The sequence below is a fragment of the Microtus pennsylvanicus genome, chromosome 15 (genome assembly GCF_037038515.1).
Source record: "Microtus pennsylvanicus isolate mMicPen1 chromosome 15, mMicPen1.hap1, whole genome shotgun sequence".
In the NCBI taxonomy this organism is placed as follows: domain Eukaryota; kingdom Metazoa; phylum Chordata; class Mammalia; order Rodentia; family Cricetidae; genus Microtus; species Microtus pennsylvanicus.
Window position 1 is genome coordinate 16,098,626 of NC_134593.1, and position 72,089 is coordinate 16,170,714.

Below are 72,089 nucleotides of genomic sequence, written 5' to 3' on the forward strand. Positions count from 1 at the left end.
CTTTCTCCCAGCATTCAGTTCTCTTTTGCCTGCCTATCTAAGTGCTGCCCTATCAAAAGGCCAAGGCACTTTCTTTATTCAACCAATGAAAGCAATACATAGACAGTAGATCCTCCTACACCCTTTCCCCTTTTTCTGTTTAAACAAAAAACAAAGGCTTTCACTTATAGTAAAATTACATAAAACAGAAGAGTTATAAAGCAATAATTACATTTATAATATTTAGATCTATTTTATCTTTTATCATAACAGGAAAACAATAACTATAACTATCTTTTCTTCAACTCCATCAAAGACTCCATAAGGGTATAATATTACCTAAATAAACAAGAAATAAGCAACTTCCAAAACTCTAGAAATGGCAGAGACATCTTGCTGCATAGACAGTCACCCGAAGTTTTTCTGTACCCTTGGGGCATCCATCTTCAGCCTTCAGACCCATAGTATCCAGCAGACCTTTCCATGAAGCAGGAAATTTCAAAGATAGTTCAATCACTTTCTTTTGTATCCTGCAGAATGTCTTGCAGACACTTTCATGAAGCAGGAACCCCAAAAGACCATATCACCTTTAGGCAAGTTTAGCTGTCCTCTCTCTGTGGGTTCTTCATGTCCAGTTTATGTAACAGTCCAGGAAAGAGCAGTTTCTTCCACAAATGGCTAGCAAACTCCATAAGGAGCCTCGTTTATGCCCATCTTCCTCAGGAAGTACCTTAGTGTTGCCAGGAGAAGACATGTCTCATTGTCATGAAAAGCCCTAAGTTATTAAAACATTTTAAATGCCATATTCTGTAGTCTTTGAAAGATATAAAGAATGCCTATCTAACTGAAATATATCTAGAAAATCTAACTAACATGACTAAAAGCTTGACTATTATTAATGATTATCCATTAACAACCTATATTTCCTAATTATACATTACATTTTAAAATGAACTACACAATCACAATACCTTAATCAAGATCAGAAATACATATACATGTAACAAAATTGTCCTTAAATTTCTATCAATAAACCAAGATCTATACCAAAGAAAAACATTCATATCTATATCATATCCTCCTTTAAATGTAAACAAACAGTTCTAAACATATTTGAGGATATGGACATAGTTATTTCTCTCCAAACTGCTTCGTGCTGTATGGGGGCACTGTTAATCAGTTTTTTTATGGTATATCCTGTGTGCTAGGTTCATCTCTTTCTGCAGCTGAGTGAAGTAATTTTTTGAGGGTCTTCACAGCAACATTTCAGGAGAGTGTGGTCTATCATACCACATTGGTCTAGAAGAAATCCAAGAGTCTCATCCTCTGTGGAAACAAATGAAGAACCTCTTTTCTAAAGCATCATATCCTTCCATATAATGGAAGTCGTTATACCTTTAAAACATATATGCTGGTTTAGCTTAGCAGACCACACAATGAAATGTCTCTCTGTTTTTAGCTCCTTCACAGTCAAAATATTTAAAGAAAACACAGTAATATAGATAATCCAGACTCTCTATACATTTTCCATTTTTACATGGCTTACTTTTCGTTATTATTTACTCTGTTTCTTCAAAGACTTTACCCTTTTTTAAGCATTATTTTATGACTATATACTCTTTATTTATTTTCTCTTTTAAGCCTACTATATACCTTTATTCAACAGTTAGATGTGTTTTATTTCTGAATCTGTCCTATTGTGAATCTTTACTATCCAGGAATACTTATTAAAATGCTAAGCATTTCTTAAAAACTTAAGTTGTGCCATGCAAGGGTAATAAGGTACCACCAGTTTCCTGCCCCATCTAAACCTTCAATGTGCTGTTATTATGATAATTACGATAGTTCGTGCCTGAGATCAGCACAGTTCAGCATGGTGGAGGCGCTCCTGTCTCAGAGCCATTTGGTGCCCCTGAGCCATGCACAGTTCCAGGCACACAACAGTACATATTGCCATCAAGCAAGCACTGTACTCACAAAAGCCCATCCAAATTCTCTGTCTCCTGCAAGAGACAGAGGTCACGCTAGGAGCATAGCCCAGAAAGCCAGTGCTTTAAAACTGCACAGCTTTTTTTTTCTACATCTGAATCAGAAAAATCTCTCTTCAGCACGTGGCCAGCAAACAGCCAAAAGCTATGTTAAAGTCTGTTTTTTTCTGTGTGTCTAGAATCCCTTTAAAGACCTCTCAGGTTTTACATGAAGTTAGTTGGCCAAATTGGGCAGCCATTCTGTTGTAGGAGGAGTAGGCTGTGTCTTTTCGCCTGACTAGCTTAACCCCCGAAATAACCATGCAGAAATTGTATTAATTAAATTACTGCCTGGCCCATTAGTTCTAGCCTCTTATTGGCTAACTCTCACATCTTGATTCAACCCATTTCTAATAATCTGTCTTCATCATGAGATCATGGCTTACCGGGAAAGACTCAACATATCTGACTGGAGGCTCCATGGCATCTCTCCCTCCCTGCCTTTTTCTCCCAGCATACAGTTCTCTTTTACCTGCCTATCTAAGTGCTGCCCTATCAAATGGCCAAGGCAGTTTCTTTATTCAACCAATGAAAGCAACATATAGACAGAAGAACCCCCTACACCAATCTCCCAGGTCCAAAAATCTTCAGGCTCGGCTTGAACATGCTACAGCCCAGACTGAGGGTCACTTTCAGAAGGAGCTGCTGTGGTAAGAGCCACCTGTTTATCCCCATTTCCAGAAGCTACTCAATTTAAGGCATGCATTTTGTTCTTCAAATTTGGTTTCCTTTGTGTAATAGGTCTTGATTATGTCTAGCCAGTGATCCAGCACGGCTGCTTCTGAGTCTTGACTCTGTTTTCCCCTTGACAATGCTGTTGTAGGAACTGAGGAAGCCTAAGAAACTCATAGACATCTTGAAAACATCTCATTTTTACCCTAGGATCTAGGCCTCTTCACAAACAGACAGCTCTTTGTGACTGGGAACTCACAAGGAGGAAAATGCCTTCTCACCCTTGGGGAGAACATGACATATAAAGCCCCAAAGATGAGTGGCTGTTTTCATTTTGAAAATTCTGTTACAATTGGTGACTGTCTTCCTCTTTTTTTTTTTTTTTTTGGTTTTTTGAGACAGGGTTTCTCTGTGGTTTTGGAGCCTGTCCTGGAACTAGCTCTTGTAGACCAGGCTGGTCTCAAACTCACAGAGATCCGCCTGCCTCTGCCTCCCAAGTGCTGGGATTAAAAGCGTGCGCCACCACCGCCCTGCTGACTGTCTTCAAGGCAAAGCATATGTTGTCACTCTGTGTTGTTCAATCTGCAGAGAGAGAATGCTACTTATCTTCATTTTCTTTGGTTTTTGGTTTAGGGTTTTGTTTTGGGTTATTTAGGTTTTTGTTATATTGATGTTATTTGTTCTTTTTCTTGATTTTCTCAATTTGCTAAGGCTTTTCATTGTTTATATTTACTGCCCATTTAAAGCCCCTTTTGAGAAAAAAATCTATGTATTTGAATAAAAAAGCAATTACAACTTTTCATACTTAAGTCCAGCTTCTTTAGTCAGGTGTGGTTTAACACTCCTATAATCACTGAACTCACAGGCATGAATGCATCTACAAAAGATCCAGATATCATAGACAACACAGTGTGTTCCCACCCAGCAAGGGAAATACAGGGGATTGGTGTCATTTGTGGCTGACTCCATAAATACACAATTTCTGATGTGATCTGTCAGTATCCATACTGTATCCAAGCTGTCATATATTTAGCTATTCATAAAATATAGTGCTCTATAGACACGCTTCTGTGAATTGATCATAAAGACCAAATTATTGAGAAATACATGTTTGTATGCTCTATAGGCTCTCAGGCAATAAAAATATTCATTGTGGAAGTATAAAAGAAACCAGGAAACCTTGTTTTTTTTGTACAATACAGTATCAGTGATAAACATAAAAGATAATGACCTTCCAAGCCACTTTGGGAAACAGATTTTTATACTGGCTGTTAGCTCTGAATTGCAGTTGATGTGCTTTTCTTTTTAGGCTCATTATTTTTCTTTTATATGAATGGTATTTTTCTTACTAAATAGTCATGCCCCACATGAATGCAGTTCCCTCAGATGCCAGAAGAGGGCAATGCATCTCATGTTATAGAGGATTGTTTGGAGCCTTTTGAAAGCACCAAATCCTTTTAACACTTGAGCCATCTCTCCAACTTCTGCTCTTGGCTTTTAACTTTCTACCCCTATGTACTGTATTAGTTAGACTGGATCACCTACAATCAGAGAGAGAAAATTTTGGGTACATGTAGGAACAGGTACATGAAGTAGGCATGCTAATTGTCTTAGGCTGCCAGGTATCTATGCAGGTTCTGGTGTCCCTACTGCTCTGTGTGGGTTCAGGATCATTCTTCAGCATCACTTCTTGTTGGCTATGGAGCAGATCCATCACTTTTCATCTGGGTAACATGTAGATTAGGCATATCTTATATTGGGAGTTCCCGCAGTGCTTTGTTTTTGGTTTGATTTTGGAATGTTAATACCAGCTTTGACACTACCTTAGTGTCCACTCCCTTCTGTGTGATATGTAAGTATTTTCTCAAGTTTCCTAAAGGTTCAAAGTCAATGAAAAACTTGGTTGTGAGAGGACTCAGAAAACTGTGATATAGCCAGGCAGGATGATGCACACCTTAATCCCAGCACTTGGGAGGTAGAAACAGTGGGTCTCCCTGAGGTCAAGGCCAGCCTGGTCTACAAGAGCTAGTTCCAGGGCAGCTAGGACTATTACACAGACAAATTCTGTCTAGAAAAAAAGAGGAAAAAGTAAAAAAGCTAACATGTCCTGTGACTGGGAATTGTTTTGACATTTGTCTCATGGGGAGCTTCATGTAAGAGGCTTTGACATGAGGAAATTGACTTACTGAGGCACTAAACATCACTTTAATAACCAAGTGGCCCAGAAAATGTGGATACACAGGTTGAGGATGGAGAAGGTGACAGGAAATTCAGGCCTGCTGATGAGTGTCTTCAATCCAGGACTCAGAACGCAGAGGCAAGAGCTCAGGGCTACCCTCTTCTCCATGGCAAGTTCTGGGTCAGTCAGTTCTACATATTCCAACCCCATCTTCAAAATAACATCAAGGTGAAGTAAAGAAAAGTGAGGAGGATTAGAATTTGGAGCAATACATACACAAGCCAGAATACAGCAGTCAGACCCCAGGACATGATTAATGGCAGTGAGTCACCATTCCCAACCTTAGCTTCTCATGCTGACAGCTCCTGAATGGAACTTTGTATGCCCTGGACAGAAACCTGCATGATCTTAGCCAGTGCCCGGGGTCAGACAAGACCCGTGACCTCGACAGGAGCTCCGTAGATGGGGAGCTGAGAGTCTGCTTGTTACTTGACCTGTGTGGCCTCAGCACTGCTGCTTTCTGTTTTCCTCTATGCCCATTCTGCCTCAAACTGTCCCTGAAGAAGCTCCCAAGGTGTGTCCATTCCTGCGTGTGAGCCACAGTCATGATTTCCCAATTCTGGTTATGCCTGATTTTCCACTGATGCACTCATATTAATACATTACTGTTGTTTATTTGTTCTGTTTGACAGACATACAGTGTTTGTTGTTATGTTGAAACCAGAAGCTGTAGAACCAAGAAAACTAAATCCATAGCATTCCTGGAAAAGCAGCTAGGATGAGATGTCCCGTGTGGGATGGCCAGGCCCTGGCTAGGCACTGACTATTTCAATTTAGCTGCTTTTCTTTAAAGAAGGGAAATAAAAACTTTCAGGTTCCTAGCAATGTGAGTCACCTTTCAAGTACTCTGTAGCTAGTGACTCCCAACTGAAGACTGTACAACCTTATTAACAGTCCTCACAAATAAGGGAGTGATTTCCCTAAAGTCTCTGTAGGCAGAGTTCCTGGGCAGGGTCAGCTCTTACTGTCAGCAACAAGTTGCTTATCTACAGCCAGTCCTATAACAAATGTGACACTTGGGTAGGATACCAAGGTACTCATCAAGGGTGTAGGTGTCTGAACTCCACCCTGAACTGAATTCTGAAGTTTGGGGATTGGAGTATCAACAGTAGTTAAACAGCCCACCTCAATTGGAATGGGTTGGCTTGATTTAATCTCTAACCAAGGAATTTTAGTGTCTCTGATGGCTTCTCTCTATAGTCCCTTGAAGGGATCAGCATGGTTTGGCCTCAGACCCTGACACTTCATGCTGCACCAGCATAACTCAGGGAAAGGCAGAGATTGTCATAGACACAGTACTTTGATAGCATCAGTGTACATTGCTCAGTAGTTCAAATGGTCATACCCAATTCCATCCAGTCTGTATGTGAACCTAAGGAAAGGCAAGAGCAAGATACTTAGATTAGAAAAATCACTTCTTCTGCCCACCATATCTTCCTAAGATGAAACTGTTAAGGAGAATTGTAAGTTCTATTTATAAGAAAGGATTGGTAGGTGAGGTTTTAGAGGTAGAGTATATTTTATTTGTGTGTTTTGTTTGTTGAGACAAGGTACAATGTTTCCCCAGCTGTCCTCATACTGGTTCAGCAGGTCATCCTGCTTCCTCATTACAAGTGCTAAGATTAAAAATGGACAGTAGATAATCTCCATAGATTTGTTATGTTTTGAATAACCACACAGGCAAATGTTGATTGAAAAAAAACCCATAATGGTCAACACATTGCAGGATCAGCCTTCTGTAAAGCTTATTATTCTTCTCAGGTCTGCTAACAAGTCTGTGTATATCATGTCAGCAGAGGGCAGTCATCCAACACATCCCTTAGTGTCTCAGAGCGTGCTCTGTGCTAAGTCAAGAGTTTATCACCTCAGTCAAGAGATTATCACTAGTAGGCACTAGCAGTCATTTGGATGGAATAATTCAGATCAAATTCTGGTGTTCAAAGCTGTGTCAGGTGTTCATGGATCACATGAACATCAGCTGAAAGACATGCTTATGCTCACAGAATGCGACAATCCACAATCATCGAGAGGCAGCATGAAACCCTATATCCAGTGCAGGAGGTCAACTTCTGACCCCTGGTTTATGATGAGATCTTGCTGAGTATAAAGGAAAAATATATGGGTATCGCCTGTGCATCATGTGACAGTAGAACGAGAAAGTATAGCAAACGTTGCCTGCAGGGAGCATGACCTGAGCTTACTGCCAGTGTACCAGCAGTTGATGAGATTTAGGCATGCCATAAGATGACATAGATATATCAATCATAAGGTTGACTTTTCAGGGCAATTCCAACTTTCTGATCTTTGTTGGGAAAAGATCCTCAGAACCCTACAAATTACTTGCCATGCAACCCTGATTCCCAGCAAGAGAATCATAGTGGATTGGAGGTTTATCTTAACCCCAAAGGAAACAGGAAATGAAGTGATTTGGGGGCTATGAGGTGTGTGAAATAAGCATGTTTGATGAAGAGGGGAACTGATATTACTTTGAAGGTGTATGTTCCTAATGGTGGAGCAGGAGATACTGTGAAGAAAAAAAGCATGAGTTACTGTAGACTTGTGAATGGACAGAGGTAAGTGCATAAGGCTCAGCAGCCAGTTCAGAGCTGAGGAAGTTACACTGGATACAAACATGCATGGCTATGTGCAGGATGCCTAAAGAAATGAAAGAGCTGTGGGGTTCAGAATAAAGCATCAGGGAGACTCAGACTGCTAGAATCTGCATGGTACAACAGTATCAGTGCACATTAGGAAGATGAAGTTTCAACATGTTTATAACCTTAGGAATGGAATGATTGCATATGAGGAAAAGCCTTGGCCCAGGTATACTTAAGATGTGTCTGCAAATGGAGGTGTTTGGGACTCTACTCTAGCTAAGGATGCACAGGGGAGGGCTTCAGAAAAGAAATGAAGCAAATCCAGAGCTGATGGACTTCCACTAGGAGTCCACCAGTATAACCATTTCTCATCCTGATGGACCATATAGGGAACTTTAGTGGACATGACTCAAGTGAATTCATCAGTCCTTGAGACAAAGCCTGTAACATGTTAATCCTTGACCTTGGTGAGAATGTGACATATAGTATAAAACCCTGATGTGGGAAGGTCATTTGTCAATTTGTTGTTTCATTGGTTAATCAATAAAGAAAACTGCTTGGTCTGATAGGTCAGAAAATTAGGTAGGTGGCCTATGAATAAAGTGACCAAGCCTTATCAATTAAGTTCTCCAGTTGTTGAAGGAGCTGGGGGTTGCATTCCTGCCACCAGCTCCCAGCTGCCTGGCTAGCTTATGTCCTGAAATAACAACATACAACCTGTATTCATTTAAACACTGCCTGGCCCATTTGCTCTAGCTTCTTACTGGCTAATTCTTACATCTTGATTACCCATTTTTATTAATGTGTGTAGCACCCCAAGGTGCACTTACTGGGAAGATTCTAGCTTACGTCCATCCGGGGTCGAGCTTCTTCACGATAGCAGAGCTATCGAGACTGAGCTCACTTCATCTTCTTCCCAGCATTCTGTTCTGTTTACTCCACCCACCTATGTTCTAACCTATCAGGGCCAAGCAGTTTCTTTATTAATTAACCAATGACCTTCCTCCATCATTTCCCCTTTTTCTCTTTAAACAAAAAAAAGGAAGGCTTTAACTTTAATATAGCAAAATTACATATAACAAAACAGTTATCAAGTAAGAATTACAGTTACAATATTTATATCTATTTTATCTTTTATCATAACAATGGAAAACTATTACTATAACTATCTAGTTATTCTTTAACTCCTTCAAAGACTCCAGAAGAATACAGTATTACCTAAGCAAACAAAAAATACGCAACTTTCAAAACTCTAGAAATGACAGAGACATCTTGCTGCCTGGACAGTCACCCAAAGTTCCTCTGTACTGTTGGGGCATCCATCTTCGGCCTTCAGGCCCATAGTTTCCAGCAGACATTTCCATGAAGCAGGAAATTTCAAAGGCAGTTCGGTCACTATCTGCTGTGTCCTGCAGAATGTCTTGCAGACACTTTCATGAATCAGGAACCCCGAAAGATCATCTCACCTTTAGGCAAGTTCAGCAGTCCTCTCTCTGCGGGTTCTTTGTGTCCAGTTTATGCAACAGTCCAGGCAAGAGCAGTTTCTTGCCCAAATGGCTATCAAACTCTATAAGGGTCCTCTTCGATGCCCATCTTCTTCCTGAAGTAGATTGGTGATGCCAGGAGCAGAGTGTCTCATTTTCATGAAAACCCCTAAGTTATTAAAACATTTTAAATGCCATATTCTATAATCTTTGAAAGATATGAAAAATGCCTATCTAAAATATATCTATGTACATCTAGAAAATCTTAACTAACATGACTACAAACTTGACTATTATGATTATCCATTAACAACCTATATACATTACATTTTTAAGCGAACTACACAATCATAATACCTTAATCAAGATCAGAAATACATATACATATAACAAAATTGACCTTAAATTTAAATCACTAAAGCAAAATCCATATCAATGTAAATTATTCATATCTATATAAAATCCCCCTTTAAATGTAAAAGAACATTTATAAACAATATTTGGGAATATGAGCACAGTTATTTCTCTCCAAACTGCTTCCTGCTGTATGGGGGGGTGCTGTTAATCAGATATTTCAGGGTATGACCTGTGTGTTAGGTTCATCTCAGTCATCAATTGAGTGAAGTAATTTTTTGAGGGTGTTCACAGCAACCTTTCAGGAGGGAGTGGTCTATCATACCATATTGGGATGGAAGCAATTCACAGGGTGTCATCTTCTGTGAAAAGAAAGGAAGAATCTCTTTTCCAAAGTATCATATCCTTAGATCCAAATTCTGATGTCAAGGTATTTTCAAAATATTTGTTTTGGATTGGTTCAGCAGCATTTATAAACAAATATCTTTTAGCAGCTGTTGCTCCTTCCTCAGCATTAAAGCAATTCAAACAGAGCATAATAGCATACAGTATCAAAATTCTCTGTGTATTTTCCATCTTTCTGCGCTTTATTTTAACCTCTATTTTGTTTATTTTTACTTTTATTTTTTTGCTTTTTGAGGTTCTCTGTATCTTTGACCTGGAATAACTCTGTAGACCAGGCTGTCCTTGAACTCTCAGAGATCTGCCTGTCTCTGCCTCCGAGGCATTGGGATTAAAGGCGTGTGCTACCACACCTAGAAGTCACAGAGGTCAATCTCCCTCTGCCTCCCAAGTTTTGGGATTAAAGGTGTGTACTACCACACCCAACAATTCTCTTCCCTTTTTTTTTTTTACTTTAAGAACTTCAACTTTTAGCCTGCACATTTTTAACACACTGTAAATCATTTAGAAGTTTTCTTTGTATTTGAATTTCTCTTTACTGTATATCTCTCTTTTTCTGACCACTTGAGTCTTTAATTTGCCAAGCAATATCAGTAGGACTAAAGTCGTGGCTTTGATGGCTGGATCCCGCCCATTCCTTAGCTTTCCAGCCTCTTTGAGGAGGTACCATTGTAGCCACATTTATTGCCACAAGTCTATGGTGTTTCAAGGTCCCTGCCAGCAAGTAAGCTGCAGTATTATTTCTACAGCCAACACACAAGTCTTCTCTCTGTAGTCAGCCTTCCTGCCTCAAACAGTCAGAGTTTGCCCTGGCAGGATGGCCCAGAAAGCCGGCATTTTAAAACAACACAGATTATTTTTCTCCCTGCTACTGCTGAAAACAAACAACCATTCAGTCGGCTTTCATCAACACCATTTAAGTGTTTCGTGGCAGGATCTCTTAAAAGAGCTGCAAGGTTTGCAGCTAAAGCTGAGTCAGGAAGCCTCTCTTAGATGAGAGCACTTGCTTGCCTCTAGCAAGCAGAGCAGAACCGAGAAACCAGGCACAATGCTTTCATTTTGTTCTAGAATTACTTCCCAAGCTGTCTCAGGCTTTATGTGGATACAGTTGTCCACACGTTGGGCAGCCATTCTGTTGTGGGAGCTGCAGGTTGCATTCCTGCCACCAGCTCCCGGCTGCCTGGCTAACTTCTGCCCCAAAATAACAACACACAACCTGTATTCATTTAAACACTGCCTGGCCCATTAGTTCTAGCTTCTTACTGGCTAATTCTTACATCTTGATTACCCATTTCTATTAATGTGTGTAGCACCCCAAGGTGTGCTTACCGGGAAGATTCTAGCCTATGTCCATCCTGGGTCGGAGCTTCATCACGTCTGCCCCAGAGAGCAGAGCTATCGAGTCTGAGCTCACTTCCACTTCCTCCCAGCATTCTGTTCTGTTTACTCCACCCACCTATGTTCTAACCTATCAGGGCCAAACAGTTTCTTTATTAATTAACAATTACCTTCCTCCATCATCCAGTTATTCATCCTCACCTCTCACCAACTGCCCCATCCACTTCTTTCTCTGTAGCTTCCCACCAGATGTGTGCTTTCTCACCTCTGGCTGTTTGCAGGTACTGCCTCTGTCTTTCTGGCTTACTTTGTCTTCACTGTTCTCCACCTTAGAGCCTATAGTGCTGGCCCAAGTCTGACACATAAGCCTTCTGTGTGCTCCAGCAGTTCCCTGTACTACATGTACATAGAATATGACCAGTGTGGACATGCTGTCCATCTATTTGGTAGGGTTATATCATATGGTTGCTGAACAGTGGATCATTTCGTGAGTCTACTGCTTGTCCTAGTACATGGTTGTTGACTAGATAACAATGGAAAACTATCCAGCATTTAGGTAGATGATGACAAAGTCTGGGTGCAAACATAAGCATATTGCATTCTTCTCATTTTGTAATGTAGGAGTACTTACATAATTTTATTCTCAACTATGAGTGGTGCTCTCAATCTGCCCTACTGGCTTATGCTAACCTATTTCTAAAGCCTTTGAGATTGAGGATATTACTCGTGCTTTTCTGTCTAGGTTCTGCTCAAGTACATCCTTGTTCCTTGTAAGCACCTCCTTCAGGATCAGTATGCCGACATTCACAATCTATGTCAGGAAGAATGAAAAACCTATAGAAATTTTAAAGAAAAGCATTTTCTGAATGCTGACAAAAATTTACTAAAGTGTTTGCATATTTAAGAGTTTTCTATTAAAATACATTAATTAGAAATCATTCATTTAAAACTCTTTATGGCATCAGTAGCTTTCTGGTGGATTTTTAAGGTGGCAACCAGTCTACTGCCCAAGTGCTAAATATTATTCATATCACTAAATTATTTGGTAGAGAGAAAAAACAGTTGGTTAATGGTTTACCTGCATTTTCTCCTCTGTAAAAATTTTATGCTGATCCCTCACCTACCCTCCATTAACTTCTCATAGTTCCACATAGAGGGATGGGACCTTATGAGCCTTTCTCAATGAATGTTGGAGTGGTGAAGCCCCAGTATTATATAGCTCTGCTGCAGGAAAACATGGCTGCATGGAATTCCTGAGTGCAGTCATTGTGTCCTCTCCTGAAGACCCAGTTTCCAGCAATTCTCCCCCAACTCTGACTTTTACACCCTTTCTTGCTCCCTCTTCTACAGTAACACCTGAGCCTTGGGTGCTGCTGTGGGGGTTAATTTTTGCCAGGTTGACACAAACCTAGACATAATGTGGGAAGAAGGAGGGAAATTCTCTGTTACATTTTCCTGTAGGCAAGTCATTGAAGACATTTTCTTGATTAATGATTGATGTAGGAAGGTCCAGCTTACTGTGGGTAGCAGCAGTCTGTACAGATGGTCCTCATTCCCATAAGAAAACAGACTGAGAAAGCCATAGAGCACAGGCCAATAAGCAGTGATCATCCTTGGCGCCTCTCTCTCTCTCTCTCTCTCTCTCTCTCTCTCTCTCTCTCTCTCTCTCTCTCTCTCGTGTGTGTGTGTGTGTGTATGAAAGATGAAAGATAAGGTGGAGGTCAGAGGACACCATCAGGGAGTTGGTTTAATTCTCCTATTATGGATTCCAGGAATGGAATTCAGGTTATCAGGCTTGTATGGAATATGGTCTTAGGTGCAGAGCCATTTCAATGGCTTTTTCCCTTGTTTTCTTTCCATTAAAAATTAAAAACAGAAGTGTTTCTTATATTTCTCTCCCTCCCTAAATAAGCAAATGCTTGTAAAATGCTAGCTAGTAAGGAAAACATAGGGCTGTGCATGAGCTTGGGGGTAGTGTGAGCTTGCCTCATACATGGGTCCAGAAGAAATCATTATATATCCCCTGTTCTTTGATTTATTCTCATGTGTTGTATATAATCATATATAGGCCTATAGGGAATTTTCTTCAGAATTTAAGATTTCTTATAACTCAACACTAGAATGACAGCCCAGTGACACAGAGGGCAATAAATGGATCTGAAGAGAAATGTTGTTAGTATTCAGGTACACCCTACACAGCACCTCACACCATCTGCCTGGCTATATAGCAAATGGTATCCTGTCCCTTTAAGAGACCCTCCGTTCACTCTCAGTCTCTCTAGTGCTCTCCCTCTCTTTCTCCCTCCCCCCTTCTGTTGTAATATGGGCGGCGGGGTTGGTTGCGTCCCCAAATCCCCAGCCGCCTGGCTCGGCTAGCTTATGCCCCAAATAATTACACGGACACTGTATTCTTTTAAACACTGCTCTGGCCCATTTCTAATAATCTATGTAGCGCCCCTAGGTGCGCTTACCGGGAAGATTCTAGCCTAAGTCCATCCTGTGTCGGAGCTGGGGCATGGTGTGCGTCTTCCCTGGAGCAGGTAGCATGGCGTCTCTCCTGCGTCTGCTCCGGAGAGCGGAGCTGTGGAGTCTGAGCTCACTTCCTCTTCCTCCCGGCATTCTGTTCTGTTTACTCCACCCACCTAAGGGTGGCCTATCCAATGGGCCTAGCAGTTTCTTTATTCTTAGCCAGTGAAATCAACAGATTGATATATGACACTCCCCCATCACTTCCCCTTTTTCTGTTTAAACAAAAAAGAAGTCTTTAACTTTAACATAGCAAAATTACATATAACAAAACAGTTATCAAGTAAAAGTTACATCAGAAACATTTATACATATAACAAAATTGACCGTAAATCTCTATCAATAAAGCAAAATCTATACTAATGCAAATTATTCATGTCTATATCATATCCCCCTTTAAATGTAAAAGAACATTTATAAACTATATTTGGGAACATGGGCGCAGTTTTTTCTCTCCAAACTGCTTCCTGCTGAATGGGGGCGTCGTTAATTAGGTCTTTCATGGTATAACCTGTGTGCTAGTTTCATCTCAGTTGGCAGTTGAGCAAAGCAATTTTCTGAAGATGTTCACAGCAACCCTTCAGGAGGACGTGGTCCATCATACCAAATCGGAATAGAAGAAATCCATAGAGTCTCTTCCTCTGTGAAAACAAAAGAAGAATCTCTTTTCCAAAGTATCATATCCTTAGATCCAAATTCTGAAATCATAATACCCTTATATCCATTCTGGTTTAGCTTGGCAGCCCATGTAATGAAATGTCTCTCTGTACTTAGCTCCTTCACAGTCAAAAATTTTAAAGAAAACACAATGTACATAATCCAGACTCTCTGTGAATTTTCCATCTTTACGCGGCTTATTTTTATTTATATCTATAACTATCTGTACTCTGTCTCTTTAAAGACTTTACCTCTTTTTTGTTTTTTAAATCATCAACTTTATTCTCTATATTCTTTTTCTTCTCTCTCTCTCAAGCCTACGTACATTCATCCAACAGTGTGACTCGTTTAGTGGTCTGAATCTGTCCTATTGTGAATCTGCAATTTTTTTACTATCCAGGAGCACTTTTGATTTGCACCTTTAAATCACTAGGCGCTTAAGAATCTAAGCTGCGACATTCCTAGGTTAACTTTTTGCTTTTTGAGTGTATATCTGTAGACCAGGCTGTCTTTGAACTCTCAGAGATCCGCCTGTCTCTGCCTCCCAGGCATTGGGATTAAAGGTGTTTGCTACTACACCTTGAACTCACAGAGATCTGTTTGTCTCTGCCTTCTAGGCACTGGGATTAAAGGCGTGTACTACCACACCTTGAAGTCACAGAGGTCTATCTCCCTCTGCCTCCCAAGTGTTGGGATTAAAGGTGTGTACACACAACAACTCTCTTCCTTTTTTTTTTTGTTTTTTGCTTTAAGAACTTCAACTCTCAGCTTGCATATATTTTTAACACACTTTAAACCATTCAGAAATTTTCTCTGTCTTTGAATCTCTCTTTACTGTATATCTCTCTGTTTTTTGACCACATGAGTCTTTAGTTTACCAAGCAATCTCACTCAGTAGGACTAAAGGCGTGGCTTTGACGGCTAGGTCCAGTCCATTCCTTAGCTTTCCAGCCTCATGGCGGATATACAGGCTGCAGCCATGATTATAGCATTTCAAGGTCCCTGCCAGCCAGCCAGCTACAACAGACAACACTCAAATCCTCTCTCGGTAGCCAGCCCTCCTGCCTCAAACAGTCAGAGTTTGCCCTGGCAGGATGGCCCAAAAGCTGGCATTTTTAAACGGCACAGCTTTTTTCCTGCTATGGCTTAAAACCGAAAAGCATGCGTTCAGCTTTTCGTCAACACCGTTTAAGTGTTTTGTGGCAGGACCTCTTAATGAGCCGCAGGGTTTTGCAGCTAAAGCTGAGTCAGGAAAATTTCAAAATGGAGGACGTACCATTTTGTGCTAGCTCTGGGGCCGCCAGGTAGGAGCGGCATTCAGCACTTTAATTCTGAGACTGAGCACGCAGCACAGAAATTCTTTTCATCCAAGTTACATCCAAATCTGACACGCAGAGCACTGTGCAGTCTGAAAACACGTCTCTGTAGGGCGGCAGGAATCCGCCATGCTCTTCCGCCTGCCTAAGCCTGATTCTGCCTTCTTTCCAGGAGCAGGCGGGGAGCTCTGAGTCATTGTCAAGGTCTCAGAGCACTCTCCTTCCTATCCCAAGCGGGAACACAAACATAAAGCCAGAGTTTGCACTGGCGGCACAGCCCCAGGAAGCCACGTTTTGAAATGACACAGCGTTTTTTCTGCTGCTGTTGCCGAATCAGGAAATCTCTCTACAGCAAGCCACCAACAAACAGCAAAAATCTGTGTTAAATGCTCTCTCCCTTATTTTTAAGCCTTCTCAGGTTTTTTAAGTGGGTTTAGTTAGCCACACGTCTGGGCGCCATTTGTTGTAATATGGGCGGCGGGGTTGCGTCCCCAAATCCCCAGCCGCCTGGCTCGGCTAGCTTATGCCCCAAATAATTACACGGACACTGTATTCTTTTAAACACTGCTCTGGCCCATTTCTAATAATCTATGTAGCGCCCCTAGGTGCGCTTACCGGGAAGATTCTAGCCTAAGTCCATCCTGTGTCGGAGCTGGGGCATGGTGTGCGTCTTCCCTGGAGCAGGTAGCATGGCGTCTCTCCTGCGTCTGCTCCGGAGAGCGGAGCTGTGGAGTCTGAGCTCACTTCCTCTTCCTCCCGGCATTCTGTTCTGTTTACTCCACCCACCTAAGGGTGGCCTATCCAATGGGCCTAGCAGTTTCTTTATTCTTAGCCAGTGAAATCAACAGATTGATATATGACACTCCCCCATCACCCTTCCCTCTCTCTCTTTTTCTCTTTATCCCCCACTGAGGCAAGCAGGTCTCCTCCTCTTTCCTTCTCCCTCCTCCCTCTCTCTCTTTCTCTTTCTCTCTGTCCCTTCCTCCCATCCCTTCCTCCCTACTACACCTCCCCTTTTAATAAAACTTTGCACTCAATCTTCATCTACATGGCATACTTGTCTGTCCCTTACCAGCTGCGGGTTGAACCTCACCCACATGCTGTGGGACCTGGAAAGATTTCCAAAAGTCCCACTGGCACACTGGAAGATGTTCAACACCATCAGCCGTCAAGTGTTGCAAATCAAATTTCAATGAGATGATACTTGATATCATTAAAATGGTTAAAATACAAAAGATAAGTCAGTCCTGGTTTCACAGCTCTGCAATCCCAGCACTTGGTAGAGGTGTGTGTGTGTGTGTGTGTGTGTGTGTGTGTGGTGTGTCTATCATATATGAGTTTGCAGCTGGACAGCAAAATATGGTCTAAGAATTGAAAAGTACATGTTGCATGCTGAGGATATAAGTCACAGGGAAAGCACTTGTCTAGCATGCACAGGTGCTGGGACATATGTGAGAGTGTAAACATACCAGAGAACAGGAACCTGCTACATTACTGCTAGTGCAACTACTAGCAACTGAGCGTTTATATATATAAAAAAAGGAGATACCCCAATTACCTACTGCTTGATGAGTAGGTAAACAAAGGGTGGTGTGTTAATACAGTGGTCTAGTTTCTAGTCATGGAAAGAGGTAGAGAAAGCATACATCCTATAACATGAATAAATATCACAAACATTGAGTTGAAAGTAGCCAAAGGACTGAAGAATGAGACGCTTCTTTATTAGATGATTTGATTTCTCTTTAATACCCAGAATGAGACACTTGAAACAGAAAGTTAGATTGGTAACTAATAGGTGGTGGGGGTCTGGAGAAATGAAGAGTAACTGCTAATGAATAAAGTGGTTTTTCTCAAATGACAAATTATTTTAAAAGTAAATAGAATAATGGTTGCGTTATTGTAAGAACATAGTAAAAAAAAATACCTACTGGGTTATATACTTTAAAAGAGTAAACTTACTACATAAATGTATTACTTCTCAATATCTACAGATCACATTTCATGTCTATGTATGTTTTGTCTGCATATATGTATGTTCACTGTGTGCATGTCTGGTGCCTGCAAAGAGACAAGAGGGTGTTGGATCCCCTAGATATAAATATCTGTGAGCTTCCTTCCATTTGGGTTTGGTTATAGGTTGAAAGGTTTGTGCTGAGAGGTATTGAGGACTACTTTTCTCCTCCAGGGGCATGTAGAGTACCTTCCAGTACAGTGAACTGTGGTTAGTAGGTGAATAATATAGTTAGACACCAGCTCAACTTCTCCATATTCAGTGACAGAAGTGTTCCCTCAAGAGACAAGACCTTAACATCAGGTTGTGTGAGCAACCAAGAGCCTTGGCAATAGCCTGTGCTATTTGGTGGTTTCCATGGGTCCCTTTGGTGAATGACTCAACAGGCTGTAACCTGTTCCTGGCACTGGAGGTTTAATTTGGTGGCACAAGATATCTAGTTGAAGTCTTCACTCCCCTGTTGTGTTTTGTCTCCCTGTGGGTTCCTTTCACATATGTAAAGGAAGATTCCGGGATAGTCAGTGTCCATATAGTTTTTCAAAGGACCTTTAGTATTGGTTGTCCCTCTCCATTTTCCTTCCTTTACCTTTCTGTCCCATCCCCCTTTCATTAAACCATCCAATTCTAGTTTTCCTTAATAGCTAAATAACACTATAGACTTTTTTCTTTCCTTTCCTCTCCTCCCTCCTGGTCCCTTACTAGGTTCCATACCTCTGTGGGTATTCAGATTGAAGTTCCCATATCAGAACCGTAACATCCTTAAAAGAGAAAACATACAATATTTGTCTACATGTACTGAGCACTGTATGCTTTTGACGCTGGAGTCTGACATGGGCACGCACAGAACACAACCTCGGTGCACAGCTGCTGAGTACCATTGTGAGGTCATAGCGCATCACTATGCCCCTAGAACTGTGTTGCTAAGAGTGACTCAGAATTCAGCTCACACTGAACCAAGGATCTGCCCAAGCAGGACGCTTATTTGGTTCAGTGGGGAGTTTTTACCAGATTTTGAACGTTTACTATTGGGTTTGGGAGGGTGGGGTTGGTTAAAGGGGAAGGAAGGGAGGGGTAGTAGGCCCGTGAGGGCCAGGAGGGCCAGGAGGGCTGGGAGGAGGGGCGGGGTTATCGGGAGGGCCAGGATGGCCTGTAGAGCCTTGAGCATTAACATGCAGGAGGATATGGAGTATGATGCCCTAACCATTCGGGCCCCTCAGCGGTCTCGCTGGTATACCCGCCTGTGGCCCGCATGCCTGGGTCATGGGTGCCTGGGTAGAAGACAGCAGCGATTTCCTTTGTACCTAATTGGGTACGATCCCGTGGGCCGATTCCAAAGGGCGGCCAGTGTGGGTGATGTCAAATTAGTCGAGAGATTGATCAATGCCAGTGGACACCATGTTAACGAGTGCGACCGGAGGGGCAGGTAATGGGGCTTGAGGAGGGGCGAGGGGCAGGAGGGGCAGAAACTGTTGGGGACAGTCAGGGTCTACCAGGGAGAAACATACCTTCCAGATCTGCAGCCTGTGGGAGGGCAGATGTCATGCTTAAGGCTCTTCTTTCATGGAGACCTCTGGGTTTGTACCTGCTTTAAGCTCCTAGGCACCTGAAACCTGCACACCTTGGAAGGGCAGCTCCGAGGCTTTCTTTAAGAGAAGCAAAACAAAGAACTTCAGTTAGTTTACAAATCCCTTTACATTGTCTCTTTTAGAGCACTTTATTGAGGGCTGTAAAGGAATTTAGCTAAGGAAACCATATACATCTTTTTATGTGTACACTTATAATTTTTTAGGTTTGAGTGTTTTGGCTGTATGTATTTTCAGTATACCACACAAGCATAGGAAGAGGGTGTTGGATCTCCTGGAACTGGGGTCATGGACAGTTGTGATCTGCTGTGTGGGTGCTAGGAATCAAACCCAGGTCCTCTGCAGGAAAAACTAGAGCTTGTAAATGCCAAGCCATCTCTCCAGCCCTTTAATGTATATGTTTTAATGCTATGTTATATGCAACACAGAAAATTGTATCATAGGATAAATTTTCACATAAAAAGCCAACTCAAAGCCAAAAAAAAACCCAAAGAATTAACAAGAAACCTTATGTCTGTTTTATGCTTGCTGAGGGATTTCATAAAGAAATTTTCAACTTGAACTATAACTCTGTCCCCTGGCCCCTTATATACATGTTGTGTGTGTTTTGGTAAATACATGAAGGCTAATGGTTGACATTCTCTTTGAAAAATTCTTTTCATCTCATTAAAAAAATCATATGTGTGTGTGCACCTGTGCCTCACACATGCCAAGCAAGTGTCTGAAGGTCAGAAGAGAACTATTGACAGCTGTGTTCTGCCACATTGTGGATTCTGGGGATTGAACATAGGCCATTGGCTCTGCCAGTAGGTGCCCTCACCTGATGAACCACCCTGTGGTTCCTCCACCTCAGCTTTTTAGACAGATTCTCTCACCAAAATCCCCGCTGTGTTTGACTGATTGTCTTGGAGTATACTGATTGACCTAGACTTGCTGGCAAGATAGATGTGGGGATCCTCCTGTATCCACATCTCCAGCACCAGTTTCTCAAGGTGCTGGGGGTTCCGAAGTTGGGGTCTCAGGCTTGCAGGGTGAGTGATTTTCCAACTTAGTTGTAACAATCACTGCAGCCCTCTTTCCTAGTCCTTGTTTCCTGTTTCTCACTAGATTATAGGCAGGAAACAATGACCCTCAACAGTAGATTCTCCATAGCTCACATGCTTCTTGATCATGTCTGTAGTTGTGAGGTTATTTAGTCTATAGTTATTCAGTCTTCCAAATTAGAGCTTCATACAAATAATAGAACAGTAAATTATTGTTTCAAAGTATTTTTGCTTAATAAGTATATTCTTTAAAAACACTGAATTTTCCAGCTGTATCTATCCATTCTGCCAATCCACTTATTCCCTGCATGTAACTTAGATATCTACTGTACAGCATACAAACCTACTAGCTCTCAAGACCCTCTCATTCTTAAGATATTACATTTCTCTGTTCAGTCAGCTTTCCTGACGTTCTATAAATTTAAATATTGAAAACAATGAATGATGCTCAATTGAATCCCTAGTAATTTTTGTCTTTAAACTTTTTGAAAATCAAAGCAAGGGAGCTATGATACCATGGGTTATCTCCTTCTGGATAGATTTAATAAGTTTTGGTGCTAATTCATGGAGGTATAAGGCAAAGCCATTTGCTACTACCTGGTGTCTATATTAACATGGACATTTTGTCTATTGACTGAGGACTATGTTGTGTCCCTGTTGGCAGCAAATATAGAAACATTAATTCTGGGCAAAGAGAAATGCAAAAAAATAAAGTATTGATGACTGAAATTTTAGATTTTTGTTTGTTGTTATTGCTATTCTAAATAGTTTACATTTCATAGTCTTAAGAGCAGAAATTTACATAGATACATGTGACCTTTAGATGTGTCATGGGCCTGTGGATTGTGTCATATTTCATTGGATGTCAGGCACAATGGACTGCATGGTGACCTTTTATTTTGTATGGTAGCAAAGTAAAAAACATCGCCAATTTTAGTCATAAAATATCATGAATTATAAGTGGCAGACATCAGCGATGCTAAAGTGTGAAATAAAGAGTAAGGTGGGTGCGGTGGAACTGCCTGCATTCCTACCTACTGGGAGGATTACCAAATTCAAGGCCAGCTTAGGGAATATAGTTTTAAAATATTGTAAAGATACTTGAGTAAAAACTTTCACATCTGCAGTAGGTATAATTCTGCTATTTCTCTTCATTGAAATATTCTGTTTGTTACCATTAGGAACAAATTGTAATCGTATTCAGCAACACTGAGCTGTCAGGTGCTGGAAGCATTTGTACGTGCTCTTGAAGATGTGAGTTGAAGCGTCACAGCAGCACTGTGTAAGAGAGCTGCAGTGTTGAATCCCCATTCTACAGATGGAGAGATTGATTTGTGGAGTTCATAGGAGGTCTATGTTGTAACTAGTAACCCTCGGTGATTAGCGTAGGATTCAAATCCAATCTGAGTTCAATCTACTGGGCATTCTCCTGTTATCCAGAGAGGCTGCTCTGAGGAAGGGTGAAGCTTGTGATAGAGCACTCGCCTTGAATGGGACAGGCATGCGATATATGCCTAGCACAGAAAATGAACACCTGAGTAGAGAAATAAGTAAATAAGAAAACTTTAGTTTCTTCTTTTACATCAGAAGGAAATGCACATTGGTGTCTACTTGAGGGTGCCTTTACATAATAATCTGTAATTTCCTAAAATGTCCTCTCAATTTGTAGGAGTCCACTTCACTACGCCTCTGCCCATAATCATCCTAATGTAGTAACATTGCTATCATCCAACGACTGTACCGATATTAATATGAAGGATGACGAAGGCTGCACGCCCCTAATTAAGGTAGCTATCGTGAAACACTTTTGGTATAAAATGGATTAGAAATTATCCTTGTTTGGTTTTTGTTGCTGTGATGAAACACTGGCCCAAACCATCTCAGGAAAGGAAAGGTTTATTGGCTTACAATTCCACATCAGTCAGTCATGAAGGGAAACCAGGTCAGGAGTTCAATCAGGACCTGAGGCAGAAAATGAAGCAGAGGTCATGGGGGAATAATGCTTTCCCGAGGCTTTTTCCAAGGCTTGCTCAGATATCTTATACTACTCAGGATAACCTTCCCAGTCATGCCACCACCCCTAAGAAGCTGTGCCTTCCCAGATCAACCTTAATCAAGAAAATACTATACACGCTTCCCAGAGTCCAGTCTGGTGGAGCCAATTCTTCAAGTGAGATTCTTTTTTTCCAGGTGTCTTCAACCTGTGTCAAGTTATCAAAACAAGCAAATGAACAAGCAACCTCCCTCACTACAAAAAAGGCCAAACAGTGCTAGTGAAATCCTTTAATATCTAGGTGTGGTGGCACACCTCTGAAACTCTACCACTTGGAAAACTTTGGTGGGGAGGTTATGAATTTAGGAATGTCTGGTTACTTGAGAGGGATAATATGCATGACCTAAACAATTGGTCTCATCCAAGGGTAACTAGTCAATGGAATTGTTGTTATGCTTATTAAAGTTCTTGATTTCAGTGTCTCTTTCTTTATCCAATACCCACAGGCCGCCCAGCGGGACAATTTAGAATGCATCTCTATTCTACTCAGGCACGGGGCTGATCCCCACATTGTAGATGCCAATGGCGATGCTGCCCTCCACCACGCCATTTGCAGAGGGAACATACCAGTTGTCAGTAAACTGCTGGAGTATAATGTAGACATTAAAGTCAAAACAGAGGTAAGAATCATTCAACTTCATTCACAATGTACTTCTAGCAATGACACTCAGATCACTTTCCATATTCTGAAGCTCAAGCAGTCTCACTGAATCTGTTCAGAGTAAAGCATTTTTTTCAAATCTGTTTTTCATAGTTTTGTAGGTAACTTAAAGGAACTCAGCACAGCACATTTTGTTTCAGATTTGGGCTTTACTTTAAAATTCAACAAGTAAAGGACTTGGGCCCACACATACTTCACATACACACAAACAATAGAAAAAATAATTTTAAGATAAATGTCTGTAGAAAAAACAGAAATCTATCTCCATGTTTTAGGATAGGGGCAATTGAGCTCTCTATGGAGCTAAGAAACTTGGAACCAGCAAGTGTTTGTGGGAAGTTCTGGAAATAGTGGTGTTCACAGGCATTGTTGGACAGGGAAAGATGTTTCAAAGGAAAGGGAAGCCCTGTGTGTGTGAATCTGCAGCAAGGGCTGAAGGAAAATCTATCCCTTTGTGACTCATTTTGTTTTCAAAATCTGTGATACATTTTTCATTTGAAAAGCATGTCAATTTATAAAATGAAATTTTTCCTTTACAGTATGGTTTGACACCCTATAAACTCGCTTTGTTTGAAAATCAACTTAAAATGGCGGAGTTTTTAATTGAGAATGGTGCAGAAGCACCTTCGGAGCTTACACCAAATAGGTACCGTTTCTTTTTTACAATCTTAGTGTTGTTCTTGAGGGTGTCATTGCTTAAGTAATGAACACTAAAATGCTAGAGGGAAAATGGCTTCAACTCATAAGCATATATTGAGAAAGACTAGCTCACAGGGAGTGTGAGCTGGAAAAGAGACTGTTCCAACATAAACAAAGGAACAGTGTGTACCAGGGCTCAGCTTCCCATTCAAAAACAAGTGATCATTTCTAATCTGATTTGATTGGCAATTTTCTACTTGTTAAGGCAACTTCACATTAATGTTGTTTACTTTGAAAAGTGTCAACTTTATTATCAACACTGAAATGTATAATTTTATTATTTTTAGCCTGTTCCTTATATATTTTCTTCTTATATATGTTCAACTTAAATATTTTTTTCAAATCATGTTGTCTCTTTGATCACTCACTTTGCTTTAAGTGAATTTGGGTAAGCAAATAGTTTAGGGTATCCATCAATTAGATGATATTACCAGATGCTATTATTTTCCCCTGTCCTGTCTGAACTATCTTGACACTGTGTTAGTCAGATGTGAATCTGTACACCCAAACTCCTGAAACAGCTAATCTGGATAGGGACACTTGTCCAAAATGAGTACAAAGAACTAAGACTCCATTGAGAAAATGCCTCCATAAGATCTGGTTGTAAGGCATTTTCTTAATTAGTGATTGATGGATAAGGGCCCAACACATCATGGGAGGTGCTGTTCCAGGGCTCATGGCCCTGAGTTCTATAAGAAAGCAGAATGAGCAAGCCAGTAAGCAGCAGCTCTCTTCCATGGCCTCTATAAGTTCCTGCCTCCAGCTTCCTTCCCTGTTTGAGTTCCTGCCCTGTCTTCTTTTAATGATGAACTATGATGCAGACATATAAGCCAAATGAATCCTTTGGTCCCCAAGTTCATATTGGTCATGGTGTTTTATCACAGAAATAGCAGCTCTAAAATGGACACTTGGTATTTAAGATGATTTCAGCATTAAGAATTAAATGATTACCTTTTTTGTTCATACATACAAGTTTAAAGTCAGATGAATTAAAAAGTAAAGCCCGTGTGTTGTGTATGTTTTTATTGAAAATACACTTTGGACATACCATATATTCTAAACATGGTTTAGCATCCCTCATCTTCATGTACTTGTTTTTGTGTCAGAGGACATGCATGCACTGATATTCCCAACCAAGACACAGTATAGCACTGTGTGATGGCTTTGTCTTCCATCTTATTTGAGGCATTTTTTCTATTTTTATTTGGCACTTGGCCACTTACTCCAGGTAAGCAGGTTGGGAAGCCTCTTTGGTATCTTACTACCTCCACTTTCTTTGTACTATAAAAGTGCTGGGATTATAGATACCTTACACAGTGTCTGACTTTTTGTTGAATTCTTGGCTACTGTGACAATATGTATACCCACTGAGCCATCTATCTGGCTCTAAAACACTCAATTTTTTTAAAGAAGACTTTGTGTCTAAATTAAAGAGGTGGCTATAAGTGTATTGTTATTAATTATGGAACTAAGGCTTCTGAGTGCAGAGCACTTTCAATTAAACCTCTAATCCAGTTAGAGGGCCTGTGTTTCCCTCTTAGAAGAACCATTTGAGGTCATTTATTCTTCCTTTAATACAAGACAGACAGAAATTTGTAAAGCTGGTACTTTTGAAGCAAATAATGCTTGTGACTTTGACATGGAATAGCACAGTTTTAGGAATTCACGACTAGGAACATGTCTCAGGAATAAAGTACTTATCACACAAACCCAAGATTTCAGAGTTCAGCTCCTCAGAACACAGAAAGGGCCTCATATGCTGTGTGCATCTTAATCTCAGGGAACCTTGAGGGACATGGGAGATGGAGACAGGAGACTGTCTGGAAAGTTATACTTTAGATAGTCTTGCTTTGTACAGCTGTTAACAACAAGAAACTCTGCCTCAAAACTAAGTTAAGAGGCAAGGACTGCCAGTCAAGGATGTCCTCTGACCTAAAAAAACATGCACTAGGATCAACAGACACAAATGCATACACAGATGTGAACAGGAACGCATATCAAATATGAAGATGAAAAAGTAAGTTTAGGTTGTTGATCTAGTAAGACTGGGGATCATTATCTGCTAAAAAGACATGGGAAATAGTGGTCAAGTTTGAAGGTTTTCTTAGTTTTCTGGCGATCACTTCAGCAGCGGTGCTATTTTGGACAAGGTTCACACTGCAGGTGAAAAGTCCCCATGGCAAGTTCCAAGACTGTGATGACAGCCAAAGCAGAAACTAGGAAAATAAAGCTGCTGGTCCAAAATATACTGGCAATAGGCCCTGAAGTACAGCAGTCTTAGTTCTGACCTGGGAAGAATATAGCTGACAAAAGAGTGTTGCTTTTCTTGAGTTTGGAAGCTGGTCGTGAGTTACAAAGACTCAGGATTACACAAAAAGGCTTATGAACAAAGAAACAGCCAGGCGGTGGTTTCAGCATTCACACATGAAAGAACTGTTAAAACAATTTGAAGGTGCCACAACTGTCATGGCTTCTAAGAATGCAGGCAGAAGGATGCTTAGAAGCAAAAAAAAAAAAAAATACTTTTTCACATACTGACCACTTAGAGCATAGTACTCAACAAAATACCTCCAAAGAGTTCTGACAGATAGGACTGTGGGGCCTTAGGGACAAGCAGACAGATGAGTGGAACAGGAACACTGACACCACGAGCATAGAAATACAAGGTTACTGGAGCATTCAAAGCAAATCTATGGAAAAAGCACTGCTATCATTCGTGTGTGTGTGCAAGAGAGAGAGAGAGAGAGAGAGAGAGAGAGAGAGAGAGAGAGAGAGAGAGAGAGAAGTGTTTTAATCAAGAGATAATTTTTCTCTGTTTCTTCTCTTTGAGGGAAGGTGGGAAGGACAGCAGTCATTAATCATCACCAACTGTTGAAGAATTAGTATAGAGTTCTTAGGCTGGGCCTTGTTGCCCACGCCTTTAATCCCAGAACTTGGAAAACAGGAGGCACAGAAATCTCTTTGATTTCAAGACCAACATGATGCATATAGTGGGTTTAAAGTAATCTGGACTGCATAATGAGACCTGTTTCAAAAAATTATTTGTAAATATCTAATGTGAGATACATTAGGGACTCAAAAATAAGGAATTTAGAAAACATGCTAAGTATTTTTATATGACTAGTTAAATGATGATCACTTTTAAACATATGTCACAGTGGAGGAGCAGCTGCAGTAGAATCAGAACAATCAATGAAAACGTGTGCCAACTCCAACGAAGGTAAGAATGACTCCAACTGCTCCTACTTTCCCTAAAGAAAATAAGGAAGAGTAAAGATTTTAGATCCCCAAAAAGGAGTTAAGGAAATCCAGTATAAATGCAGTTCTGTGGTTTTCAAATATTCTGAAAAGTCAGAATTAAGAATTTATTTCAAAGAACTTTCAACTGTGAAAATATATTGTCAAAACATTGCTTATTTTATATTAATGCTGATATCTGTACTGCCTTTGAATAAAGGAGAAATCAACTTTACACACGTGTCCTCCATAGTCACATTGCAGCAAATAGGATTATCAGAAATACATATTCTCCTTGAGTTTTATGACAAAAGTCTTGTATTTTGTACTGCATAACAGTATACAGGTAGGTGTCACTAGAATGTAATTATGTCACAAACCAACCTCAGTAATCAATAACTTTCATTGAATAATTTCCTACCTTATGATATAATTAAAATCTTCTGACCTCTTTAATGTCTGTGCAATTTCTCAATTTGGACAGTTTTGTCCTACTGTATAATTGTTTTCTTTAGAAATCTCCCATTTAGGGGTGAAAGCTTCATTCTGTAATGAATGTATTGAGTTTATGAAGACTTATCAATCCTGACATGTTTTCCTTTTCTTTTTCTTCCTTCCTTCCTTCCTTCCTTCCTTCCTTCCTTCCTTCCTTCCTTCCTTTCTTCTCTTCTTTCCTTCTTTTTTGTTTTGATTTGGTTTTCTGAAGAGCTAGACATTGAGCACAAGGCTTTGGGAGCATTCTAGGCAAGCACCCTACCCATTATCCCTACCTTCAGTCCTTTTCTCTTTAGTTTTTCTTATAGAACATGGTAAGGGTGAATATCATTTCCGTGCTGCAAAGAATGATTCAGGAATAAATATTGGAAAAAAGCAGAGTGTAGAAAATGACATCATTCTGTATTTCAAAGAATTGTCCGCTTCTCCATTGAGTCTGGAGAGACTTTGTGGCAGTGGCAGGAGCGCCACATAGTATTTACTTTCAGTAACTCACATCACAGTGCCTTTTATACCTCAGTTGCCAGTGGCAACCACACTAGGTAGAGAATCCAAAACCCTCTTCCCTCAAGAGGTAAGATGAAGAGAGTCAATATTATTGTAATGGAGACAGCTTTGTGTCACTGCATTATGAAGTTTGCTGTTCATGGCATTTGTGGTGGTGAGAACTGACTGAGGCCTCCTGCATAATAAGCATAGGCTTTCCTGCTGAGCCGCAATCCCAGTCCACTAGTTGGTGGCTCAAATGACCTTCCTGAGTCATGAGGAATGCTTAAAAGCACATTAAGTTTCTCTGACTTTAATCAAGACAAAAAAATAAATGAAGGTTTCATTTCATTTTTGTTTTCTTATGTTTATTTTGGTTTTGTGAGACAGGGTTTTCCTGTGTGTTGACTTTGAGCCTAACCTGAAATTCATTATGTAGACAAGGCTAAGCTTGGAATTACAGAGATCTGCATGTGTCTGGTACCAAGTGCTGGGATTAAAGGAGTGTACCATCACTGCCCAACTCAAATGTTTATTTCTAAAAGCAAGCTGCAAGTGTCTAGGGAAGGATTCAGTGAGTTTATTGTTTACATATGTAAACTTGTACAATGATCCTATGTCAGAAGGAAGCCCATGGAATTTGCTGCTGCAGTCTCACAGCTTCTTCTCTGCTGATCTCTCACCTTAGGTAGAGCTCGGGGTTATTACTACCAAGGAAGGGATCTTTCCAATAATTCTTTTCAGGGGAGATGATGCCTGCTTTCATGAGCATCCTTTAAGCTGCATATAAGGCTGGGAACACAGATATAACTAAGGAACTTCTTCCCTCAACAGGGATGAGGAGAGGAATCCTGTTGCACTCCCTTGAGCTGTTAGGTAAAAGTCTTTGCCCCTCTTCTCTTTCTTTCTGTTAGGTTATACCCTGATACAAAAGACAAAAGCCATTCATGAAGTCCCAGTGGTAGCGTTTTGTACCATAAAATGAACAATTTTAACTAAAAAGCTGAACAAGATTCTTTGTTTCCCTGAAGAACAAAAATGTGTATAGGCTCATGGATTTTTTCTTCCATTTTGATTCTGTTGTTTTGTTTGTGAGACACCATCTCATTGTTAGGTAGTTCTGGCTGTCTTGGGAATCACAGGGATCCACCTGCCTTTGCCATCCATGTGCTGGGATTAAAGTTGTGTGCCACCATCCAGACTCTAAAATTTTTCTCAAGTGTCATTATCCCAAAGTCAAACAAGAACCATAGAAGCTATTCTGTGACACAGTCAATTGATGCTTATACTGGTAAGGATGCTACTCTCCATCTGTCTGAGAGAGATCACTTAGGATCATCTCAATTGTTTATGGGTGGGTGTTTACCTTTAGGTATTATGCTTGTTAAATTTAAGTCTTCTTTGATTTGAAATATTAAGAGAATGAATGAATTCCCCATGAGGAAATTTCTTACAAAGGAGTATTTACTCTAGAATAATCTAGATTCATCTCAAAAAATTATACTATTTGCCTAAGAATTTTATATGTTATATTTCTCTAGCATTGTAATGAATTAATTTTGATTTTTTTAGAAGAAAATTTCAGCACTGACATAACGCCTTCTTCCAGGTAAGGTCTAACAATATATAAAGACTAAGGAAATTCAAAGATAACAAGCTAATTATTGGTTGTATTCTCAGATAGATACTGATTTATACACTCAATTTTTGTGTTGTCTTACAACCCCACATTTTTTTCAATGTATTTTTAGACTGAAAATTTATTGTTTTTGGATCACGGGCATGACGTTTTTATCCAACCATCATTTCCCCTGTACCAATTCGGTGTTTTGGAAAATGAGCTTCCTAATGTTTACCACACACACTACGTCCATCTGACACTCCTTGCCTTTTCAAAACTTCCTGAAATCATCTAGTGAACTAGATCTTCATTGCATTTGTCTTTCTGAAAGCTGACAGAACTTGGGATCATTCTGCATTATCACATAGTGTTACAAGAAATCAACAAATTGTTTACCTCCTTTGACACCATTTCCACATGCAGAGGCCCTTTTGTTCTGTGTAGCACCCTTTCATAGTTGGTAGAAGATCCCATGCCTTCCTCCTACCACAGTGCTCCATCCATCACTTCTCCATTCCTGTGAGCTGTTTTCTACAGTAATGAAGTCTCTTGATCTCAGTAGATTATCTGGATGTAGAGAGCCAAACTGTGGCATGTTTACTCTTTATGTGTCTATAAAAGGGGCTTTGTCTTCCCCATCAGTAGGACATGAACATAGAGTAAACGGCCCCTTCTGTCAGTGATCTGCTATCTCAGACACTGATTTGGCAGAAAATTAAAGGTGGTATGTCAAGCTAGTTCTGTGCTCATCTTAATTGATTACTTCCATAATAGAGGACAATTGTGTTATCATTTGTGGGAACATGTATCATAAAGCATTTGATACACATTAGTAAATTGCTTATTACTAATTATTAATAAATTACTCCAAGTTAAAAGGTCCAAAATGCATCACAGTTAATATCCAAAGTGCAGATTCATAAATTACCAAAGCTACAATTGTTCAAAATACACCTTGTAAAAACCATGTTCTCTTCTAATAAGAGTTCTAAACTGTCTGAAGCTGAAACTATCCATTGAGTTTTATTGTTGTTTGTTCATATTTTTATCTCATTAAGTTAATAGCAATGCTCATTTGGCATAGAAACAGGCCGATTGTAGTTTCAAGTCCACTCATGAATGGACTACTAAGGGACAGCCTGAGCATATCCTAGGCCATGGTATCTTGTCAGAGTGCTAGCAGAAGCAGGAATCTATTCTATGGTCCACAAACAAACCTTGTGAGAGATAGCAGCACATGCATTGAGAGCCCACAAAGTAACCTGAGAGAGAGGGGTTCTGTGATGCTCTAGGAACAGATGATGACATGACAAGTGGAATCGGGGCACTAATTACATTGAGCACAAGAGTGACCATCAGTTACTACAGCATTAAAAAAGTTTTGTGGAGAAACTAGTGTCTCTCTCTCTCTCTCTCTCTCTCTCTCTCTCTCTCTCTCTGTGTGTGTGTGTGTGTGTGTGTGTGTCTTTCTATGTTTTTAGTGGACTAAATTCTTTTTTCACATGAGAAAAAGTGTTAAGGAAATTGTCACCAAACCTAATCAACTGATTGAAAGACAATTTAATGGCTGATGGTAAATCTCTAATGTATTTTAGGAAAACATTTGGTAAATGTTTTTATATGAATATTAAAATATTACTTTTTAAAATATACCACAGTGCAGTAAGACCAGCAAGACAGCTAAAATCCCTATTGAAGAAGTCTTTCCGGATTAAGAGAGGTAAGAGTGATGGTGAATACTTGACTACCAACTCCGTAATTTCAAACACAGCTTGGTTTTTTCAAAATATGAACAGAGGAAATAATATAGAAATGTAATTCTATCTTCTTTTGATCTGCCTTCAAATGGGTTTGGATTCAGAATTATTTAAGAAATAGTTTCTGAGAAATTGTCAAGTCTCAAACTTTATCATCTGAAACATGTTTGTTTATTTAATGTGAGCCTCTGATGTACACGGTATCTTTGTATAAATAAAAAATCTCTAACTATTCCACAGTATGTGTCCTCTATGGTCATGTAACCACAAGTTGGCTTGTTATAAATGGATTTTTTATTAAAACCACATTGTGTTTATGCTACATATTATTATATACATCAATGTCAATAAGATGATCATGTTAAAAAAACAAAAATAAAGTATTCAATTATTTTAAGTTTTTTGAGAACTAAATGGTAATAAGTTTTTCTGGGTTTTGCTCCTTCTATAATTTCTCAATTTAGACATATTAGACAATTCACACATGGTATTATGTTTATCTTTAATTATCTGTTATTTAATCTGAATATATCTTGACAAAAATCTTGACCTAAGAAATAATAGGCTTGCCCAAAATTTAAAGAAATAAATGGACTTTGAGTCCTGTAGGCAGTTCGGGGGATTGAACACTGCTCTTATAAACATTCTCCGGTAGCGCACGCCCTATTGTCTATATTGCCAGCACCTTTTTCCTTTGGTTTTACTAGTTAGTTTAAGATATGATGATACTTGGTTTATATGATGATAGACATAATTTCCAGAGCAATTTGCCACAATAGGAGGAAGGCTGAGAAAGTGCATCATTCTACAGTCGACAGCACAGATTGGTGCATTGAGTATATGGTATCTATCTAAAAAATTGTTCATTTCTTTTACATTTTCCAATATTGTGTAGTACAGGTTTTGTACTATGACCTAATGATTCTCTGAATTTCCTCAATGTCTGTTATTATATCCTTCTTTTCATTTCTGATTTTGTTAATTTGAATGATCTCTCTCCCTCTTTTGATTAGTTTGGATAACGGTTTGTCAATCTTGTTGATTTTTTTTCAAAGAATCAGCTCTTTGTGTCATTGATTCTTTGTATTGTTTTCTGTGTTTCTATTTTGTTGATTTCAGCCCTCTGTTTGATTATTTCCTGTCTTCTACTCCTTCTGAGTGAGTTCTTTTTTTTTTGGGGGGGGGGATGGAGTACTATATAGATATCTGTTAAGTCCATGTGATTCTTTACATCTGTTAGTTCTCTTATTTCTCTCTTAAGTTTCTGTCTAATTGAACTGTCCATTGGATAGAGAGGAGTGTTGAAATCTCCAATTATTGTTGTGTGTGGTTTGATGTATGATTTAAGTTTTAGTAATGTTTCTTTTACTAAGAAACATTCTTTTAGTAAGATTTCTGTGGTGTTGTGGGTGTAGTTAGCTTCCTTGGGTGGAAGTTTTCCTACTAGTACTTTCTGTAAGGCTGAGTTTTTGGATATGTACTGTTTAAATCTGCTTTTGTCATGGAGTATCTTGCTTTATCCATAGATGGTGAGTGAAATCTTTGCTGAGTATAGTAGCCTGGGCTTGTATACATAGTTTCTTAGTGTCTGCAACACATCTATCCAGGACCTTCTGGCTTTCATGGTTTCCATTGAGAAGTCAGGCATAATTCTGATGGGTTTGCCTTATATATTGACCATTTTCCTTTGCACCTTTTAATATTCTTTCATTATTCTGTATGTTCTTTGTTGTGATTATGATATAGCTAGGGGATGATATTCTTTTGATCCAGTCTATTTGGTGTTCTGTAAGCTTCTTGTGTCTTCATAGGGATATCCTCCTTTAGGTTGGGAAAGTTTTCTTCTATAATTTTGTTGAAAATGTTTTTTGTGCCTTTGAGCTGGAGTTCTTATTCTTCTACTCCTATTATTCTTAGTGTTGGCCTTCACATGGTGGCTCAGAATTCCTGAATGTTTTGTGTTAAGAATTTGTTGGATTTAATGTTTTTTGACCAATGAGTATTTTCTTTATAGTATGTTCAGCACCTGAGATTCTTTCTTCTATCTCTTATATTCCGTTGGTTATACTTGTCTCTGTAGCTCCTGTTCATTTACCCAGATTTCCCATATCCACAATTCCCGTGGTTTGAATTTTCTTTATTACATGTATTTCAGTCTTCAAGTCTTCAACTGTTTCTTTCACTTGTTTGATTGTTTTATCATGGGTATTTTTTGGGTGTCTTTGAGGGATTTATTTATTTCTTCCAAATTTGTGTGTCTTCTCTTCAATTTCTTTAAGGGAGTTTTTCACTTCCTCTTTAAAGGTATTCATCATTTTCATAAAGTTACGTTCAAAGTCGTTTTCTTCTACTTCTGGGTTAGAATGGTCAAGTCTTCCTTTTGTGTGTCTACTGGATTCTCGTGTTACCATGGTGTGTTTTAGGATATTGGAGGAATTTTTGCATAGGCACCTACCATCTCTTCCTTCAAATGAGGCCAGCAATGTCTTGGCATCTTGGTCCAATTTTTGCTGTGACTGTCTCTTAGGTCTCCTCCGTATTGGAGCAAGCTGTGTTTCAGAATTCCACGGAGCTCACAGGTTCTTGGGGCCCGTCAGTGTTGGAACAAACTGTGTTTTAGGGTTCCACAGAGCTTGCAGGTGAACAGGCACCACCTTGGATTTTCATTGTGGTAAAGAGGGTTGATGGAGGTCTCCCAGATGCTAAGCCTCAATGGCAGTCCATTTGTTGGTGGGACCAACACTCTGCTTCAGCCATAGGCAATGCCAAGGAAGTTATATTACAGTTAATATACTGTGAATAAAATAAACAAGAATTTGCTTTATTCCTTTTCAGAGGGCAGGCTTTTAGCATGCAGTGGGACCTTGATACATTGTCTGTGGGAACTCTGATGTTTCCTGTAAGGTACTACTACCATGGAATCGCTGCTTGGTCCCCATGTTTTTCCATGCTTCTTGCCCTAGAGATACAGTTCAGAGTGCATAACTACTGCAGGGGGCTTTGCAATAGCTCTTACCATGGGAGGTGATAGCTACGAATGCTGAACTTCTTTGCACTGCCCATTAGCAAAGGCCAGAAGCTAGAACTGAGGGGCTTCTGCAGCTTCCTCAGAAGCACTTGAGGAGAGTATACACCTTGACCCCTCTCTGGAGCTTTGCCAACCTATCAGTTTGAAATTCTTTGCCGGGGCCCTTGTCCTTGGTCTGCTTGTGGTTTTGTTTTGTTTTGTTTTGTTTTAATTTTGCTATGCTGCAAAGGGCAGTCACCATAGACTTAGCTTCCTTGTGTCTGGAATTTTCATCTTCAATGGAATAAGGTCAACTCAACCCTTAGAGAAACTCTTTTCACTTCCATACAAGATGAGTATACTCACTTACAATTCTCCTACCACCACTAGTCCAGAGACAAAAGCAACAGCAGCAACACTGTGCTACTGCTTTAACACTTCAGCTTGTGATATTGATTCTGGTTAAGATGTCTTATAGTGCTCAAGATCATAGGTGTTTTGTACACCAATTTATTATAAGTAGTAACTTTTGATAAGTTTGTCTCTATTTGAAACATACAAAGAAGTCTCAATTAAGAGTTATCTATATTTGTTGTCTATAAATCAATATTCACTTTAAATTTTAGCCTCATTTGGGGACAAAGTATATGTAGTAAAAAAAATATTGGCCTTGGCATTTAATGCTCTTATATTTTACAATTGATTATAAAATATTTTGTTTTTCTACTTTATAGGTAGTCGAAGACTAAAAGACGAGGTCTCACTCAGGTAAGAATGTCTGGATTTTAAAATACACTGAGCATGTAGCGAATATAAAGTTTAGAAGCTGCCACCATGTTTTTCTCTGTGTAAGGCAGTTTCAGCTTCTTGATTATATGCTAATCAAAGCTGAATATTTATCTATGGAGAAGCATATAGTTTTAAATAACTGATTATTCCTCTGATACAGCATGAAATACTATTAGGACTCCCTGTCTGTGGAGGTGATTCAGTGGGTAAGGTTCTGGCTATGTATATGGGAAAATGGGAGACGGATTCCCAGGGTCTATATGAGGCCTGTTGGTATTGTTTGCTTCTAAAATTCTGGTGAGGTTATGATGAGATTGCACGTGGACAGAGAGCATCCCCTGACATTTTCTGGATTGCTTGCCTGAGGTTTGCATTCATGAGTGAGAGACCCAGCTAGTAAACTAATGCTTAAGGTTAGGGTCAACTCCCAAGTCTATATTCCAATCCCCACACCTACACACTGGCATGTATTTATCTTAAATCACACATACATAGAAATACACAGCATATAACATATTTTGCACGTATATGTAAAAGGATCCATTTTCAAGTCATTAATCTTTTTCACTAATTTGTTTGTTTGAGTTGTCTGTGGGAAGAGTGTGAATAATATGGCAAGGTTCAAAACTCTCCAAGGCTTTGCTAAAGATTACCTCAGAATGGCCTTATAGACATGCTTCTGTCCAGCAGGTTAATATTTCCCTTAATGATTTACCCAACTGTGGTGACTCACAAGGTAGGTGAAGTTAGAAAAACAAACTGGTTGGTCCAGAGCTTACCAACCAGAAGCCTTGAAATTTGGAGCTCTTAGCTGTAGTTCGGATGGAGTAGAGCTGAGGGTACGGTATTGCTCTGAAGTGCCCTGTAAATACTCAAGACTTGTGCAGGAAGTACTGGCCATTGCGTATAAAGAGGATCCTCATAGATCAAGGTGGTTTTGGTGCATGCTTTTAATCCTAGCACTCAGGAAAGCAGAGGCAGGCGGATCTGTGAGTTCAAGGCAAGCCTGGTTTACAAGAACCAGTTCTAGGACAGGCTTCAAAACTACAGAGAAACTCTGTCTCAAAAAACCAAAAAAAAAAAAAAGGAAAAAAAAGAATTTCATCATGTACTTGTGCACAGACTACCAATAAAGCAGCTTCAAATCACCAAAATATGGTGAATTCTGATATTGTTGGCAGCTTGATGTTTAGATGTTTAGATTTTTAGGTGTTTGATGTTTAAATCAAGATGTTCCTCCCAAAGCAATTTCTTGGGAGAGAGTGAGTGACTAAATGTAATGCCTAAAAAGTTTCTTGACAGAAAACAGGACAAGGTGCTTTAGGTTTAGGGGAAGAAATGAAATAGGAGCATTAAGTACTTAGAGCACAAAACAGTCAGTTACTGCAACCATCAGAACAAAATGTGTGGAAAAACCGCCATTCCCCTGTCTTGTGTGCTTGGATATGTGTGTGTGTGTGTGTGTGTGTGTGTGTGTGTGTGTGTGTGTGTGTGTGTGTTTGTTTTAATCAAGAGATAAATTGTCTGTGTTCTTCTCCATGAGGAAAGGTGGAAAGGAGAGCAGTCATTCATCATCACCAACTGTTGAAAAATGAATTCAGAATTATTTGGCTCGGCCTCTTTGCCCATGCCTTTAATCCCAGGATGTGGGAGGCAGGAGGCATAGATCTCTTTGATTTCAAGACAAGCATGAAACATATAGTGTATTAAAAGTTAGCTGGAATACATAATGAGATCCTGTTTCAAAAAATGTTTTTGTAAATATGTAATGTAAGATGTATGAGGGACTCAAAAATAAAGAATTTATGTAATATGTAATATAAGATGTATTAGGGACTCAAAAATAAAGAATTTATAAACATGCTAAGTGTTTTTATATGGATAATTAAATGATGATCACTTTCAACATATGTCACAGTGAAGGAACAATGACAAGAGAGCCAGAGCAGAGAAAGAAAAAGTGTGTCACCTTCAACAAAGGTAAGAATTACTCCATCTGTCCTACCTTCCCCGAAGAAGAAGGAATAAGGAAGAGTAAAGATTTTAGATCCCAAAAAGGAGTTAAGGAAAACAAGTATACATCAAGCACTTTCAAGTGTGAAGTATTTTTGTCAAAACATTGCTTATTTCACTTTAATGCTGATATCTGTACAGCCTTTGAATAAATGAGAAAACATCTTTACACAGCACATGTCTTCCATAGTCACATTGCAGCAAATAGGATTGTCAGAAATCCAGATTCTTCTTGAGTTTTATGACAAATGCCTTGTATTTTGCACTGCATATCGCTAACACATTTCATTGCCACTAAAATGAAATTAAGTCACAAAAAACCTTAATTATTTTCATTAACTAATTTCCTACCTTATGATGTTATTAAATCATCTGAGTTCTTAAATGTCTGTGAAAGTTCTCAGTTTGGAAAGTTTTGGCATACTGTATAATTGTTTTCTTTAGAAATCTCCTACTTTAGGGTGGAAGTGTTTCTTTTAGAGTGAATGCATTGATTTTAGGAAGACTTAACAATCCTTATATGTTTTCCTTTTCTTTCTTTTCCTTCTTCCTTTTTCTTGGTCCCTGCCTCCCCTCGTTCCTTCCACCCATCCCTAAATCCCTCCCTCCCTCCCTTCTTTCTTTCTTTTTTTTCTTTCTTTCGTTCTTTTCTCTGAAGTGCTAGAGGTTGAACATAAGGCTTTGGGAGCATTGTAGGCAAGCACCCTACCCATTATCTCTGCCTTCTGTTTTTGTTAAATAGAACATGGTAAGGGTGTATATCATTTTCATGCTGCAAAGCATGATTCAAGAATAAAAACTGAAACAAGGAGCTGGAGAGATGGCTCAGAGGTGAAGAGCACTGGCAGCTCTTCCAGAGGTCCTGAGTTCAATTCCCAGCAACCACATGGTGGCTCACAATCATCTGTAATGAGATCTGGTGCCCTCTTCTGGCCTGCAGGAATATATGCAGACAAAACACTGTAGATATAATAAATCTTAAAAAATTGAAACAAAAAGCAGAGTGTAGAAAATTACATCATTCTGTATTTCAAAGAATTGTCTGCTTCTCCATTGAGTCTGGAGAGACTTTGTGGCAGTGGCAGGAACACCACGTAGTATTTACTTTCACCAACTGACATCACAGTGTCTTCTATACCTAAGTTGCCAGTGGCAACCACACTAGGTAGAGGATGCAAAACCCTCTTCCCTCAAGAGGTAAGATGAAGAGAGTCAATATTATTGTAATGGAGACAGCTTTGTGTCACTTTATTATGAAGTTTGCTGTTCATGGCATTTGTGGTGGTGAGAACTGACTGAGGCCTCCTGCATAATAAGCATAGGCTTTCCTACTGAGCCGCAATCCCAGTCCACTAGTTGGTGGCTCAAATGGCTGTCCTGAGACATGGGGGAATGCTAAAAAGGCACACTAAGTTTCCTTGACTTTAAACAAGACAAAAATGAATGATTTCATCTCTTTTTTGGTTTATTTATGTTTATTTTAGGTGTTTTTTTAAGACAGGGTTTTTCTGTATGTATACTTGGAGCCTGCCCTTTAGTGTATTCTCTACACAAGCTTGCCTTGAACTCCCATCGAGCCTCCTGCCTCTGTTTCCAAGCCCTGGGATTAAAGGTGTGAGCCACCACTGCCAGCCTCCAATGTTTCATTTCTAAAAGCAAACTGCACGTGAACAGTGAAGGATTGAGTGAGTTTATTGTTTACATATGTAAACTTGTACAATGATCCTATGTCAGAAGGAAGCCCATGGAATTTGCTGCTCCAGTCTCACAGCTGTTTCTCTGATGCTCTTGCACTTGAGGTCGAGCTTGGGGTTATTACTCCCAAGGGAGAGATCTTTCCAGTAATTCATTTCAGGGGAGATGATGCCTGCTATCATGAGCATCCTTTAAGCTGCATATAAGTCTGGGAACACAGATAGAACTAAGGATATTCTTTCCCCAAAGGGAATGAGGAGAGGAAGCTTGATGCCTGCCCTCCCTTGAGCTGTTATGTAAAGGTCCCTGTCCCTCTTCTCTTTCTTTCTGCCAGGTTTTATCCTGATACAAAAGACAGAAACAATACATATAGTCCCAGTGGTAGGAATTTGCCTAATAAAATGAACAATTTTAACTAAAAGGCTCAACAAGGTTCTTCGTTTCCCTAAGAACAAAAATATGTATAGGCCCATGGACCTTGTTTTCCATTTTGAATCTATTGTTTTGTTTGTGAGACACAGTTTTATTGTTATATAGTTCTGGCTGTCTTGGGAATCACAGGGTGATTGTTTATTTTTAGGTATTGTGCTTGATAAAGTTAAGTCTTGTTTGATTTGAAATAAACAAAATGGATTAATTCTACATGAACAAATTTCCTAAAAAAGAGTATTTACTCTAGAATAGTCTAGATTAGTCTCAAAAATGGATACTATGTATCTAATCATTTTATATGTTATATTTCTCTAGTGTTGTAACAAATTCATTTTGATTTTTTTAGAAGTACATTACAATACCAATAAGAAGCCTTTTTGCAGGTAAGGTTTAAGAATACAATAATACTAAGGAAATTCCAAGCCAATTATTGGTTGTATTCTCAGATAGATACTGATTTATACACTCAATTTTTGCTTTGTCTTACAATCCCCATAGTATTATCAATGTATTTTAGCCAGAAATATAGTTGTTTTTAGATCGTGGACATGAGTTGTATACTCAACCATCATGTCCAAGTACCAATTCTGCGTTTTGGAAAATGAGCCTACTGATGATAACCACACTCACTATGTCCATCTGACACTTAGTGCCTTTTCAAATTTTTTCTGAAATCAGCTAGTGAACTAGATCTTCATCGCATTTGTCATTCTGAGAACTGAGAGGATTTTGGATCATTCTGCATTATCACACAGTATTACAAGAAGCCAACAAATTACTTTCTTCCTTTGACACCATCTCCACATGCAGAGGCCCTTTTGTTCTGCGTAGGACCCTTTCATAGATGGTGGAAGATCCCGTGCCTTCCTCCTACCACAGTGCTCCATCCATCACTTCTCCATTCCTGTGAGCTGTTTTCTACAGTAATGAAGTCTCTGGATCTCAGTAGATTATCTGGATGTAGAGAGCCAAACTGTGGCATGTTTACTCTTTATGTGTCTATAAAAGGGGCTTTGTCTTCCCCATCAGTAGGACATGAACATAGAGTAAACGGCCCCTTCTGTCAGTGATCTGCTATCTCAGACACTGATTTGGCAGAAAATTAAAGGTGGTATGTCAAGCTAGTTCTGTGCTCATCTTAATTGATTACTTCCATAATAGAGGACAATTGTGTTATCATTTGTGGGAACATGTATCATAAAGCATTTGATACACATTAGTAAATTGCTTATTACTAATTATTTCTTAATAAATTACTCCAAGTTAAAAGGTCCAAAGTGTAGATTCATAAATTACCGTAGCTACAACTGTTCAAAGACACACCTTGTAAAAACCATGTTCTCTTCTACTAGGAGTTCTAAACTGTCTCAAGCTAATAACCCGAAATTATCCACTGAGTTTTATTGTTGTTTGTTCATAATTTTATCTCATTAAGTTAATAGCAATGCTCATTTGGCATAGGAACAGGCCGATTGTGGTTTCAAGATTCACTCATGAATGGACTACTAAGGGACAGCCTGAGCATAGCCTAGGCCATGGTATCTTGTCAGAGTGCTAGCAGAAGCAGGAATCTATTCTATGGTCCACAAACAAACCTTGTGAGAGATAGCATCACAAGCATTGAGAGCCCACAAAGTAACCTGAGAGAGAGGGGTTCTGTGATGCTCTAGGAGCAGATGATGACATGACAAGTGGAATCGGGGTACTCATTACATTGAGCACAAGAGTGACCATCAGTTACTACAATTTTAAAAAATGTGCTAGAAAGAAACTACTGTCTTTGTGTTTTCTTTCTCTCTCTCTGTCTCTCTTTCTCTTTCTATCTCTGTCTTTCTCTCTTTCTCTCCCTCGTGTGTTTCTATGCTTTCGATGGACTAATTTCTGTTGACTAAATCTTTCCTTTCTTTCACATGGGAAAAGTTTTTAAAAAGTGTCTCCAAACCTAATCAACTGATTGAAGGACAAGTTAATGCTTGACTGTAAATTTCTAATGTATGTTAGGAAATCAGACAGCAAGTAATCAAAGCATTTGGTAAATGTTCTTGTATGAATATTAAAATATTACATTTTAAAATATGCAACAGCAGCATACGACCACCTGGAGAGCTGAAACCAATACTTAAGAAGTCTCTTCAGATCAGTGGAGGTAAGAGTAATCATGAATACTTTGCTGCTACTTCCCTAGTTTCAATAGCAACTTAATTCATTCAAAAAAGGAACAAAGTAAATAAGATATAAATGTAATTTCATTTGTTAAAATTTGCTTCCTAATGTTCTTCACATTCAAAATTATTTCAGAAATGATTTTCTGAGAAATTTCAGCATCAAACTATATTATCTGAACCATGTTTATTTATTTAACATGAGCCTCTGATGCACACAGTATCTTTGTATAAATAAAAGGACCTCTAACTAGTCCACAGTATGTGTCCTATAGAATTATGTGACAGCAATTTTGCTTGTTATAAAATAAATTTTTCTTTCATTTTTTCTGATAAATATATTACATTTATGCTACATATATATTAGTGTCAATGAAAGGTGATCATGCAAAAAACAGAAATACAGTATTCAATTACTTTCATTAAGGATTTTGAGAACTAAATTAACTACATTTTTATGGGTTTTGTTCCTTTCTATAATTTCTCTACTTGGACATATTAGAAAATTCACATATGGTTTTATGTTTATCTTTAATTATCTGCTATTTAATCTGACTATTTCTTGGCATAAGAAATAATAGGCTTGGTCAACTTTTTTAAAAACTGGACTTTGAATCCTTTGGCAGTGCTGCAGATTGAACATTGCCATTCTAAGCATTCTAGACTAGCGCTCGCCCTAATGGCTATACTGCCAGCACCTTTTTTCCTTTGGTTTTATTAGTGTAGGATATGGTGATACTTGGTTTATATGCTGATAGACATAATTTCCAGAACAATTTACCACAGTAGGAGGAAGGCTGAGAGAAGAGCATCATTCTGCAGGGGACAGCACTGACTGGTCCACTGAGTCTGGATAAGATTCTAAGAGTGGGAGGAACACTACAGAGTTTGGGCTCTCCGCTGTCACCACAGTGTCTTCACACCTACCTTGCCTATAGAGAGCACAGCATCAAGTGAATAGGAGTACATGGAGTGTAGAGGGTCTGAAAGACTTTATTGAAAAGAGTCAGTATTATTGTAATGTGGGTGACTGTCCTTTACATTATTTCCACATTAAATTTCCTTTGTGGTGACGATGGTTGATGGAGGTCTCTCACATGCTAAGCCTCACTGGCAGTCCATTTGTTGGTGGGACAAATGCTCTGCTTCAGCCATAGGCAATGCCGAGGAGGTTATACTGCAGTTCCCATACTGTGAATGAAATAAGCAAAAATTTGCTTTATTCCTTTGTAGAGGGCGGGCTGTTAGCATGCAGTGAAAGCTGCTCACTTGAAGCTGTGTCTGTGTGGACACAAACGTTTCCTGTGAGGTACTACTCCCATGGAATTGCTGCTTTTTCCCCATGTTTCTTCCATGCTTCTCGCCCTGGAGATACAGTTCAGGGTGCATAACTACTGCAGGGGGCTTTCCCATAGCTATTACCATGGGAGGTGATAGCAGCTAGTGCTGAGCTTCTTTGCACTGCCTGTTAGCGAGGGACCAGAAGCTAGAACTGAGGGGCTTCTGCAGCTTCCTCAGAAGCACTTGAGGAGAGTACACACAATGCCCCCTCCTCTCTGTAGCTTTGCCACCCTGGCATCTGGAAATTCTTTGCCCTTGGTCTACCTGTGTTTCTTAACTTTTGCTATGCTGCAAAGAGCGGTCCTCATAGACTTAGCTTCCCTGTGTCTGGAATTTTCATCTTCAACGAAATAAGTTCAACTTAATCTTTAGAGAGGCTCTTTTCACAATTCTCCTAACACCAGTAGTCCAGAGACAAATCTAGCAGCAGCAACACTGTGCTACCAATTAACATTTCAGCTTGTGATATTGATTCTGGTTAAGATGTCAGTTTCTCTGATAATTCTCATGATCATAGGTATTTTGTATACCAATTTATTATTAGTATCGACTTTTGATAAAATTGTCTCTGTATTTTAAACATACAAATAAATGTAAATTAAGAGTTATCCTTGTTTATATTGTCTATAAATCAGTATTCACCTTGAAGGCTACACAGATTCAAAGTATATGTAGTAACGAAGCATTGGCCTTGGCATTCAATGCTCTTTTTTCTACAGTTGCTTATAACATATTTTGCCTTTCTACTCTGTAGATAATGGAAGAAATCAAGACCAAATCCCACTCAGGTAAGAATGTCTGGATTTTAAATACAGTATGTAGAGAATATAAAGTTCAGAAGCTGGCACCAAGTTTTCCTCTGTGTAAGACAATTTTAGCTTCTTGATTATTCGCTAATGAAAGCTGAATTATGCCTCAGATACAGTGTGCAATGCTGTTAGGACTCCCTGTCTGTGGCGGTGATTCAGCAGATAAAATGCTGGCTGTGCATATGGGAGAATGGGAGATGGATGCCCAGGGTCCACATGAGGCCTGTTAGTCTTGTGCGCTTCCAAAATCCTGGTGAGATTGCAGGTGGAGACAGAGCATACTCTCACATTTTCTGGATTTCTTGCCTGGATTGCTAGCCTGGGGCTTGCATTCATGAATGAGATTCAGCCATATAACTAAGGCTGAGGGTGAGGGTCGACACCCAAGTCTGTACTCCAGTCACCACACCTATACACTGGCACGTATTTATCTGAATCATACATACTTACAAATACACTGCACATAACATGTAGTTACATATATGTAAAAATATTAGTTTTCAGGCTGTTAATCCTGTTTATTAGTATGTTTGGGACAAGGTGTCTGCTGGGAAGAGTGTGGGCAAAATTCTCCCAGACTTTGCTGAGAAAATCACCTCAGAATGGCCTTATAGACATGCTTCTGTTTAGCAGGTTTATTTCCCTCTTAATGAGTTCCATCTCTGTGGTGAATCCCTAGGTAGGTGGAAGTTACAAAAAGAAAGTGTTTGTTCCAGAGTTTGCCAGTCAAAAACCCTGAAATTAGGAACTTGTAGCTGTAGCTCAGATGAATCAAAGCTGAGGGGACAGTGTTGCTCCCTAGTGTCCTATAAAATGACTCAGAAATACTCTTGAGTATAAAGAGTTTCAACATATGCATGTGAACACACTATCAAATCTTCAAGGCCCCAAAATATGATGACTTCTGAGATTGATGGCAACTTAATGCTTAGACATAGAGTACATTTCATGTTTTCACAAAGCAACTCTTTGAAGAGAGTGCTATGAAATGAAATGCCTAATTTTTAAAAAAAAAAAACAGGCCATGGTACTTTAGGTTTAGGGGAACAAATGAAATAGGAGCATTAAGTGCTCAAACAATCAGTTACTGCAAGCATCATAACAAGTGTGTGCAAAACTCACCATTTCCCCCTCTTATGTGATTGGATGTGTGTGTGTGTGTGTGTGTTGCATGTGTGTGTTGCATGTGTGCATGTGTCTGTGCCTTTTGCATGCTTTGCATATTTTTTTGTGCAGACATGAGGGAAAGAGGAGGATATTGGTGTCTTGCATCATTCTCTAACTTATCCACTTGACATAAGATCTCTGACTGACCCTCGAGCTGGTCTGGCAGCCATCAAGCCCAATTGGTAGCCTGTTCCACCCACAGTACTGGGGTACATGTGCATGTGTCCATGCCCAGTTTTTTATGTGGATGCTGAGGATTCAGACTCAGGTTGATCTGTGTTGGCAGCAAACATTCTTATTGACTGAGCCATCTCCCAAACCACTGGCTTTTTAAATTTTCATTTTTAAATAGAACTATGAGTGAGTCTTCACTGAATGTTCCATAGATTGAGACAAGTTGAAACTGCCAAAGCAAAAACTTTTTAAAACGGGGGTCAACGTTGAATTACATAAATGCAAAAATGTCACTTAGTGCACAGATAACAAATCTTTCAAGAGAGATGCTCTAAGGACCAAATTCACCCCTCACTGCATGTTTTTACTCTAAAGGCTCTCTGAAAACCCTCATGTTACAACAGAGGACACGGCCACCACCTCTGCTATTAAGGTAAAATTCTCCTTTGTGAAATTTGTTTCCTTATGAATTTTGTTAAAATGCAGCAGTACTCTACCTATCACAGTTTTATATGGAAATTTGGTCAGAGAAAAGTGTTTGGTATCAGTGAACCATCCTTTCTATAAATTCCAGTGAGCAGTAAGTCCTTGCAGATAGCAGTGGCCCAATAAGAGAATGAACTGGAAACACAGGGAGGGGAAGATTGAGTGCAGTTCTCATATATTAGAAGATGCCTGGTGCTTGATCAAGGATGGTTTGCAGAAATAGATACACATTAGACTGATTTTAAAAACAACTGTGGTGATACATCTGAATACAGTTTAGAGGGTCCGGTTATTGTAGTGGTCTAGGCATCACCCAGGTGCCTTTTCTCTCAGCATAATTGTAGGTAGGTTTTCTCTTCCCTTGGATATTTCTATTTCAGGATCACAGATAAAAGCATCTCCTCTGTTTGTCTCTTTTCTTCTGTGTTTACATTAGCAAGAAATTTTGGAAATTTAGCTATTTGTAATCTGTTCAACCAAGTTTTCATTATGAAGAGATTACAGTCTGTTTTTTGTTTGATTCCACTAGGAGGATATTGACAACTCTTCCTCCAGGTACACGGTAAGTATTTTTCCCCAATTAGCCAGCAATTGTAGATGTGAAGATTCAATACCATATAGTAACACCTTGGTTTCTGGATATTTGCTCTGTATTTGACAATATATATATTCTGATTCTTTGTATCATGTTCACCTATTTAAAATATCTTAGGGTTATACTTAGCATTTATGTGCTCATAGTAAAGTTACCTCATTACTGTGATCTGCTGGAGGTTAGGAATCCTGTTTGTAACCTGGAGCCTTAGAGTAAGTGTTGTGTGAATCAGAAGTTGAATATTAATGACTTTTGAATGGGACTCAGCAGATAAATGGGTTTCTATAAAGCAGTTTCATAGATACTATGATATGGAGGACTCGAGTAAGTGAGAGTATATTTATAAGTTGAAAATAATATACATTTTGCCTCCCAAACAGAAGAGAAACACTGATGAAGGGGGGCTATTAAAAGTAATCATCATCTCAAATAAGATTCAGAAAGTTTAAAATATAGTGAGTTAAGTTTAGTCTCAATCACAGGGAAAGGCCAAATTTCAAATTCATGATTTTCTCAATCTTGCTAGTACGGAATAAAGTAGTTTTGATATTGTGCACCCCAAATCAAGAGTTCATTTCCTAATCAAACTAGGAAAATTGATCCTCTGTCTTTTCCTTGCAGATCATAGAGAAACAAAGTTTGTATTCCAAAAAGATCGCTGCAATGAAGAAGCAGGACCAAGCAGGTCTTAGCAGATCAAAATCAATGATAGACCTAAGTACTCTGGGAGAGGCACTGCCTGACTTCTCTAAAAAGAAATCATGCTTGATGGTAATTCCTATTAATTTAAAAAGTAACATATTTGCCTGTGAGGAGAATGTTGACTTTGTGTTTCTGAGTCTGTATAGTTGCAAATCATGTCAGGGAAGACAAAGCCTTGAACATACCTTTCACCTCCGTCATACTCTCATTCCTATGAATACCCATGCGAGCCTGTCCCCTTCTAAGACAGTAGTTCTCAATATTCCTTATGCTGTGAACATTCAACACAATTTCTCATGTGGTGATCCTAACCGTAAAATGATTTTTGCTGCTCCTTCATAACTGTAATTTTGCTAATGTGATGAATCATAATGCTGATATCTGTGTTTCCACATGGCCTTAGATGATCTCTGTAAAAAGGTCCTAGGATCCCCAAATGGGTTCACAGGTTGAGAATCCCTGTTCTAAGGTGTAAGTGATAGCAAATTAGACTATGGAAACAAAAATCAGAAAGTGAGTAACTTTTATCACAGTTGTGGAGAACTCATGAAATACAGAGAATAAAAAATAAAGACTCCTGGAGTCATTACTGTCAACGTGAGTGCACATAACATACATACAATGTTTTAAACTGATTTATTTTATGTGTATAAATATTTTGCATGCATTCTCTCCATTCACCTTGTGTGTGTGCTGCCCACAGACACCCAAGACAGCATTCGATCTTCTGGAATTGGTGTTCCAGATGGTTGTCAGCATATGTGTGGGTGCTTGAATCTAGTCCAGGTCTCTGCAAGAGGAACAAGTGTCATAAACTACTGAGCCATCTTTCCAGTCCCCAGAATGAATCTGTTTGGTACACAAATAGAGTATATCATCAGTGGAAATGAGTAGTCAGTCTCAGGATGTTTGCTAACTTCCTAGCCCTAGGCCACTTTGACACATTGAAATCCAGAGAACACAGAGGCAGCACAAAGAGCAATAGGAGGCTGGGCATGTTGGTGCACATTTAATCCCTGTAATCACGAAGCAGAGGCTGACCATTCTCTGTCAGTTCAAGGACACCCTGGTCTCTATTTATTTGAAGGATGGGGGAGGCAAGGAACATGTGCACCAAGCAGAAGTGTGGAGGTCAAAGGATAATGTATATAGGAGTAAGTTTTCTCATTTCAGGCTCAGGTATCAAATTCAAGTTGTCAGTCATACTGGCAAGTGCCTTCATCCATTTAGCCATCACACTGGCTCTCTGATTTACACTTGGACTGAATTTTCGTAGCACTCACACACACCACCAGCACCACCCGCACCACCACCACCACCACCAAACAAGAGAAAAAGAGTGACAGGGAGAGAAGGGATATCATGTGTTTGAATACTTTGTTACAATTTAGGAGATTGGTTAACCTTCGGGATGGGATTTGGTCTGGTTAGCAGAAGGTTGTCTGTGGTGGGTCTTAATGGTTATCACTACTTCTGGAATCAGTTCTGAGTTGTCTCCTTCCCTGTCTACCAGCATGTGAGAAGCAATAGACCATTGCCACAGACAAAGCTTCCCTGTTGGCTTTCCCTACTTCAACTGCTGCAGGGAAAGTCAGTCAGTTAGAGCAGGGAAGGCAAACAGTAGTTCCCTGTAGCCATGAGCCTTTCTCCCTTGCTTAAATAATCTCTGTCAGATATTTTGTCACAGCAACTATAAAAGTAATAGCCTTCATTGTTTTTTACTTATTTATTTTACTTTTTCTTTTATTCTTTAAGACAATCTTTTTTATTTTACATACCAATCCCAATTCCCTCTCCCTCCCTTGTGCCTGCTCTCCCAACTCCCCACCACCCCACTCCACACTACCCCACTCCCCATTCATTCCTCATAGAGGATGAGGTCTCCCATGGGGAGTCAACAAAGTCTGTCATATCCCTTGAGGCAGGAGTAAGGCTATCCTCCCTGTATCTAGGCTGAGCAGAGTATCCCTCCACAGGGAATGTGTTCCAAAAAGCTAGTTCACACACTAGGGGTAAATAAATACTGGACCTACTGCCAGTGGACTAACAAAACTGACCAAACCATATGACTGTCACCCACATTCAGAGGGCCTAGTTTGGTCCTGTGCCAGTTCCCTAGTTGTCAGTCAGGAGCCAGTGAGCTCCCACAACCTTGGGTCAGCTGTTTCTGCGGGTTTTTTTCTATAATCGACCTCATATTTGATCACAAAGCAAATCTCAACAGATTAATAAAAGTGGAAATAACCCTGTGTCTTATTGGATCACCTATGGGTTAAAGTTAGAATTCAACAACACTAATTGCAAAAATTCTACGTACTCATAGAAACTGAACAATTCTCAACAGAATTATCCCTGGATCAAGGAAAAATAAAGGAAGCCTTCCTAGAATTTAATGAAAATGAATGCATGACATACCCAATTCTTTGGGATACTTTGAAAGCAGTACTAACAGGAAAATTCATTGCACTAAGTGCCTACATAAAGAACCTGGAGAAATCTCACACTAGCATCTTAATAGCACACCTGAAAGCTCTAGAACAAAAAAGGGAGTCTCACCCAGGAGGAGTAGATACCAGGAAATTATCAATTTGAGGACTAAAATCAATAAAATAGAAACAAGCCGGGCGGTGATGGCTCACGCCTTTATTCCCAGCACTCGGGAGGCAGAGGCAGACGGATCTCTGTGAGTTCGAGGCCAGCCTGGTCTACAAGAGCTAGTTCCAGGACAGGAACCAAAAGCTACGGAGAAACTCTGTCTCGAAAATCAAAAAAGAAATAAAATAAAATAGAAACAAAGTAAATGAAACAAAGAGTCAATGTGACAAAGAAATGGTTTTTTGAGAAAATCAGCAAGATAGACAAACCCTTATTCAAACCAATCAAAAGAAAGAGAGACAAAATCCAAATTAATCAGAAATAAAAAGGGGGACATAACATCAGACACTGAGGAAATCCAGAGAATTATCTGGTCATATTTCAAAAATATGTATTTGAGAAAAGTGGAAAATGTAAAGGAAATGGACAATTTTCTTTTGTGTTTTAAACCTTCAGAAGGTATAAACAAGCAGAAGAGCTCGCTCTGTTTGTATCCCCTACTTAACCAATTGCCAGTTTCCATTACAAATGGATAACAACAAGCTGGGTAGTGGTGGCCCACGCCTTTAATCCCAGCACTTGGGAGGCAGAGGCAGGCGGATCTCTGTGAGTTCGAGACCTCTGTGAGTTCGAGACCAGCCTGATCTACAAGAGCTAGTTCCAGGACAGGCTCCAAAACCACAGAGAAACCCTGTCTCGAAAAAGCAAAAAAAAAATAAAATAAAATAAAATAAAATTAAAATTAAACAAAAAAAAACAAATGGCTAACAACTAGATAGTTACCTTGAAGCATCTAAATTCAGCAATAGGAGAGATGGGAGCAGACTTGACTTAATTATGACACTTAATAAAACCATTAGTAACTGTAATTTAAATATTGTCAGAACCAAACTCAAAAGTTCTTTTAAGCTTAATCCAACTTGGTTTCTAAATTAATATTAGTTATTATGTATGATCAAAGTGAGTAATTGGTCAAGGGAGGTCTTAGCAGGGAGACAGATCTCAAGTGATTTTAATAAACAGACATTCAGTTGCCAGACATCTTCCAAGATATCAGTGAAAAATCATTAGCATATAAGTTGACATGATTAATACAAATGCAAATTTTAGACTAATGTCGAAATTTTAGTTTGATACAGAAAGTAAATGGTAATGTGATGAGTGTGGCGGCCATGGAGTGTTCCCCTTGGCGTGAAGGGACCAACATCTTGGATATGCAAAAGATTAGAATACAAGCCACAATATACAAACCACAATATCACTAATAGAAATGAGATCTTAGCATATTCTTGAGGCAAATAAAGTGAAAGGGCAGTTGTTTCTATCCTTCAAAGATGTGATTGAAATAAAAAGAGACATCACTTTTGTGATGTTAGATTTGCATAAAATGATAGTAACACATGAGTTTTCCAGAACCCATTGCCTGGTGATTGCAGTGTAATGAGTATAAAGTCACCACCTGATCTAGATAATGTCAGTTCCCCATGCTAACAGAATACTAAGCAGAAGTCTTCATGAAGAGCTACAGTCAGACACGCTGATAAATGACACAGGCTTCAAAGGCACAAAGATGATGCTTAGCTTAGGAGAAAGAAAAAGCTCACATCACAATGAGTTTTTCTCCATCTTCATTCTGAACTGATAAAAACCAATACCTCAATCTCTGTTTTTCTCTCCTCTCTCACACATACTTCTTTTCATTAAAAAGCTAGAACACACACACACATATGCCAGCAGATCAGAGCCCTTACATTGCAATCCTATTGATAGGAGTTCCATCCCAGATAACACAACAAACAACAAGTGTCTCACATGTGTAATCTCAACACCCCTAAATCCAGATTGGAGGCTGAGAGAGTAGAATAGCTCTGAAACCTACAAACCAGCCAGACTGGAACACACAGAGGCACAGAAACATTGCGAGACCCTGTCTCACCCAGCGAAAGCAGAGAGCCGCCTCCTGAAGGTTATCCTCTGCCCTTCACACACACACACACACACACACACACACACACGTGCGCGCACACATGTATGCATGCACGTATACACACACGCACTAGCATTGCACAAACAGGCATATTAATTCAAGCACACAAGCAAACACACACTCCAATAGTAATTTTTAGGATGATACAATATTGATTATTCAGATAATAAATAGTGTCTATATATTGATTGGCACTCCTGTTGTGTAACTAACATATAAGGAAAATATTTTCAGCGTCTTATCAGTCATCTTCAGTGTTTCTAATTTCCATGTGACATGTGTCCTGGAAAACTATACTTGTACCATGTGGCCCTTTCATTTCCTTTTTATAACTGGCTTAAGCATATTTAGTTAATGATGAAGCAATGAGTGAAACATATGGCGTGTGAAAATGTGTCTAAGGCTCACAAATCTTGAGCTTTGATGTGTTCACGCTCATCATTCTCAAGGAAACAAATGAACTGAACATTTTCACATGATGCCCTTGAGCAGTTCAGACACACATGTAGTATGTTACTTCCTCATATGTTTTCCTTTACAAACAATGCTTCTCAAGCTATTTTGTTTACCATCCCCACGTTACATTGTTTGATCATGTTGGGTAAGCTTTGGAACGTTTGAGTATTTCACATAAGTAGCACAAATCCTCCTCAAACCTGGTACAGAAAGGTAAACATAGACTGCTAAGTTAGGAGTCTCCCTGAGATGTCATGAATGATTAAGGCCTAGCATCATTAGTTGTATTTGGAATAAAAGTTGGGGAGGCTCCCCTTCTGACAAACAGCATCAAATGCATTTTCAAAACTGGCACTTCCTAAATATATTTATTTATTAATTAATTAAAGATTTCTGCCTCCTCCCCACCACCGCCTCCCATTTCCCTCCCCCTCCCCCAGTCACGTCCCCCTCCCTCGCCCGTCCGAAGAGAATCAGGGTTCCCTGCCCTGTGGGAAGTTCAAGGACCACCCACCTCCATCCAGTTCTAGTAAGGCACATGGTTCCAATGGGATACATACAATTTCATCACCACCATGATTGAGGCCGGCAGGCATGGTGCTGTAGCAGCAGCTGAGAGTTACATTTAAATCTATACAAGGAACCAAGAGCTCACTAGAAATGGCACCAATCTTCTGAAACCCAAGACCACACAACTCCTCCAACAAGGCCACACCACCTATCCTTCCCCCCAAATAGTTACACTACCTGGAAACCAACATTCAAATATATGAGTCCATGAGTCTGTTCTCATTCAAGCCACCACAGAGATGCTGGAACAGTCCATTACATTCATCAGCCATATATAAAAAGAGTCATAGCTAAGGAGTAACAGTTTGGATGGCATCTCCCAGAACCCTTCCTTCAGCCCCATAGTTTCCATCCACTGTGGGAAGTGGCACACTTTATTCATTCATTTCAAAAGTCACCCTCACTATTCTGTTATCCTGGGAACCTAATGGGCAATTGTGAAAGCCATGGGGAAAGCAGTAGTGTGGTGCAGAAGAGCGAGGTTCCTTTTGTTTCCAAAGCCCCCGATTGTCACATTTTCTTAATCTGGATGGAATGTAAAATCCTTGTCATAAAGACAGAAGAGGACACATTGTGTCTTTTTTTCCATCTTTCCATTATAGAGAGGTAGCAAAGAACAGAAGAAAAGAAGGCATAAAGCTGAATAGATCCCCTTTTAAGATTCTCAAACTCTGGGCCTTTGACTAAACCAATGGAAGCAAAAGTTTCAGGATATCAGCGGTTATAGTGATAAAATTAGCCCGAGAAAACAAACATTTGGGGACTCTAAATCAAGACCCTGACATTAACAGATAAGTTCTAAAATGAACAAAAATAAGTGAGATTTTCAATGAAATCTAACATCTCAAAATTTCCTTAAAGGTTGAAACAAAGAAGGGAGAAGATTTCCTTCCTCCATCCAATATGCATGACATCGTGCCCCAGCCTCCTGCCCATGCCAATGCCACATCAACTTCTCATGTTAGTGAAACAGGTGACAATCGTCAGTCTTCTGAGGAGACTACTGTTAACACCAGCAGCGTTAGTGAAAGAGGTGACAATCGTCGGTCATCTGAAAAAACTACTGTTAACACCACCAGCGTTAGTGAAACAGGTGACAATCTTCAGTCATCGTCATCTAAGGAAACTACTGTTAACAACACCAGCGTGGATCACACACCTTCTCTAGGTACTTATACTGGGCATGCAAGGGGGAGAACACATGCTGTCCCTGAGCTTGCTCCTGGTAGCCACACTGGTGATACCATGGACGCTGTGCAACATTCTGACCCTGTTCTTGATACCTGCTTAGAAGAGAACACAGTGTCTTAGCTTCACTACTGACCAGAAATCTGCTCTTGTTTGTATCCCAGGTGACGCGTTGGACCCTCAGAATGCTCATATGCGGGTTCTTGTTTCAAGTCCTGCTCATGGCACCAGCTATGCAGCGAAGACTCCTGTCATGGTTTTTCTACTTTGGGCAGCAACCACATCCTTGCTCCTCCTAACATCGTCAATGTGGTTGCTGCAGTTGGTGGCTTTGACGATGCCGTGGATATGGAACCTAATTTAGAAATCCTGCACAGTTAAAGTTAAAGGAGCTTAACAAGGTAAGGTAAACCACACCAATGTCTTAAAATAGATAAATATTTCTGTGCGGGAAATCCAATTCTCTTTGGCTCTAATATGCATGATGATAAATAAATTTCATACTTTGTATAGGACTCTTTAGATATTACCTATAACTAGAAAAAATGATTATCTTTTCTAGTCATATTGAAAATGCATCACATAAAATTACCAATTCAGTTTAGTCCAACCAAACTGATCAAGTAAAGTTGGTAAGCACACACTTGCCTCCCATGCTGGAATGAGGAAATGATTTTCACTCTTAATGTGAAACTTGTATTTTCTGAATGGCTAAGCAGGGAAATGTAACTGTTAGATATTAGTTGTTATTTTTTTGTGTCCATACACTGTGACTTATGTGGACAGCAGTGTTTTGGAAATAAACACCCCAAAAGAAACAACCTCTGAGAATAAAACCAATGAAACAAGACTCCACATTCTCACCGTTCTCAAATACAATGATACTCATTGTGACATGACACTACATAGGATTCTATGGGTGATGCCTCTGTTACTGCTTATCTTGACGATGCCACCAATGATGTTCTTGATACTACTGATAATTCTTGCTTTTCTTTTTAGTTTCTGCTGAACAACCTAAGAGGAGCTCCTGTCAACAAATGACAAGCTGTTAGAAATATTTTTTAAGGTTTTCTTTCATTTTATTGTTTGAAGAATATTTTCAGTTTACTCTTTGACATTTTAATGTATGTAATTCAGATCATCCATGTTGCTCATATCTTCCCCATCCCTGTCCTCTGCCTCCATCCCATCCCATTTTTGTGTCATTTATCTTAAGGAGTAAGACTTCCAGTAGGATCCCCCACAGCCAAGTGCATGTGGACATTATCAGTTGGACTAAGTGAGTTATTAAAAAAGGGAGGGAGACATAACATCTATCTTGCACCACTTTTGCAGATAAATTACATATAGTGTTTTGTTCCTTGAATTACTGGCCAGGCATTAAAACATTAAATCTTATCTAATTCTATAGACCTTATTATGCTCTCAGTACATGTAAAGCTTGCTAAACTTTCATTCACCTATTTAAACATGTACTGTACATGCATCCCCAGAGAGAGGACACAACTCAAGGGGATACACAATTCAATAGGAATTTGACTTTATCTAGTGGAACATACTGATAAATTCTGAAAGATAAACAAAAACACTTTGCTACTTGGACTTTCTCTCTTAATCCTTGATCAGAAGCCCCCTAGTTGTGTGGAATTCTAAGGAGGTTAAGGATCTGTAATGGAGAGTTGAAAGGAGCAAAGGGTCTAAAGTATTTCCAAGAGGTCAATAAATTCATTATTCTGCCATCTGATAAAATATTGAAATCAATTTCTGCCTAGAATGAATTTCATGAGATTTTCAGAAAATGAGTAGAGTTGCTCATTTGTAACAAAAGATGACAAATATTAGATGCTGAGTTTGCCACATCTTTATGAATACAAATATAGATATGTATGGGTTCCTTAGCACCCTATTGTTCAACATTCAGGAATGAAAAATTCCACTGAGAATTGTTGAGGCTAAGAGGCCCAGCTAGGGTTAGAATATGAAAATCAACATGGCATATGTGGGGGGGGGGGTTATGTATGTATATATGTACAATTAAAATACCTGGTCCTTTAAATGAGCTCAATTGTAGTCAGAATGCATGATTTTAAAACTGTATTTTTAAGGAAGCATGTGGAATATACTGCAGGGGAGGAAAGAATACTATCAAAATATATCATAAAAATAAATTATAATGTATTTCTGGTAGCATATAGTAATCTAGTTCCTTCTTAGTTCACCTCTTTTGTAGTATTCTAAAAAACCTATTAACCTGTTGTACATTATTTTGAAAAATTAAAGATATTAGACACCTTTAAAATGATGTTTTTATGATGTTATTACATTGGCTTTCAAGTGACAATCTGTCAGAAATATTTTATAAAATTTAGAAATTTTCCTCATTTAGACCTTGGGAGCTCAGTCCAGTGCTTCAATGCGGGTCTCTGTCTCCATCTCAATCCATCGCCAGATGAAGGTTCTATGGTGATATGCAAGATATTCATCAGTGTGGCTATAGGATAGGGCCAGTTCAGGCGCCCTCCCCTCAGCTGCTCAAGGAACAAGCTGGGGACATCTCCTTGGATACCTGGAAACTTCTCTAGAGTCCACTCTCTTGCGGCTCCCTTAATTAAGATATATACTTCCTTGCTCCCATATCCACTCTTCCTCCATCCTCAACCATCCCATCCCCCCAAGTTCTCCCCATCCTTCCCTTCTCACTTCTCTCTTCCCCTCTCCCCTTACTCCCACCTTACCCCTACCCGCAAGCTCTCAATTTTTGCCTGGCTATCTTGTCTACTTCCAATATCCGGGTGGATAACTACATGTGTTTCTTTAGGTTCACCTTCCTATTTTGCTTCTCTAAGATCATGATGTATAGGCTCAATGTCCTTTATTTATGGCTAGAATCCACTAATGAGTGAGTACATACCATATTCATCTTTTTGGGTCTGGGTTACCTCACTCAGGATAGTGTGTTCTATTTCCATCCATTTGGATGCAAAATTCAAGATGTCATTGTTTTTTTACCACTGAGGAGAAAGAACATGAGCAAGGAAGTCAGGACCACAAGGGGTGCGTCTACCCACTGTGACAGTGGGGCTGATCTAATGGGAGCTCACCAAGGCCAGCTGGACTGGGATTGATGGAACATGTGATCAAACCGGACTCTCTAAACATGGCTGACAGGGAGGGCTGATTGAGAAGCCAAGGACAATGGCACTGGGTTTTGATTCTACTGCATGTACTGGCTTTGTGGGAGCCTAGTCTATTTGGATGCTCACCTTCCTAGACCTGGATGGAGGGGGAGGACCTTGGACTAACCACAGGGCAGGGAATCCTGACTGCTCTTTGGACTGGAGAGGGAGGGGAAGGGGGAAGGAGGGAAGGGAGAGAGAAATAGGAGGGGAGGAGGTGAAAAATTTTAATAGTAATAATAATAATTAGTAAAATAAAATTCTTACTCTCAGAAAAAAATTTAGAAATTTTAATCTTAAATATTTCTCTGAAAATTGATACAGTATATATTGAATTTTGTATATAAGTTTTTAGTAGCTTTTCATTAAAATGTACTATGAAAATATTTTAAACTGTTTCCTTGTATTGTACAAGCTGATGGCATGACCTCTTGGTGACATGTTTAAGGAGAAAGCTTCTATTATAGCTATCAGAGATAGAACAGACAGCAGCATATCAAATCACCCAGAGCAGAAAGAGATGTTGGCTGAACATAGTCAGCTGCACCTGCCTATGATAGAAGCAGAAGCAGAGCAGAGAGGCAGATAGAGAGAGACAGAAGATGGGACACAGAGAGAGGGAGAGCAACATAGAGACAGGAGGAGACAGAGAGATAGGTTTAGAAAGAGAATGAGAAGCTGGGATAGGGATGCTTCTGAACTAGAGGGAGTTTAGGGTAGGGAGCAGGGTGGAAGACCTAGAACACAAGCATGGACTCTGACATGTACAGTGGGTACTAGTTCTACTGAAGGAGCCTGGAGGCTAGTCTGTACCTTATTATAGTAATAGCCACCACAGATAGTCAACGTTTCCTACTGCCAGTGATAAGAGAAATGACCCCTTTGAGAAGAGGAAGTAGCTTCACAAGTTTTTAAGGAATGTTGGATTTATCTACCCCCCAGAAATCCTCCAAAAGTCCAAATTGAGCCCATTTCTGGGTATCTGGGCCTGCAATTGCAGTTTTGGAAACTGGAGTTCAATGAATTTTAGTGGATTTTCCAAGGCACAAACCAGTCATGTTGAGGTTTCCATTCTCACACTGCTCTCACATGAGTAAAAACACCACCTGAACTACTCTATTGGCCTTAACATCCATAGATTTAAACTGCGGCTGCTTACCTGCATTCCCTCTTTACTTTTTATGACATTCCATCACCAAGCACATGTTAAGTGAGCAAAGTCCCTCACTGAGGGTGGGGCCTTATGAGCCCCTTCCTGTGTATGATTATCATTGTGTCCTGGACACCATTTCACAGAAACAATCTTCAACCTCTGCCTCTCACTTCCAAAGTTGTCCCTGAGCCTTGCAGTGTGTTGTGGTTCAGGTGTCCTGCTGAGGTCTGAGAACTGCACAGTTATGTATTCTCTAAACTTTGGCCAGGTGTGAGTCTGTGGAGTCAGCAGAGCCCACTTCCTAAAGAAGCCCCTCTCATTAGGGATTACAGTTGCTCAAATGTATAGGTGTCAGAGAGAGTACGTAGAAGGCAGCTTGATGCCATGTAATTTTAACAAATCAACAACAGAGGGCCTATTGTGTGAATTCACCACATCAGTGATTAACTCAGAGTCACCGCTACTGCATCAGCATGGCAGTAAGGAAATAAAAGCACTTCCACTGGGAGTCATTTCCAGGTTTGAATTTTCTCCATGTTCCCTGTCTTCCCTCCAAATCTGTGCCTTTCTGAAGAAGTCTGTCTGTCCCTTTGTCTGGTTTTGTGTGTGTGTGTGTGTGTGTGTGTATGTGTGTGTGTGTATGTATATGTATGTATGTGTGTGTGTGTGTGAGTCTTTGTTTGTCCCTATGTCTGTCTGTTCCTACATGTGACCCTATGTGTGAATTTGTGTGTCTGCCCCTTTTTTTGCTCTCTCTTCTATTAAATTTCCCCATAAGAATCACCTGGGGAAGGAGTGGGGTACTTTACAGAAATCATTCATGGAGTCTTACAAGGGATTAAGGTAATGAGTGCAACTGAACCCAATTCACCCAAACAGGAAAAGAAATTACAAATACCATGATTGCCAAGTAATGCTGCTGTGCCCAACTGTTTTGGTGGATACTCATTTAGAAGTGTTTTCAACCTCTGTTTGCTCTTTTATACAAATGGTATACATGAATTATTCTGGATCAGAAGCACAGAAGAAGACATAATTTAACATTACAATTAAGTATTAGTTTAGTTTGTAAAAGGTGGCTATGTAGGAAGACCAAGGAAAGTAGTGGTAATTGTTACGTTTTTCTCTTAAAAGTTGGCTAAACAATCAATTTGAGTACACAGTAGGAGAGCAGCCTTATGTCTTAAGTGACCTCAAGGTATGTTATGAACTCTGGCTGTGATGTCAAGCAAAGGTTCCAGTCTCTAGAATAAGACATATTGCCATATTACATAACCATGGCCTCAGTCATTAGGCTCTTAACCAAGTTTACAGAACCAGCCAAGAGTTCCCCACTATGTGGTAGACCTAAAAGCAAAGCACAAATTTCATTGTTCCTATAAGAGTCAACACACAGAGAATATCTTGCCAGGCAAGTTGTCACATGCAGGGTCTACAGATGGGTAGAATCATTGGCAACTTCCCTCATCCAGTAGCTTGCATAGAAGTTCTAGTATTGTGAAAGCTAGCCAGCATGGATACAACATGACTTCTAAATGTCCTATATCCAAGGGTGTAGTGTGTTCAGAAGAGTCCTACAATCTAATTCTCATGTGTAAATGAGGACATTGGCAAGAGCTTGTAATGTTTGACAGGAGCCCCCCTTACTTTACAGCTCAGAGGGAACTATCCCATAGTATTGGGATCTTTGTTTAGTCAACTTAATCTTCTGGGAGGAACGTTATCCATGCATGCAGGGCTCCTTCATTCAGTTGTTTTATTAGGCTTCCAAGGATGCAGCTTCATTTATTAGGCTTGGTGGCAAACCATGGTCCATGTGTGGAGGTCAGAGGATCTTTTTCTGGGTCATTTTCTTACCTTATACTATGTAACTTCCCAACATCAAACTTAACATTATATGGTTGGCATCAAGAACCTTAACATGCTAAACTTAAACAACTTAAAATGTAATATTTGTCCAAAAGGATTTTTTCCTCCATGCATACTTTTGGTTAACCCTTTCCCCAACACCACCCTTCTTCCATCCCTGGTTAAACCTTTCCACTTGCAAGATTCCCTCACACCGTCCACAGTGCATTTCCTCTGCCATCCCACTCCCTCCAGGCCTGTTCTCCTCTAAGGGTCCATTTCATGCTTTCTGGCTTTAACAGGTATTCTAAATTAAAAACATTAATCTGAGAATTCAAAGCTTGGAACCACATGTAAAACAGAAGGGACACAGAACATTCAGTCCATACAAAGATCCAGGGACATCATTGGCAGTGTGGCAGCTCCCTAACTACCAAGGCATCTGGGGAAAGCTTAAATTCAAGGGCATTCGAGCCACACCCTCATCTCATTTGACCAAGGACAATCCTAACCACAAAGGGTCCAGGACCACAGCATGGCATGAAGCAAGACAAGGACCCATTTTAATGACCAAGCAACATGGCCATGCCTTAATACAAAGAATGTGTAGGGTGCTCCAGTCATTATCCTGAAACCAGATGGTTTTTTTTTTTGCCAAATCAGATGCTATATTGCTTGAAAAATTTTGGGGTATCTAAGCTGTGAAGAACAAAGAAACTTTGGGGCATCAGAGGAAAACCATGAGAGAAGGAATTAAAATGGACTAGAAGAATAATAACATCACGCATGAGAGAATCAGGAGCGAAACATCAAGAGTAAAGATAGAGTTAGAATGAGAGATGGAGAAAGTAGGGAGGGTAACAAAGGGGCATCATGAAAGCACCATGAGAGAATAAAGAAGGAATCCCTCAGAATAGGTCTGAGTGTACATTTCCTAAGCCCTCAGATAAAGAAGTTTCAGTTTGTGCTACACTGTGGACTTTCCCTTCAGTGCTGTCAGCAGCCTGGAAGCTGGTTCTTTAAGACTGTTACAGGCATCTTGCAGTGCACGCGCCATGCTTGCTGGTACAAGTGTCAGTCTCACACAGGATATGCACCATGAGTGCGGCTGCAGTTGTGTCAGCCTCCTGCACTGCATGCAAGGGAAGTGCTGGGCTACTGGTTTGCATTTGGGGCAGTGCATTCACAGTGAGTGGTGGGATATAAACATGGAACTTCTGACAGTACCTGCCCCATGAGTGATAGGTTAGCTATGTGAGTCTCCAGCCACACATAAACCATTAGTTCTTCAGTCTCACTCAGTACATTCACATTATTGTTGGAGTTTAGGCATGATCCTCCCCCAGCACATGCACCATGAGTACTGTGAGACTCATCTAAGTCTCCCACAGTACATTCACATTCAGTGCTGGTTTCCACCCATAAGCCCACAATAATTCATGAACAATGAATTCTTAATTTTAAGTAAGAATTTCCAGCAGAACATGAACCATGAGTGCTAGATACAACCATGCACATTAAAGGGAAACTCATGCTTAAAATCCAGCACTCATTGTAAATGTTATGTGTGAGACTCAAACCAGTAACTGAGCACAAGTCATGTGTATACAGCAAGAGCCTCATGCCTATATCCAAGCCTTCATGGTACAAGCACTATCGGGGGCTCGTGGTTGTATCCCAACACTCTGTGCATGTACTGTGGAGGGCTGATATGTTTCCAACCACACATGGTGGTGTACTGTGACAGGGTCATACATATATCCCAGCATGTACTGGAGTGCTCTTATGGCTAACACTCAGCATTGATTGTGCATTAACAATGGGAACTGGACAGCTGTATTGCAGCACTCGTGATCTACTGTATGAGGCTCAAACCATCAGTCCAGCATTCTTATGGAACATAGTGTAGTGGACTTGCATCCTCAACCATGTTCTCATTGTGAATGTACTGTGCCATAATGAACTCCAAAATCAAGCTGCATGCACTGTGGGTGGATCATGCCAATAACCTGGCATCCATTGTGCATATACAATGGTAGGCTTATAGCTATAACCCAGAACTGATAGTGTATGTACTTTTGGATGGGATTTCCTATTACCCAACATTCATGGTATATGTACTGCTGTGGGCACATAGCTGTAACCCAGCTCTCATGGTACATACTGTGGGAGATATGTATCTCCCCTCTCATGGTGCATATACTGTGGTGGGCTCATGGCTGTCACACATATTTGATTGTGCATATAATGTGGAAGGCTGATGACTGTATCTCAGAAACACTTGTGTGGGAAGGACATGCTGATGTAACCCAGGACTCATTGTTATTGTACTATGGATGCTGACACCTATATCCCAGACCTCCTTTGGAGGGTTCTGGGTGACCACCAACAAGTAACCCAGCACTCAGAGTGCATACACTGTGAGAAGCTGATAAGTGTTTTCCAGCACTCACTTTGTAGATACTCTGGGAGGCTGAAACGTGTATCCCACCTCTCATGGTGCATGTACTGCAATCGGCTCATGCCTATAGCACTAATGGTGCAGGAACACTAGACAAATTTCCAACCTACATATGTATATGACTCCATTAGATACAAAAATATATCGATATCAAATCAAGTGATTCAGAATTTGACATCCTAGCCATCTGTTTTGTCACTATGAATGCATTAACTTTGCTCAGGCTTATTAGAACTTTTGAACAATCTCTCTTCCAGAAAATGCCTAATAGGTTCCCAATGTCATTAATACAAAAGCAGAATCCACTGGAAAATTAGAAGCATACAAATTACAATGGGAGATTGATACTATTATTTTCTATTTATTAAAGATTTCTGCCTCCTCCCCGCCATCGCCTCCCATTTCCCTCCCCCTCCCCCAATCAATTCCCCCTCCCTCATCAACCCAAAGAGCAATCAGGGTTCCCTGCCCTGTGGGATTGATACTATTATAATCACATAAGGTATTACATTATGCAAAATGGAAGAATAGAGAGTGAATAGTAATACATGCGTAGAGAGACACAAAAGAAAGGGTGACAGAACAACCACACTGTATAAAGCATTTATATTTCTGTAAAGAAACCTAAACGAATAAACTGTACTGCATGATCACTTCATAGAAGAGAGGAATGTCTGTTCATTTAAGAAAATTGTTTCATTAAAATACAGTAAAGGGACTCCCATCTGCTCTGACACCATCTCCACAGGGCTGGTCTGACTCCAGAAATGTGGCTCAAGCATTGTCTCTGCGTGCAAAGTTCCTCTGACCCCTCACTCACTCCTGCACATTTTCCACACCCACAGACCTATCCCCATCAGGCAAGAAGCTCATGGACCAGCTGTCCATGGCGTTCTCTGACTACATAGCTTCTGCAGTGGAGCAGCTAAAGCCTCACCTCAGACCAACAGCAGGAGAAAGAAGTTCTTTGAAGACCACGTCACTTGTCATGGAGGGAGAACCATTAATTAATCAGGGATTTTGTAGATCTGAGCAGGAAAGGAGTTTGCAAGACCCTTTAGCAATTTAGAGCTCTTCCTTAGTTCCACATCTAGTGGGGAGACCACTATAGCTACAAGTTCAGTCAAATGGAATATTTTACCACCCTGTCTCAGTTTCCTTCCCTGAATGTACCATTTCCAGGTTAAAAGCTTTAGTCCTAGCTTTTCCAGTTATTCTGACCCGAGGTAACAGTGGTGTGTAGCACTATATACTTCTTGTTTTGTCTTATAGCAGCAGGTTGAGATTACACACACACATGCTCACACACACATGATCAGAAAGGCACAAACTGATTTTATTTTTATATTTTGTATTAATTTAAATTTCTAATTTCAAGGTATTTTGATCATATTTTCCCTCCCTAAACTAATAGCCCAAGGACCTATTGAAAAATGAAATAATGATGGTATGAAAAATGCATTAATAAAATGTGTAAACAATACATTTTCATATTTCAGTTTATAATAAATTTATGATACTGCATGTTTAACAAAAATACATTAATAATATTATTCCTAATATTTTGACAAACTCATAGATCAGTGTCTTGTTCTGATATTATCTGTGAAGCTTCCTTATGCAGCACATAAGAGCAAGTACACGGACCCACGGCCAGACATTGTAAGGAGTGAGAGACTTTGAACCACTTTTCCATAAGGGGGGTGTACCCATGAAATTCATGTCCTTGGGGGTCAGGGAACTCCATAAAAAGAAGGTGGATGGAGGACACCAAGAGAAGAAGCCCTCAGAATCAACAGGAGCAAAGCTCTTATGGACTCACAGAGACTAAAGCAGCATGGACATGGTCTGCAGGGTCTGCCTGCACCAGGTCTGCAGAGTTTACCTCATGGCTCCAGTTTAATGATTTTATGGGATTGCTGAGTGTGTGACTGAGTGGATCTCTGATTCCTATGCCCTCTCTTGGACTCTTTTCCTACTGTTGGTTTGTCTTGCCCAACTCTGATGCAATAGTTTTTTTTATTTATTTTACATTTTATCTTGTTATATTTTTTAGAAAAATGAATGAATTATTCAATGAATGAACACTTCAGACACTATGATAAAAGTTAACAAAAGAATTGTCAGTTATGCTAGCTTAGACAAGGATAATCACTTTTCTTTTATAGCGTGACACTGGATACCCATCCAGGACAGGCCTCACTTTCCAGAATAACTGACCAACACATAATGGACTCCACATTTTGTGTGTTTATGCTTTAATTTGGTTATGGTTTAGTGGAGTTTTTGTTTGCTTATTTTTTTTTCTTTTTGGGTCTGATTTTATTTTATAGTATTGGTTTTGGAGGGTTTTGTTGTTTTAAATGTTTGTTTTTTAAAACTTTTTAACCTATTTGGAAAGCAGCATGAACAAGGTTATTTTGTAAGCTGGCAAGGCAAAACACTTGACTCATGAAGAGAGAAATGTAGTACAGCCCCTCACTCTTTGAAAGGTTAGTTTTCTGCTAATATGATTGTTATTATTTACTGCAATTCCATCAGATCAATAAATTAAAATTGAAAAATAGAGAATATTTCCTTAATTTTTCAAATAAAAAAAATGATATCTTTACTCCACTTACCTAAATCTTTTGTTTTAAAATGTACTCAGTCATAAGGGGCTTTTAAACACAAAGCAAAGAAAAACCAGCCTACAATCCACAATCCCAGAGAATCTAAACAACAAAGATGTCCCTAAGACAAACAAACATGGATCTAAATGGGAAGGAGAAAAAGACAAGATCCCCTAGTAAATTGGGAGCATGGGGGATCACAGGAAAGTGTAGCAAAGTAGAGGAGAAGATGACAGGGAAGAAGAGCAAAATGTATAGTACAATAATAGAGAAAAATAATAACAAAAAATATAGCAACACACTATGTTGACTTCCCACGGGAAGTCTTATACACTCTGAGGAGCCAATGGGTGTGAAGGAGGGAAGATGGGGAAGTATGAGGGAAGGGAGTGGGAACTGGGTTGGGTATGCTAAATCAGAAAAGATTGTTCTAAAAAACAAAATGAAGAATTTTGAAAAAAATAAGAAAATAAAAACATGATCACATGCCAGGCAGTAGTGGAGAACACATTTAATCCCAGCACTTGGGAGGCAGAGACAAACAGATCTCTGTAGTTTGAGATCAGGCAAGTCTAAACATCAAGTTTCAGCATAGCCACACCTGTTATATAGAGATATTCTGTCTCAACACCCTACCCACCTCACCCCCTGCTGCAAAAACAACCCAAAGCTGAAAAATAGACACACATAAAAAATGCAGCATTTTCTTTCATTCTGACTAGGTATATAGTTTATGTCTTGATTTATCAAATCCCTTTTATTTTTATTTTATTTTATTTTTTTAAATTTATGTATTTATTAAGGATTTCTGCCTCCTCCCCGCCACCGCCTCCAATTTCCCTCCCCCTCCCGCGATCAAGTCCCTCTCCCTCATCAGCTCAAAGAGCAATCAGGGTTCCCTGACCTGTGGGAAGTCCAAGGACTGCCCACCTCCATCCAGGTTTAGTAAGGTGAGCATCCAAACTGCCTAGGCTCCCCCAAAGGCAGTACGTGCAGTAGGGTCAAAACCCAGTGCCATTGTTCTTAAGTTCTCAGTAGTCCTCGTTGTCTGCTATGTTCAGCAAGTCCAGTTTTATCCCATGCTTTTTCAGACCCAGGCCAACTGGCCTTGATGAATTCCGGATAGATCATCCCCATTGTCTCAGTGTGTGGGTGTAACCCTCGCGGTCCTGAGTTCCTTGCTCGTGCTCCCTCTCAAATCCCTTTTACATATAACAAGATCAACAAGGAGCAATTCAAAACATTAATTTTGTTGGTTATCATTCTCACTAGTGGAGAGTAAATTGCATATAATTAATAATTAAGTATAAAACAGATATGTCTTTTATATGTGTTTACATTACAACCCAATAACAATATTTTGCAAAGTTTCTTTTCAACACTGTTGTAAATAGGAGCGGCGGACTGCATCCCCAGCACCCGGCTGCCTGCACGGCAAGCTTTACCCAAAATAATTACATGGAAACTGTATTCTTTTAAACACTGCCTGACCCATTAGTTTCAGTTTCTTATTGGCTAGCTCTCACATATCGATCTAACCCATTTCTATTAATCTGTGTAGCCCACGAGCTGGCTTACCAGGAATGATCTTAACCTGCGTCTGCCTGGAGTGGGAGAATCATGGTGACTCCTTGACTCAGCTTCTTTCTCCGAGCATTCTGTTCTGTTTACTCCACCCACCTATGTTTTAACCTATGAGGGCCAAGCAGTTTCTTAATTGCTTAACCAATGAAATCAACCGATTGATATATGACACTCCCACATCACAACACAATGCTATTTTAACTCTTTTGACCTGATTGTACTCAGTAGGATTTGTATCGAGTCATATATACCTTCTCCACACCATCATTTACATTATCACCCAATGTCTTCAATTCTAAACAAAGTGGAAATTTTCTACAAAGCACACTAAGTAGAACGAGAAGCGGCAATCTTTAATAGCTGCTTCTATTAATTCCATTAAAAATTACTGCTATTCTTTGAAACCATGATCTTTACAAAATCTATTGGTACCATCCAAAGCATAGGCAAATAAACACATGCCTTCCTACAGTTTTCTTTATAGACATTTACTGTAGCCATGTGACACTAGCCTGAGTTTGCTTCTTTGTTTCCAAATCTGCCCATCCCAAGACTCACATGCCCTGGATTCCACTCCATGGCACCCATAACCCCTTTTCCACAGCTGTTCTCCAGACTGCCAGACAGACCCTTGAGAACCAGGCAGGGAAAACTGTGCCCCACTTACCATGACTTGCTTCCACAAGGTCAACATGCCCTGAAAACCCAGACCATATGAATCTGCAACCTCTAACCCATGACTGGACTCGGCAAGACAAGACAAGAACTGGGAGCCATAGCAGGAAACCTGTGCCCTGCTCTACCATGGCTTTCCTCTGCAAAGTCAGACAGGACCTGGGGATTCAGTCCAGAGAACCTGTGACCCCCCTCTAAAACTGCAGATCTTTACAGATCTGCAGAGCTTTACAGACCTTGGTGACACAGGCCTTGGAATCTGAGCCCCTTGTTCCACAGGTGGTTCCATCTGGGCCATTCAAGCCAAAGGAAACCAGGTCAGGGATGTTGTGCCCCTACCTTCCAAGGCTGGCATCTTAAGGGCCAGAAAGACCCTGTGGAGCCAGGCAAGGGAACCTGCTTCCCCTTTCTCAGCTGGCCTGCTGTGGACAGAAGAGTACCAGGAAAGCCCAGCCAGAGATGCTTCACACACCTCTTCCATGAATGCCTTCCCAGGTATGAACAGGACATGGGGAGTCAAGACAGGGAATCTGCCTCTCCTCTTCCATGGCTGGCCTCTCCAGGACTGGCCAGTAACTGCTGTGTCTTGTGTGAAAGCTCTGCCCCATCTTCCATGCCTGGTCTGTGACTCCTCCACAGGGCCTGAGAGCCTGGGGGAGTCACACACTGTATTCATAACTGGCTTTCCAGGACAGAACAGGGATTGTGGTGCCAGGCAAGGCAAGCTGTGCTCCTTCCTCCATGACAGAAATCCCAGTGGCCGGCCATAGAATGGGAAGCCAGGTCATGGAAGCTGTGCCCCTCTTCCATGGATTACCTATGCCCCTCTTCCTTGACTGGCCTCCCCAGCTCCTACCTTGCCCTGCAGAGTTCAGGCTTGGGAAGCCTCATCCTTCCTTCTACAGCTGTCCAATGCATGGCCAGACAAGACATGGGATTCCAGTCCCGGTATAGTATGCACACCTCCTTCAGAAGTGGTTTCTGTATGGCCAGATTCAGCAGGGCCAGTCAAGGGGTCTGCACCCACATCTTTATGATTGACCTCAACAGGACTAAACAGGTCCTGCAGAGACAGTAGGGGGAAGCTGCACCCCTATCTCCCATGGTTGGTCACAACATGTCCTGTAGAGCTAGGCCTGGGATGCTGTGCCCCTATCTTCCACGTATGATAATCTCAGGGCTGAACAACCCCTTAAGAGAAATGCTGGGGAAGCTGTGCCACCAATTGTCCACAGCTGGTCTCCACAGTAAAGGACAGGCCCTGGGGTGGCTTACCTGGGTGTCTCTGCCCTTGACAATAATCTGTGCCACCTCCTCTTTGGATAGCCTTCCCAGTGACTGGCAGGCCAAGTAGTTGTTCCCCTTCTTCAACTCTTGGCTTACCCTGAACCGGAGAGTATTTGGAGAGCCAGGCTAGAGGTGTGGCACACTGCTTTTCCATGACAGACTTCTCTTGGGCTGACCATCTCATGGGGAATCAGGCTGGTGGAGCTGCCCCAACCTCTCCCACGACTGTACTTCCCAGGGCCAGCCATTCTCTGGGATCTAGGGTTGGAAAATTGTGCACTCTCTTTCACAGATGACTTTGCCAGGTCTGGCCATGTCCAGCAGATCCAGGCTGCAGAAGATGCACCCACTATTCCACAACTGATGGCCAATAGCTAGTGAGCCAGGCTGGGGATGCTCTGTTCCCCTTCCAAGGTTGGACTTGGCAGATATGGACAGGTTGTTGGGAGTCTAGCTAGGGATAGTGTTCCACCTCTTACAACGTTGCCCAAGATCAATAAAATTTTTCAATGATGTAGGGAAAGGTAACACTTATCCATTGCTGATGGGAGTGCAACCTTCTCCAGCCACTATGAAAATCAGTGTGGTGATTTCCCAGGAAGCTAGAAATTAATCTACCTCAAGATCTAGCTAAACCATTTTTAGATATATACCAAAATACAGAGACATTTGCTGATTCATGTTCATTGCTGCTCTATTCATGATAGCTGGACACAGGAAGCAACCTAGATGTCCACCAAACTGATGAATGGATAATGGAAATGTGATACATTTAGGCAATGGAATATTATTCAGTTCTTAAAAATCATAAAATTCTCAGGTAAATGGATAAAGCTAGAAAACATCATCTCAGCTGAGGTAACATAGATCCTGAAAGACATTGTATGATTTCTCTCATATGTAGATGTTAGCTTTTAAGCTTTCAATATATGTAGTTATTGTCCAGATAACCATAGAGGTTGGATACCAAGTAAGGGAGTTGGGGAAGGAGAGACTCCCCTAAGGAATAAAAGATAGAATATGTTGTTGTGGAGAGACAGGGATACTAGGAGAATTAAAATGGGAGGAGATGGGAGAAAAGGGTAAACGAGGGACTATGGGGAGGACAACTAACACTAAAGGACATTTGAGAAACGAACATGGAAACCTACTATTGTAGAAGATTCCTAAAACACATGCATGATTGAAAGTAATTTAAATGGAGTTACCAAATACAGTGGAGACAACTGGACATCTTATGCCACCAAGTAAAACCTCCAGTGCCCGGAATAGCTGATACCTTGTTGAGCTGTTGGCCAAAGAGGCCCCATGGAAATTCTCAAACATCACAGGTTATTTCCAATGCTACTGATCACTTTCCATAAACTGATAGTAAGGCTCTATTGCAGACGATAGCATTTACTTTTATCATCAAATATAGAAGTGATGAGTCAGTGCCTAATTAGAAGCTTCACCTTTATTGATCAGCTATTTGGTTCTAGAAGGTACTCTGCTTGATAGCATAAGAGAAATGTAATCACCGATATTACCGAGCTACAAACCTGTGACTTACAGCAGTGACCTGCCTGTATGACACACTAGCTTAAGAGTGGCACAAATTTTGTGGGAGCAATCAATAACTTTGTGATTCCCTCAGATGGAACTCATACCTACACTGCAAAGTGGCTAAGAGCCTCAAACTGATGTCATGGTCTTAGGGGATGCCTACTATTATTCTGATAATGTAACATATCAATAAAATGTCTCTTTATGGCCGCTGGCTATACCCATAGATCAGTCTTGCCCAATTCACACCAGAGAAGCTTCTTCTTCTAGTAGATAAAAAAAAAAACCCAAGTGCACAATGTGTAGAAAGTGACAGACATTGAGGCATTGAGTCCTAAATGGGATGTTTTGATTGAACCGCTCCTCACAAGGCTCAGGGAGGTATGAGGAGATGAGACAGAAAACCTGTAAGAGCCAGAGGTGATGCATGACTCCAAGGAAAGAGTGACTTCCAGGCACAGAAGGACTGATGTACATATGAACTCATGTAGACTGTGGCAGCAAACACAAGATTTGCACAGGTTCAATCCTGTAGTCCTAGGACTGAGAGGGGAAAGTGTTGATATAATTCTTTGAAATTTTTGTATATTCATATATTTTGGACATATTCACCCATGCCATCCCTCTCAACTTCTTCTTTTAAAAAAATATATATTTAAGACATATGTGTGCATATATGTGCGCGTATGTGTATTTAAATACACACACACATATATGCATGCACATACACACACGCGCACGCGCGCGCACACACAAATTTCACTGTGTTCAATTTCTGCTGCCAGTATACGGACTTGAATTGGGGTTTGGGCATCCACTGAGACATGGTTGATCAAAGGGGTTCCAATTCTCAAACTGACTCTCTTTCCCTGAAGAGATCAACTGTCAACAGCTCCTCAGAAGCCCCGCCCCCAGAAAGGGCGTTCACTGGGGGGGGGTGCGCAGCTGTCTACTCAAGGTCCACAGGCAGCGCATGCGCGGGTGGGCGGGGCTGTATGCAGGGGGATTCAAGGAGACCCCTGTTCGGTTTCTGGGCTCCTTCAACACCGCAGAGTCTCGACCTCTCCACGGCCGCCCGGCCGCCGCTAAGGAGCTGCCGCCTATCATCCATCACCGCCAAGGCGCGGAGCTGCTCGGACTGGGCCGCTGGGGAGCCCGGGGAGCCGACCGGTGAGGGCTCAGCTTAGTTGAGAGAAGTCTGGGCGTCTGAGGAGCAGTCACGCGCAATGGCCTCTCAGCCTCGGTTGCCCGTGGCCACGCACGAGATGCAGGACCCGGGTCAGGCGAGAGCATCCGTGGCCAGGAGTGGGAGGTGCGGCCGCCTATCCCAGCCTCCATGGATGCGCATTCTCCTGCGACCATCTTCAGTGGCTCCTGCTGGGACATTCCTCTGATGGACAGGTGCTCGGCGTGGACATCGCAGGAAAGAGCTCCCTGGTACAGTGGATCAGACAGGTAAGCACTGCGAGCCCTGGCAGTCTTAGGGCATTTTCCCACGCTTTCGGGGGGGGGGGGGTCGTGACCAAGGCTCAGAAAACTGCATTCAGAACCTCAGCTGGTGCTCTAGTGCAGAGGCTAACACTTTCAGACCCAGGACATTGCTGCTTTTGGTAAACAGGACTCTCAGGATGCGTGAAACAATTGATGTAGAAATGTAGAAAACCCTGTTTTCTTCTAGTTGAGAAACTGCCTAGCCCCATTCCCACCCCATGTTGCCTCTGATTATCTGGGTCACATTAAGTTTTTGAACTCTACTGAATTGATGAAAATTGGATTGAGAAACATTTTAGTATTCGGTCTTTGCTTTTCCACTTTACAATGAAGCTACATTGGGATTTCATTGCCAAAGTGATATGTCTTTTTTGGTTACTGCCGTCACCCTCTTATTACCCCCTTTTATTCCCCAAAGTCATTTACTCATTTCTTTAAACCTTTGGATTGCCCGGGTCTGGAGAAGTGCTCCAGTATTTTAAGGTCATTGTAAAGACGTTCCCATGAGTTCAGGTATCTGTGAGATAAATCAGTGTCATTTTGTCCATCTTTATTTCTTGGGGCTTTTATAACTGCATTGACCACGTTCCTTCTTATGTTTGGGGTGGATTCATTCCACTGCATTTCCGTGGCTGGATTTATGCTATGGTTATGATTCTGTTTGAATTCCCAAGTTGAACTAGCTTAAGTGTCCTGTCATTCATATTGAAGCATGATGGCCACGCCATTTCATGTTAATTTCAGGTGCATCTCTTTGGCATATTATAAAGTTAAAGTTTTCTTTGAAAAATACTGCAAATGATATTTTGCTTTATTTTCTATGTGAATAACATAGAGAAGAGTGCCTTG

General features: G+C 40.3%; 2 protein-coding genes across 2 annotated transcripts; both read left to right on the forward strand.

Annotated features, from left to right (window-relative positions):
- The first annotated feature begins 18,771 nt into the window (after nucleotides 1-18,771).
- Nucleotides 18,772-29,472, forward strand: LOC142836134 (putative ankyrin repeat protein YahD). Its single transcript, XM_075950145.1, has 6 exons — nucleotides 18,772-19,025; nucleotides 21,898-22,015; nucleotides 22,728-22,901; nucleotides 23,482-23,588; nucleotides 26,800-26,861; nucleotides 29,432-29,472. Exons 1-6 carry the CDS (start codon nucleotides 18,772-18,774, stop codon nucleotides 29,470-29,472), a joined length of 756 nt encoding a protein of 251 aa, XP_075806260.1.
- Nucleotides 29,473-31,088: 1,616 nt separating this feature from the next.
- On the forward strand, nucleotides 31,089-55,031 carry LOC142835688 (uncharacterized). Its single transcript, XM_075949347.1, has 12 exons — nucleotides 31,089-31,200; nucleotides 34,979-35,012; nucleotides 36,952-37,013; nucleotides 39,520-39,556; nucleotides 41,258-41,319; nucleotides 43,431-43,464; nucleotides 45,202-45,259; nucleotides 45,842-45,874; nucleotides 46,529-46,678; nucleotides 53,079-53,385; nucleotides 53,570-53,806; nucleotides 54,408-55,031. The coding sequence occupies exons 1-11, from the start codon at nucleotides 31,101-31,103 to the stop codon at nucleotides 53,767-53,769; spliced, it is 1,077 nt and encodes a 358-aa protein (XP_075805462.1). The 5' UTR covers nucleotides 31,089-31,100; the 3' UTR covers nucleotides 53,770-53,806; nucleotides 54,408-55,031.
- Nucleotides 55,032-72,089: the final 17,058 nt, after the last annotated feature.

Bases quoted from the DNA above. Each gene is read 5' to 3' on its own strand.
- LOC142836134 (XM_075950145.1), top strand. From the start codon at position 18,772: ATGCAGGAGGATATGGAGTATGATGCCCTAACCATTCGGGCCCCTCAG. The intron at 19,026-21,897 runs GTAATGGGGCTT...CTCAATTTGTAG, and splicing joins GAGTGCGACCGGAGGGGCAG to GAGTCCACTTCACTACGCCT. The intron at 26,862-29,431 runs GTAAGAATGACT...TGATTTTTTTAG, and splicing joins GTGTGCCAACTCCAACGAAG to AAGAAAATTTCAGCACTGAC.
- LOC142835688 (XM_075949347.1), top strand. From the start codon at position 31,101: ATGAATATTAAAATATTACTTTTTAAAATATACCACAGTGCAGTAAGA. The intron at 43,465-45,201 runs GTAAGAATGTCT...TTTACTCTAAAG, and splicing joins CAAGACCAAATCCCACTCAG to GCTCTCTGAAAACCCTCATG. The intron at 45,875-46,528 runs GTAAGTATTTTT...TTTTCCTTGCAG, and splicing joins ACTCTTCCTCCAGGTACACG to ATCATAGAGAAACAAAGTTT.